This window comes from Cannabis sativa, chromosome X (genome assembly GCF_029168945.1).
Source record: "Cannabis sativa cultivar Pink pepper isolate KNU-18-1 chromosome X, ASM2916894v1, whole genome shotgun sequence".
NCBI classification, from domain to species: Eukaryota; Viridiplantae; Streptophyta; class Magnoliopsida; order Rosales; family Cannabaceae; genus Cannabis; species Cannabis sativa.
The window spans coordinates 2,426,375-2,498,463 of record NC_083610.1 but is presented as its reverse complement, the minus strand read 5'-3'; the positions used below and the strand labels follow the sequence as shown (position 1 = coordinate 2,498,463).

The window sequence follows — 72,089 nt, the reverse complement described above, 5'->3', positions numbered from 1 at the left end:
TTGGGGTTTGTGCACGATATCAGGCAAATCCTATGGAATCCCATCTTTCTGCTGTGAAAAGAATCATTCGCTATGTAAATAGCACTATTGATTTTGGGATTTGGTTTTCAAAAGACACTAACTCTAACCTTGTTTTCTTTAGTGATGCTGATTGGGCAGGAAATGCAGATGATAGAAAAAGTACTAGTGGTGGATGTTTCTATCTTGGAAACAATCTGGTTTCATGGCATAGCAAGAAGCAAAACTCAATCTCTCTGTCTACAGCTGAGGCTGAGTATATTGCTGCGGGTAGTTGTTGTACCCAATTGTTATGGATGAAACAAATGATGATAGATTATGGGTTTGATTTGAAAACTTTAACCATCTTTTGTGATAACACTAGTGCCATAAACATTTCTAAGAATCCTATTCAACACTCTCGCACACAGCACATAGACATTCGTCATCACTTTATTAGAGAGCTTGTGGAAAATAAAATTCTTGTCTTACAATATGTTGAAACTAGCAAACAAATTGCAGATATTTTTACTAAAGCTCTTGACTCGGTCCGCTTTATTTCTCTAAGGAAATCCTTAGGGGTTTGTACTGTTTAATGCTTTTGTTTTTTTATAATCCTAGATATTTGAGTTGTCTTAGAGTTCATAATGTCTTGTCTTTGTCCTAGAAGAAAATTTCAACCTTATAAGAATTTCAGTCATTAGTTTATTGCTAATGTTGTAATGATATGATGTCATACAGGTTTGTCAGGAAAATTGTTCACTCCTCACAGGAATATTCAGGTTCATCAAACAGTGTTATGTAAGCTACCATTTTCGAATAATGTTGTTCAAAAACTGTTTGTTCAAGCTCCATTGGATGAATAGAGCTACATATCTCAATGTGTGAAAGCCATCTCTGAGTAAGTTGGAACTATGTAATTAGGAGTTATGTAGAAGATACGCTACCATTGAAAAGGGCTACCATTGAGGTAGTGTGACAGCGTCTCCTATGAGTACAATTTATCAGAAAAAGTCTTTTTGACAAATTGGGCAATGTTCCCTGCTTACACTTTCACACACTAATGCTTGACACAGTTTGTGGTAAAAATTGTTTATTCTCGAAAATGGTGTTATAAAGCTGTTACATACTGTTTGATTTGCTTTAATATTCTTGGTGACTGAGTCAATTTTTCCTGTGAACCGGTATGACCTCATTCTATTACTTCATTAGCTTGATAAAATAATTTCTGATTATTCTTATGAGTTTGATTTTTTCATCAGGGACAAAGACAAGTGGACATTGTGAATTCTAGTTACAAAAATATCAAGGTTATTTTATTTTTCTGTCTTTTAATCAAAAAATAAAAAAATAAATAAATAAACAAATTTGTGATCGAGATTGTCAATTGAGCTTTGCTAAAAATTCTTGTTATTTTTTGTTATGTTTCATTATATTCTTAGACACAATTTTTTTTTTTTTTGCTCTTAAGTGGTGATTAGTGCTTTTTGTGTCTCTTTGTGTTCTCATGTTCATTATTTGCAAAAATATTTTGGTGGGCATTTTTTGAAAAAATTAAAGAAAAAGGGGGGCATTATTTTTTCGAATCTTTGTAAATATTTTCTTTATTTTTTCATTTTATGGAAACATGCTTTAATTGTATTTTTTATAGAATGTTTCCTTTATTTGTGGAGATTTGGTTTTATTTTGGTGTTTATAGGAAACTTGTACTTAAATAATTAATTATTTTTGGTTTTCTTTTTGGTGGCAATTTCAGATTTGGTGGGGTAATTAATTGCTTAGATTGTGTGGGGATATTTGGTTTCCTTTTCCATTTAAGGAAACATTGACCATTTTTGAAAAACCTTTTTTGGTTTCCTCTTTTCTTTCCACATGTGATGCAAAGGTAAGGAAGTTACTTTCCTTTTCAGTTTTTTTTCTGATTTTGGGTAAGTAAAATCAAATGTTATATATGCTCAACTACCCACTCGCTCACGATCACCACTCTCTTCTCTTTCCATTTTGTTTTTTCTCTCAAAGGTCTAACTTTTTCAAAGTGTAAGAGTGTTTGTGTTCTAGGGTTTCAAAGGAAAATGGCCAAAACTAAGAATGCCCAACCGTCCAAGAAGCCCTCTCGTGGCTCTGCTTCTGCTTCTCCGGTCACCCCGCCTGCGCCGCCTGCACCAGCAACCGGAGCTTCTGGTTTGTCTTCTGCTCCGACGAAGTCTGCCAGAAAATCGAAGACCCAAGCTCGAAAATCAGTAGCAAATTTCTCCTCTCCACTTGTTGGTGCCTCTCCTATTGCTTCTTCAACTCCTGGGTTTGGTGATCATGATGAATCTCATTCATCCTATCACACTTTGTCGAAATCATCTTCTTCGAATGGTGCTCCTAATGTCGACAAAGCTTTGGTGACCTTGCCCACGGTGAGTTCTCGAACAAGGTCCAAGGTTTCCACTCCTCAAAAGCCTGAAGTGGTTAAACCTAAAATTGCATCCAAAGGGAAAAAGGTGGTTTCTTCATCTTCAAAGGCAAACAATCTCAAGGAGAATCCCCCTTCGGTCTCTTCCTCGGATTCTGAACCAGAAGAAAGTGAGGAGGATCATGATTCAGAGGGCTTGTCCGATTCAAGTGAAGAATTTGTGCCCAAAGATCAACCTGCTGTTGATGATTCTGGATCCGAGAGTGAAGAACCAGAGACTGATCCTATCACTACAGAGCCTGTTCCAGTCCCTGCTGCTGTTCCAAAGAAGGACAAAGGAAAAAGACCCATTGTCTCTCCAAATCCTGTTCTTCCTCAGAAAAGAAAGAGGCCCTCTGGTATTTCTCTTGATAACTTCAAGCCCCACTCTCATTATTTTTGTTATAATGATCATGCTAGAGATATGAAATTCTATGAGAATAGGAATTTTACTGTGGAGAAAAGTTTTAATGTTATTGCTCATAAGCCTTTTGGAGTGTATAACATGTTGAAAGAAAGACAATGGGTAGATACCTTGATCGGTCTTGATGGGTATGTGGATAGAATTGTAAAGGAATTTTATGCTAACATCACTGATGAGTTTCCTTATGAGGACTCTTTCATGTTTGGCAAAGTTTTTGTCAGAGGACACTGGTATTCCTTTACTGTGAAGGATGTTGCTGAGGCTCTCAATTTGCCTATGGGAATTGAGACAACTGATGTGGAGTTTGATCGTCAAAAGGTGTTCGGTTATCTCTCTGGTGATAATGAAATTGAACTCTCCGACACCATGCATATGTCTCAACTCACCTATCAACATGCTGCTCTCATGAGGTTTTCCCTATCCAATTGGTTTCCTTGCTCCAATCCGGTAAATGTTTCAAATGAACTTGCTTTCTTTTTGTATAAAGTTTCAATTGGTGCTAAAATTGATTTGGCTGACATGATTTGGGAGCAAATTGTTTCTCTTCGAAAGGGTAAGAAACCTAGGCTCAATATCATTTTTCCTCACTTAATCTATAAAATTTTATCTGATCAAGAGGAATTGATTCTTGACAATGAATCAATTGAGATGCCTGCTGTTCGAACCACTTTCAAAATTCCTGAGAAGCCTCCTCAAGGAAAAGCTGCTCAAAGAAAGGCTCGGTCTGCTTCCCCTGGTCTTACAAATGATCCTGCTGCTGCATCTGCTTCAACTTCTGCTCCTACAGAAATGGCAGAATTCAACTTGCGTTTGGGAAGAATGGAAACAAGTCAGGCCTTGCTTCTTAGGAAGATGGACAACATCATAAAATACTTCCGACCCAATGATAATGAATAAGTGGTTCAATCTTTTATCTTTTGCTTTTTATTCATGTTTGTTTGAACTTATGACTTTGTCCATGTTTGCTTTTGTTATCTTTGGCTCCTTGATAGACAAAAAGGGGGAGTAGTATTATTTTTTGGATTCATTCAACTCCATAGTATTATTTTTTGGATTCATTGAACTCTTTGTTACAACTCTGGACCCTTGGTTTTAGGGGGAGTTGTTTGTTTGTGGTTTAACACTTTTCCGTTTAAAAAGTTGTGTTCTTCGGTTTGCAAGCTTTTCCGTCCAAAAAAAGTTCTTTGTTTTATGTGTTAGAGAGCTTTCATGCAGGGGGAGTATTTTCTATACTCTTGTATCTTTAAAAAGCTATTTGCTTTGGTTTCTAACACTTGATGCAGGTTTTCTCATAATAAAATGTTTTGTCAATCGAAGTGCCAAAGGGGGAGATTGTTAATTCCATTTTTGGCATATTTAATTGACAAAAATATTTTATTATTTAATGTATATTTCGGCTGGAGTGTTTAATATGGTTTCCCTATTTGTGTATATCTAAACTTGGAAGGAAAGTTGTCTAGCTTTCCTATTTATGGAAATTGAGGTAAATATGGTAAGTTTTGATTACACATTGATTCTTTTCTTACCAGCTGTTACTCTGATCTTGTGTTGAGTTTCCCTTTTTCTTAGATCAGGTTTCTTGAAGAGAAAACCGGAGCTAAACTTTCCTTTTCTATAAAAGGAAAGTTGTAGTTACTGCCCACGATTTTGTAGGTACAGAAACGGAAATTCCTGGACTGATTGAAGAATTATTTTAGGGAAGTTTCTAGTGGGTTGAGGTCTTGTTCAGACCGAATGTAAGCTGTCTATGAGATGTATATTCATTATAAATACATCATATAGCTGCTAGGTTTTGCATCTCTTTCACACAATTAGAATTGTATTCATATCTTAAGGAAAGAGTGTCTTTGTTTTGTTAACTCTTTCATTCACTTTCATATCATAAGAAAAGAGTGTCTTTGTTTTGTAGAGAAGAGTTGTTCTACTCTTACTCTGTTTATTTGTTGTTTGTATTGTCTTGAGTCTGTATTCAAGTCTGCAACAAAGAAGAACATCAGTGCACCTTCGGGAGAAGGGTATTTACAAGCTTTCGAGAGATTGCTTTTGAAGTCTTGCATCGGGAGGATACAAGCACACAACCTTCGGGAGATGGTTGTATAGGCTTTCGGGAGATAGCCTTTAAGCCTTGAATCGGGAGGATTCAAGCACTCTTCAAGGTGATCGAAGGGAGTTCGAGCTCTTGGAGTTTTATCATGATTCGGTTAGTAGGTGGAATACATGAAGCTTGCGGCATACAATAAGAGGGACTCTATTTATGCATAAGTCAATTACTTTGTATTTTTGATACTGATCTAATGAATCTTATCTCTGGGCGTGGCCCTGTGGACTAGTAACAATCTGAAAGGATTGTTGAAACTACGTACAAAAATCTTGTGTGTTTTTACTTTTATGCACTGTTTGTTTTTCTGGGTTTCTCTGGAGTTACAGAGTTGTATTCTGTAATTACGGAAAAACTGTTTTCAGTACCAGTTTCATTATTCCGCATTTAATTAATCACTTAATTAAATAATCAAACTGGGAATATTAAAATACGGAATTTCAAAATTCAAATAATTTTATTTTATTTTTTTAATTTTAATATTTTGAGAAAAATAATTATATTAATATTTTTTTATTTATTATATTAATATTAATATTTTAATACTTTAGTTTATTAAATTCATATACATTAATAATAAGATAAAAAAAAAGATAGATACTAGCGGACACATATTATAGCTAGAAAAAATTTTAGCTCCTCACTTTTTTATATTTTAGTATTTATAGTATATTTTATTGTTAATTTATGAATATGTGGTATTATAATTTTAAGTATTATTACCGTTAAAAATTAAATTTAATTATTTATCTATTAAACTTAAGTATTTACATCGTAAATTACAAAAAATAAAAATAAAAATGTGTTATATTCATGTAAATTAATATTGAGCTTTGGTCCCCACTCTATAACAAATTAACTAAAATTAAAAGGTCTATTTTAACTCGATACAACGTTGGGTAATGCTAACTAACTAATAATACCAATTAACGTTGCTTTCAATGTTGGATTGGATATAGCTTTTGCTTTCGATGTTTAGTCACGTTTTACAAATTTCTTAGATATTTATGGGGCAATTCTTGACCACTACTTTTGTGACTCAATAATATTTATTTGTGCTTTTCATTTTTCTTTTGAGGAGTGCAAAGAAAGAAAGAAAAATAATAATATTAAACGGTACCGCTTAACACTATTTTATGTACAAATATCATTATTGATTTAATTAAGTATCGAATTCCATTTAATTTAATGTAATAACTTTTAAAGAGTATCGCTAGCTAATCACAATATGACATGTCTAGAGGTGTTAGACACTACTGATACCCAATAACAATGTTCTTTTATTAATTGATGAAATGTTCAAGCTCACAAAGTTAATTTGCACGTTTTCAAAATTAAATCACCCCACATCACTACAAAAAATCTTATTTTTAGTCAAATATGACTAAAAGTGAAAAAATTGTAACTAATTATAAATCATCATTCTAATGTTGTGATTAAAAAATTTGTGGCTAAAGGTATTAGTCACAAAAATTACAATTTTTTGCAACTAAATATATTTTTAGTCACAATACTTATTGTGACTAAAACTGAATATAGTGATAACTTGTATCTAAGTACTATGTTTTAGTCATGAGTAACTTTTTGTTGTAACTAAATATCACATTTAGTCATGAAAAATTTATATTGTGACTAAAAAGTTGTCATTAAATATAATTTTTTTTGGTAGTACATTTAAATAATGTTATTGAAAGTAGATAAAAATATATGATGACTGCAAATACTATATAAGTTGGAAGGAATGATGAATAAATTTTGGTGGAAGTCAAGTTCTAATAATTAGTCACGCGAGTTAGATGTCTTGAAAAAGACTTTATAAGCATGAACACGATGGTGTCTATGTTGGGTAAGCAAGCTTAGCATTTGGTGTCTAACGAATCATACAAAAACAAATTGCTCAACACACAACCCAAAACCAAACTTCTTTTTTAAATTTGTCGTCGGTTGTGGAATTAGTGAGCATATACAACCGACGCAAACCATTTATTATTTGTGTCATTTTATAAAAGACGAATATATGTAATATGATACTATTCACGCCGGTCAACGCAATGAATAGTCGCGTTGACCGACGTGAATAGTAAATTTTGTAGTAGTGTGAATTGCTGAAGTTTGCTCTAAAAATCTAATTGGTTCCTTGATTCCTACTAAGCCGAGAAGAAGAGAGGCAAAGGGGGGAGAGATGAACTTAATTTTTGAGTCTATCTCGATTCTTAAATTAAAAATTTCATCTTAATCCACTAAGGATAATAAAATAAAAACTTAAATGGAAATGTCTGAAAGCCCTTACTTCATTGCTAAGTAAACTCTAAATTTAGGAGTAAAATAGTCTTAACCAATTACCTTAAAAAAAAAAATCTCAATATTATAACTATACATAAATTTTGTTTCGCTAATTCTAAGATACTAAACTGTATCTATGTAACACTATTGGCTAAAACGTCAATTCTACTGTTACTCGGCATAAAATACAAAAATGCCAGAATTTAAAAATAACTTGCATAGGACACCTGAAATCTAATAAAATCTTTATAATTGAAAAATTATCTCATTAATGTCTTTTCTGACATAAATTTTATTTTCTAATGTACATATAATTATAAATAATTATTAAATTACTCGCTAATTTCCATTATCTAATTATGCAGTCTAGCCATTGCAAAAAAAGATAAGTAGTGGTCAAGTCAGCGAAAAAGTAAAACATGAAATTATAGAGACTGAAAGCAATGCCCACAAAAATAATAGAGACTGAAAGCAATGCGCCCACAAAAATAATAGAGACTGAAAGCAATGCGCCCACAAAAATAATAGAGACTGAAAGCAATGCGCCCACAAAAATAATAGAGACTGAAAGCAATGCGCCCACAAAAATAATAGAGACTGAAAGCAATGCCCACAAAAATAATATAGACTGAAAGCAATGTTCGATGCATATACATAAGACTGAAAAAGCAACGTTCCATGCATACCTATATATAAAAGTCATATATATACATAATAATGTTCCATGAATATAGATCATATTACCATCCACTAACAAATAAGAATAATAATAATGTTCCATGAATATCATATTGTATGTTACTATTAGACAAACACATTATTTTGTCACGTTTAATTATTTTTCTCTTAATTATAAATATTATATTATATAAATAATATAATACAAGTATATATAAATTAGTATATATAATTTCAAATATATATACTTAAGAGTATCTATCACATGTTAGTATCTTAAATTTGATGTATACCTAATACCTAATAATATTTATTATTTCTTAGTATGTATATAGAAATTAAAGTATTGCATGACCATTTAAATTTAAATGATTGATGTTTCTCATTTTTTTTGACTCATAAAATCAGCATTGTAGATTGTTTGGATTGTTGATTTACATGTATGGTTGGTTTTGGCTTATTATTTTTTTACAGTAAAAATTCCTTATTTTTACTATATGTGTGTTGTACCTAATTTATGTTTGATAGAAATGAAAAGTTACTTACCAAAAAAAAATAATCTATGTTTCTTCTTCATGATGATACTTTTCTATCTACTTTTACAATAATCATTTTAAATGTGGGATATAAGATAGGTACTAGTAGGTAAAGCTTACTACTATATAAGTTGGTTATATATACTACTAGTTTCATCAACAAGTTCATCAATAACAAAGTATCTCTATAATAAATATTTTGTGAGAAGATATATAGTAGAGTGAACTAAAAACTAATAGAAGATCAATATGGAAGGCAAAACTAGGGTTATTGTGAGTGTTCTGTTAGTGAGCCTTTTTTTGGGACAAATTCAAGTTGAGGCGAAGAGTTCTTGTCCAACAACCTATGCTAGACATATCTACGAGGCATGTATTATTACGGGAGGCTCCAGAGAATTTTGTGCAAAACTCAGCGGATGCAAAATTATTTCTGGGAACACATGTCCCGACGGTTATAACCATGACATTCTCAAAAATAATGGTACTTAAAATAAACAAACTCATTTAATTATTGTTTGCACTAATAATTCATTATTGATTAGTTAACATCATTTAAATTTGACTCATTTAACTAAGGTGGTGATTCTGTCAATGAATACTGTAAGTTGGGGTGTACATCCTCCGTGTGCGATCCCTTAACCACTCTCCAAGACTCTGGTAATTAAACCTTCTTTATTATTATTATTATTATTATTATTATTATTATTATTATTATTATTATTATTATTATTTCTTACTATTATTCTAATTATATGCAACTTAATTGTATCGGTGGCTAACTAGACACAAGTGAAGTTGTGAAGGAAACTGTTGAAAAATGAATCAAGGCATGTTTTGCTATTTGCACTAAGGGTTCCATTACTGCTACTCCAGTTGAAATTTCTATGAAGGAGTAATAATTGTCATCTAAGGGGTGTCGTCTTTTCTTGGTTTTCAATAATTGTCATGTATAATGTGACAAAAATATGCTAGACTTGTCTAATGCTATCTAGCTACTTGTATTTAAGGTGTTTTCGGTTTGTATGTGTCGTAGAAGATTGTCGATCCTAGATTGTATATTCTTCTACTTGTTGTTATCCAAATTAATAAAGACTAATTAATATGTGTCTTTTTTTAATCTTCTTCTCAATTATTTTGGTTGGTTTCTATTTATATTCCACACGTCGTATAAATTTCAGTCTCATCTTATTTAACTTTAAAATCTTTTCCTGTCACATTGTTGATCGGTTTGGCCTCAAAAATGGTACCACTGTGTGATCCACTTTTCAAAGTGTTTATTAATATATTTACATTAATTTTATCATTAAGATGACCGAAAGCAAAAAAAAAAAATAGTTAGTTATTTTGTAGTTAATTTGTTGACAAATTAGTTATCGAAATTAAAATTTAAACAAAATTTAATATACTAACAATTGACCCAAATTATACACTATTTTCACGACTTAGGATAACCACAAAAAATTTGACCCAAAGACAATAACTGGATGTGTTTTTTTTTAAAAAAAAAAAAGAAGAAGAAGAAGAAGAAGAACATAAGAAGAAGAAGATGAATAATTAAATGGGATAGTAGGTATAAAAACGTGGTGTGAAAGAGAGTAATTGTATTGATATAATGATTAAATTGAATTAAAAGAAAAGAAAAAAAAAAAAAAGCTGCCACAAATGTGACAATTCCCATCACATCATTTTTTTATTGATATAATGATTAAATTGAATTAAAAGAAAAGAAAAAAAAAAAAAAGCCGCCACAAATGTGACAATTCCCATCACATCATTTTTTTATCACTTAAAATAAAAAAAAAAAAAAAAAAGCTAAAGTTTTAAAGGCGATAAACTCGCCAAAAAAAAAAAAAAAAGACAGTATAAATGTTGCAATTTCCGTGCAACAGTAAAAATGTAATAAATGGGAAAAAATAGTAGTGGGTGTAAATTTCCCTAATAATAAAGCCATGCTTGAAAAACACTACGGGCCTGTTTGGTACGCAGGACTAGATTGGATTAGACAGGCTAATTTGTCCAATCCAGTGTTTGGGCATGTTAACCTCATCTGTCTGGGATTATTTATCCCATCCAGCAGGGTAGGATAAATAATCCCATGCAGGTGAGATTTTTTTTATTGTTTTTTTAATTTAAATTTTATTAATATATTTTAAATTTAATAAGAATTTAAAGGAAATAATTATCACACATTTATTTATACATTTTTTTATCAAAAACTTATTCATTGAAATTAGTAAAAATGTATAATTTTAAATTATTATACATAAGTTTTTAAAATTTAGAATATTATTAATTAAATAATAGTTACTTAAATTGATTCTAAGAAAAAAATATGACAATAAAATTATATATTATTTTTAAATTACTAAAAAATTTATATAAATATTTTAAAAAATTAATATTTATATTAAATTAGTGTTTAAGATAAACAATTTTATATTATTCAAGTATTTTTATTTTATTATTTTAATTATTTATTAAATAAAAAATATGACAAAATATTTTATTATATATTTATGATATATTCTTAATTATATATGATATATTATTTTTTTTGCTACGAATTATTTATTTATATTTATATATTTTAATTTTAATTTATTATTATATATTTTTATTTAATTTAAGTTTTTTTTTTCTAAAAGGAAATAAATAAAATAGTCCAGTCCATTCTGAAACCAAACACAGGAATACTTTCAGCATAATCCAATCTTGTCCAGTCCAGTCCAATCCTTTTCAGTCCAATTCAGTCCAATCCTGCGTTCCAAACGGGCCCTACCTATACTCCTTTTGGTTGGTGTGTTCTTTATAAAAAAAATATAAAAAATAAAATAATGACTAGTGTATATATACTATATAGTACAAAAAACCTTATAGACTATATAATTTACTTTCTAAATAAAAACTCTATTAACTTTTATATTATCAACTAGCTGTTAATATTTTAAAAAGTACGATCTGAATAATAAACATGAATGTCTGAAATTATTTTTTACTGTGTGTAAAATTTATGTGTACACATATCATATCAAAGTTGTGAGTGTAATATTATACGAGTATACTTATCAGTGGTCATTGTAAAAGAATTTTTTTTTTTTTTGAAAAGGATTGTAAAAGAATCTTATTGCCAACAATTAATATATTGTTGTTATAAACACATACATATTTAAATATTTATGTACTAACTACGTACAAGACCAAAAATAATTAAAGGGAGATCTCAGTGCATAAAATGAGAGATGACATGTTATAGTCAATCCCATTGTACTACTCCTACTAATTAATAACTATCACCACACAAGTGGATATATGGTTGGTTATATAATAATAAAGTCATCCAAGCCTTGTCCTTTTTAGTTGGTGCTTTAATAAATTATTACACAATAATTGTTAGTATGTTTGAAAGGGAATTGTTATTTAGATCATAAATATGTGTACAGTATAAAAAATATATATACTTGGCCTTATTAAGATATCTCTTAACATATTTCTCATACTTGAATGACTAGTATTTTAACTAAATTAAGTAGTGATAAATCAAACCAAATTGAAAAAAATGGAGAAATAATATTGAGTTTTTAATTGTCAATGAAGGAAGATATCACAAAGATGCATTTTTTTTTTCGGTAGCCCATAATTAAAGAACTCTAAAATTAAGCGTGTTTGACTTGAATCAATCTTAGAATGGACAATCTCTTGAGAAAAGTTTCTCAAGAAGTATGCGAGTAAAGACAAATCACATTAGAAAAACTTGTGTTGGTTTACAGAGTCAATCGGAAGCAGCAAGTAGTGTACTCGTGTACACTAAGTAGGTATGTGACTACACAAGTGAATCATGGGCATTACAAATGGTATCAGAGCCTTGACCCAACCAAAAGTATGATTGATAAGGATGTCGGTCCCCATATGAGGTGATTGTGACAATTAGAGTCCTGTGATTTGCAAGGCTAAATGGATTGATGAGTACTACATATATCAATAAGATCCATATTCTCTTAAGAACTCCAAAATTAAGCGTGCTTGATGACCTAGAGCAATCTTAAGATGAGTGATCTCTTAGAAAGTTTTTTCAGGGTGCGTGCAAGTGAAGGCAAAGCACGTTAAAAATACTTGCGTTGGTTTGCAGGGTCAGTTGTTATTTCTGTAAGTAATTGACCAAAGTTACGTACTTGTGTATACTGTGTAGGTATGTGACTACGCATATGAAGCAGGTCCATTACATATAATTATAAGGTAGGTAACTTTGTTCAAGTGTAACACACTTTGTGTACAGTATTTAAATAATATTGTAAGAGAGATAGAAAAAGAAGCTTGTGTGAATTTAAATTAGGAGTTGTTGTTTAAAGTGAAAAAATTGTAACTAATTATAAATCATCATTCTTATGTTGTGATTAAAAAATCTGTGTCTCAAGGTATTAGTCACAAAAATTACAATTTGTTGCAACTAAATATATTTTTAGTCACAATACTTATTGTGACTAAAACTAAATTAGTGACAACTTGTATCTAAATACTTTTAGTCACGAGTAGCTTTTTGTTGTAACTGAAAATCATATTTAGTCACGAAAAATTTATATTGTGATTAAAAAGTTGTCACTAAATGTAATTTTTTTTGTAGTACATTTAAATGATGTTATTGAAAGTAGATAAAAATATATGATGACTGCAAACACTATATAAGATGGAAGGAATGATGAATAAATTTTAGTAGAAGTTAAGTTCTAACAATTAGTCACGTAGTGCGAGTTAGATGTCTTGAAAAAGACTTTGTAAGCATGAACACAATGGGATTAGGATTTCGATTGTCACTTAGCAGATTTTAGTTTATCTATGTTGGGTAAGCAAGCTTAGCATTTGGTGTCTAACGAATCATACAAAAACAAATTCTTCAAAACACAACCCAAAACCAAACTTTCTTTTTTAAACTAACAACATAAAAGAGTTTAGGGCTTTACCTTAGTCTTTCTTTCAATCCTTCTTCAAAAACAAGCTAAAACCTTGCTGAATTGCTAAAGTTTGCTCTAAAAATTTGCTTGGTTCCTTGATTCCTTCTAGGCCGAGAAGAAGAGAGGCAAAGGGAGGAGAGAGGAACTTAATTTTTGAGTCTATCTCTATTCTTAAATTAAAAATTTCATCTTAATCCACTAAGGATAATAAAATAAAAAACTTAAATGGCAAATGTCTGAAAGCCCTTACTTCACTGCTAAGTAAACTCTAAATTTAGGAGTAAAATAGTCTTAACCAATTACCCTAAAAAATCTCAATATTATAACTATACATAAATTTTGTTTCGCTAATTCTAAGATACTAAACCGTATCTATATATATATATGACATTATTGGCTAAAATGTCAGTTCTACTGTTACTGGGCATAAAATACAAAAATGCCAAAATTTGAAAATGACTTGCATGGCACACTTGGAATCTAATAAAATCTTCATAATTGAAAAATTATTTCATTAATGTCTATTTTGACATAGATTTTATTTTCTACTAATGCACGTATAATTATAAATAATTATTAAATTACTCATACCCTGCTAATTTCTATATCTAATTATGCAGTCTAATTATCTTGTGAATTTATAGGCTTCTTCAATCCCAATTTAAATTTCCTCTTCAAAATATCTCAAGCATGAATGGATCACTAAGAAATAGAGAATTTGGAAATGATTCCCACATATATTTTAAATGGAAGATGGGAAACCAGGGATAACTTTAGTTTTTGGCGCAAATTTTGGAAGCTCAAAGTTCCTTAAAAAAAATTAAGAATTTCATGTGGAGATGACTTACTCATTGTTTGCCCACTACACACAATTTGAAAGCTAAATTTGTTCCTTTGGAAGATGTCTGTCCAATGTGTGGAGAGGGGATGGAGACTACCTTCCATTGCATGGTTGAATGTCCTTTTAATAATTATTGGAAAGGTCTCGGCAGTTTGTTGGGCAATTCGGAAAGCTAGAAATGATTGTGTGTGTAATGAGAAAGAGTCTGTGGTTGAAAGGGTGGTCGTTAATGCAATTACTGATCTTTGATGGCTGGATTTTTAGCTCAATCAAATGGAATAGATCTCCATTCCAGTTCAGTTTTGTCAACTTAAGCAAATGAGCGCTGGTGTAAACCTGAGGTTGGATCTATCAAGATTAATTGGGATGCAGCCATTTTTAGTGCAGTGTTTGTTGGAGGCTGCTGGAGGGAGCAAACCAGGGTGTGTTACTCCTTTGTTTGCAGAAGTGATTTTACGCCCAAATTGTGACTTCCACTAGCGGTGGTTGTAGTATAGATCGAGCAGTCGATTCCACAAGGAGGTGATTATGGACAAAAGCGTTAGTAGAAAAATAGAAACAAAAGGTTAATAAATAGGTGGTAAAAGGAACAAATGATTTTGTGATTTTTGATTTGATAATAAATATTAAAAAGAGGTAAATAAAGGTGTAAACAATAGCAAAAGAGAGGGAAGGCTTCAAGAATCATCCATATGCTTGTTTAGCTATTTTATACCCTTGATTCACAAAGTTGATAAATGATTTAACATTAAAGTTCATTATATTTTTGAGTATATACAAGTTCTTGCAAATAAAAGAAATGATTTAATCTTATGTAGAACCTAGAAATGACACTATACATCAAGCAATAATACAATAAAAGATTAAACATAAAACTAAAACATCAATATTATTTTTACTAAATAGAAACACATAGAAAGAGCATGACTAATCCAATATATATTTAGTAAAAATAATGACAAATAGAAATAGAGATGGTGGTGATAGTGAAGGAAATGAACATTAATACTATTTTTCTTAACTTTAAGCATCTTCCTAGACTAAACTTATATGGTTAATAACAAAAGTAAATAAGAATGAACATAAAAGATAGAACAAGATAAATACTATTATTACTAGAATCACTAAATAAAAATATATAAAAAGAGTGTGACTAAGTCTATGTATATATTTAGTATATAATAGCATATATAATAGTATAGATAGATGAAGAACAAGAAAATAAAAGTGAAATAAGAACTAGCATTGCTCAAATAAATATTACAAGTGAATCAAAGATACAAAATAACATCACTTTGCATATGAAATCATTCCCAACCTTCTAAGGAAGATTAGGCCATTATGCTAATTATTTTCATAAAGAAATATGAGAAGAAAAGTGAAGAGAAATTTTGCTATAGTTTCTTTACTCTAAAAATTACACTAAAGAGATATGTGTAGGAGTTGTTTTAAGGGGTCTCATCTCTTCCCTATTTATAGCCAAAATAAATTAATTATTTTAATATTTTTTTCTAAAAATTTCTTGGCATAAATGAGATAAGTGAGGGTAAAATGGTAAAATATACAAGGTGCAATTTAGGGGAGTTCTATTTTCACCCCTTAAACTTATAAATACACCCCATTATTAAAAAGAATATAAACTTAAATAATTGTTAAAAATTACTCTTAATATTTTTTTAAAATTTTTTCTTTACATTATTTTATGTTAATTTCAATACTTATTTTGATTTCATTTTCATAATTTTTTCTAACTCATGTGTATTATTTTTTTTATTTTTTTCTAAAAAAATTTCACATAATTTTTTATTTTAATTTTTTTGTCATAATATTTAAAATACACTTTATTTTTGTTTGATAGGTATATTTTTTAAGAATATGAATTGAAAGAAAAAAGTTAAAAAAAAATTAGTACAATTAAAAATATAAATTTTATATAAAATAAAAATAATTAAAATGAGGTGCCTTTAGAATTTTTTGGGGTGTAAATAAAATTTCCCAATAATTAACCGAGAGAAATAGTAAAGAGAGCCAAATAAATGCAAAGGAATATAAACATTTTAAAATAATTTGAAAAATGGCGGATTGAAGGAGAGAGCGACAAAGTGTCGCTCATGCATTTGCTGCTGAAAGAGAATGGCTGGCGCAGGTGGACACGTGGCGTCGTGAGGAGGGCTGGCGGCTTGGAGCTGATGTAGAGAGAGGGGACAGGCGGGTCCCACTCGCTGACGCTGCCAGGCTGGCAGCAGGAGAAGACGGCTCCCACGCGCCTGTGTCTGGGGTGGGACACATGCGCGCGACTGGAGCCTTGATCAGTCGCACGGACGGCTGGAGATGGCTTCGGGTTGCTGGCGCGAGTGGGCTTCTTCCAAGCCCGAAAAATCTGATTCTTTTTTTGAAATAATTACTCATTTTTTCTTCAATTCTTCATTCCTTTTCAAAACACCAAATAATTTTAATTCCTACCCAAAAAAAAAGGAAAATTTTTATTAGTATACGTAATATACATTTTAATAACATAATTGACATCAATTAATTTAATGTTCTTGTATTAACGTGACACATCAGCATTTTTACCGTAAAACCAAAATAATCTCATACCACTATTGATCTCAATACATGAAATACACCATATTCCTCCTCCAATTACGGGATTAATAAGTCCTTTGAACAATGCGTCGAACACAAATATCAAAAATGAACCTTTAAATTTACTTCCCTTCGATTATAAAATATCAAAATTAGAACTTGAATTATTCTTCAAAAAAAAAAAACTTCCATTAACGAACAAAAAAGCTTCATCTCAAACAACACAATATCAAATAATCATTCATAATCAAAATCGTTTCTCAAACTACTGACAAATCTGCAAAATCGTTTCACTATGTTATATATAGGTATATATATATATATAAGATCAAAGTCACAATTTAAAATTATTCTCACCCAACAAAAACTCCATTAATGAACAAAAAAACTTCGGTTACAATCGCCAGAAGATCGATTATGAGTTCAACACCAAAATCGTTCTTCAAACTACCAAAAATACCTAAACGATAGAGGCAGAATCATTGCTAGATAAAGGAACAACTAAATCGACACTTTAAAAATTGATCCAAAACTTGCTCTGTTCTGTTCTGTATTTTTTTTTTTTAGTTTTTCTGCATTTCTAAAGTAACTTTTTGGTTACTTAATGATCCTGATAAGAAGCCAATTAGTTACTTTTGCGTAAAAAAAAATATAATGTTGCTATTACTATTTCATTTTTTCATGTTATCTTTTCTAACAATATACTATAAATAACATCAATCAATTAAAGTACATCTACAATATAATCAGATTTTTCATCCCTAGTTCCGTTTTTTTTAAATCTACATTTTCAAAAGTAACATTTTGGTTACTTATAATGCTGATAAAAAAATAATTAGTTATTTTTTACATATTTTTTTTTATATCATATAATTTGATATACAATTTGGTTACCATCATAACTTATTTGTAAACATCTTAATAGTCAAATAATTGTTTTTAAGTTATATTATGGTATATTATTTAAAATATATTTGGGTAACTTTAAAAGTTTATTTTTGAAATTAATGAGTTGTCGTGTAATATAATAAGCTACCATTTTTATAAACCAATTATTTTATATATTTTTTTTACTTTGAAGCCTATGTATTTATTTTTAGATTATATTACATTATTTTGTTGTTTTACACATTTTTACGTTACTTTTTTATTTTTCTTTTGCAATTTACAATAAGTTACTATAAACTAAAAAAAAAGAAGCTCGCATTGCTAATAAACAAATAAAATTTGTAAATAAACTAATAAGTTATAATAACTTTTAAGATTATTTTAATCATAAAATATTTGATCAATAAATTTAATCAAATACAAAAAAAAAAAAATATAATATACACTATATAACGTTACAACATACAAAATAATAATAAAAATAAATAAACCCTAAGGTAAACAATATCAAAAACATTCAAACAGAAATCAATAAAATTCTAAAAAAAAATAAAGAAAAAAAAACCATTAAGCATACAAAATCAAAATCACATAAAAATTCCAAAATAAATATAGATACAAAAATATACTCAGTAAATTTTTTTTCAAAAACAAACTTAAAAATGAAACTATATCATAATCATATGAAAAATGCACCTTCATAACGGTCCTATATAATGTACAAACACATTTTTTAAAAATAAAAAATAAAAAACCCTAAAGTATATTGTACCAAAATAACATCCGCTCAAATAAAATTCTCAAAAATAAATAAAAAAAATATATACAAAAGTTTTTACAAAAATTACATTATATAAATTGACATGTATATTTGTGGCAGAGAAAATATATTAATTATCAAATATATGATCAATAAAATAAATTAGATGCAAAAAATTATAGTATACAATATAAAACCCTATAATATGCCAAAAAAAAAAAAAAAAACCTAAAGTATACATTATCAAAAACACATTCAAACATACATCACTAAAATCCTAAAAAATAAAAAATAAACCCTAAATTATATCGTATCAATATTACATTTTATCAAATTGCAATAAACTCCTAAAAAAGTGGAAGAAAACTATTAAATGTACAAATTATAAACTATTAAATTTACCCTATTCTATTTGAGGTCCCAACAAACTACAAAAAAGGAAATCAGTATTCAAAATTATGAAACTTTCCATCACGTGTTCAATCTGTCCCATATCATGATGTGAGAGTCAATATGACATCATCAAAAGCAATTTATTGTACCCAACACACAATCAATAATAAGAATAAAAAACGGTAAGAAAAATACGGTAATATTAATATTTTGAAAATTCACGTTAATATTAATATTAAATACAAAAAAACGTGCCTACATGTAAATTATCCAAAAAAAAATAATAAATTAAAATTAAATCAAATATTTCAACATAAAAATATATCTTATTAATTTCATAAAAATATTAATTTATTTTTAATTTATATTAAACTTTAAACTTATTAAATGTATATTTTTCACTATTAATGAAGAAGCGATTGGATTGAAAGAAGTCCTAAGTTGGATCAAAAGGAAGGTTAATATTGCAGGCTCTTCGAACCAACTTCCAGCTACTTCAGCTGGTGCAAGCAATGGTTACTTCTGTTGATTTACTTTCTCCTGCTGCTTTACTATTTTCAGATTATAAATGTTTGCTTCAGAATTTATAGAATGTTGCTATTCTTTAGTTAAATGATTTGGAACGAGGTGGCTCATTAATTAGCTCGCTCTTCATGTTCTAGTCCTGATTGTATTATCAATGGGGTGTTGTCCCTATTGAGTTGAATGCCATTTTGTTGGCAGAGATTTAATGAAATTGATTTCTTTCATCTAATGAAATAAACACATATATTCCCCATTGGAGTACACCGTATAATATCACCCTTTCATCCAAAAATTTGGTTAAAACTCTTCCTCAAACTTTCTTCTCTACTCTAGAAGAACTGTTCAATCTATTTGAGTTTCTATCTATTTGAGTATCCACTATTTTGTATTCTAATTAATGTGAAGTATACTAATAAAATGTCTCTATACAAGGTAGAAACAAAAATAATGCATCACCAAGAACCCCATATTATAAACCTCAACAATTTTCAAGCAAGATAAGACTTGTAAATGTTGAAAGAAGGAAAAAAAAAATGTTCTAAGATTTCAACATATGGAGATAAATTTATGATATATTGTTAAAAACAAAAAAAAAAGGGTCAACTCGATTAACTTGGATTTTCATTTAAAACAAAGAGAGCCACCAAAATACATTAGAACAAAGGGTATAATACTTAAACTTCTACCACCCTTTCTTTTAAGTCCTCAAAACAAACCAACTAGGCAACATGAAATTAGTCAACTTCATTAGTAATAACTAATAAGATACTAATATAATATATACAAGTTCAAAATGACTAATATTTGAACATCAGCTATGATATAGGATAGCTAGAATATGTCTTCTCCATTGAAAGATAATGTTTCCATGGATGGTGAAATTCACATAACCACATCTTTCAATCGTAACTCTCTCGCTAAGTTACGCATGAACACGCTTGAAAATCTCCCTGTGCAAGAACCAAAAAGAACTCTGACATGCTTCCATTTGAGTAAAGGAGAACGACATAGCCTTTTACAATTGTCTGGCACGATGAGCGCCTTCAAGTACATATAAATTCAACAAACATATATATTTACATATGTATATGAAAATAAAATAAGGCAGCATAATCCAATTAAGAGAATAAAGGAAAATATCAAATATAAGTAATGGACATACCTTATCAGAAGAAAGTTGCAGTGTTACAATATTCCACGAGCAATTGAGATTCAGAAAAAAAAATCATCATAGTCATAAACCAATTTGTGTCATATTTGCGATGATGATCATCAATGACAAATTTTCCATTCAAAAAATTGGATGTCTTTATTGATATGCTGCAATTAATATTACCTTCATAACAAAACGAAACTAAGTTTGGCACTGATTTAATTGTGACAACCTTGATTATATCACTCTCCTTGTTCATATTTCTCAATTTGAGGCTTTTCAAGTGTTGATTTGAGATTGTAAGATGCTCCAATCCTGACTTATGATAAGAATTATCAATTGTCAAATCCTCAAGGAGTGGGAGGTTTGTAATGAGATCTTCGAATGATGACTGGCTTGTCATATCCCATTCACAATTAACTAGTGAGAGATTTTTGATTGCCTTACATGCAGACAGATTTATTTTCCCAAATAAAGCCCAACATAGCACCAAAGATTCAACATTTATGGCTTCAACTCGATGAGATACACTAGGAAACTTAAGTGTCATGAACTTGAGGCTTGAACTTTGTACTCGGAGCGGATTACGAGTAAAACACAAACTTAACAACAATTTCTCAAGGGAAGGGCAATCCATGAAAGACTTGGTTAGCACATCAGCAGTTACATTTTTTGAAAGCCGAAAATGTTCCAATGATAATGATTTCAAGGATGGAAAACCAAATGAGTAACCCAACTCAATTCCACACAACTCCAAAATGGTCAAACCTCTTAAGTTGAATACTGTTTTAGGTAAGCAGTAGTAGTAAAAACAGTAATAACCATCATTCTCACTCTTACCATTTCTTGGTTCTAAGTCAAGACTCAGTTCCTTGATTTTATTGTTAACTGCAAAGCTTAACCATTTATCTAGACTGCAAGCCTTGCTTCATAGAAAGCTTTTTATCTGAAGCTTGAAACTAATTAGAGCTGAATCAGCAATAAAATACATACCTTTCTTGTGGTGTTCCAAACAATTGTCAACATAATTTTCGAACTTTTGAAATTCGAGAACAGTATTAGTAGTATCACAGAAAGAGAGTTTAGGAAGTGAATACCAAATCAATTTCCAATGCTTTGAAAGGATACAAGTCCGAACCACATCGTTTGTAGTTAGGAGAAATGACAGAATATGTACAAGAATTATATTAGGTAGCTTAGATAATCTGTCCTCAGCTTTAGCAATCGATGTTCTCTTAAATTTGATTCTCTTTTTCTTCGGAAGACCACAGTTGTTTATACTACTCTGTTCAGCCATGAGTTCATAACCAATCAAAGTGGACTGAACTGTATTAAAAAAAAATAATGAAAAGAAAATTACACAATAATGAAACTACTTTTATACTAAGTTTATAGCTCAAACATGTAATTTGAAAATGGTTATTTTGTCAACATTACGATACAATACAAAAGAAAGAACTACAAATCACAAATTTAATTCCAACTCTGTCTCACTTTCACTTGATTAGCCAATTTCAAAAAAAAGAAAGCAAAAATATATGTTAATTCTCATAAAATTAGGGGTCTTAAGTTGAAGAATTCCCTCATGCCAGTTGGGTAGTTGAAAAGCTTTAATTTTTAAAACATTTCCATTAGTAAAAAACTTCCACAGTGTTGGGTTTTTTAGCTCCAATGACAGCAGTATTGTCAGAAAGAAAAGGTATAATGTATAGCTGTAGAATCGTTTTCTTTCTTGAACCAACCAAGGTTTGAGCTGAAGAGGTTACACTTCACAGAGAGAGATGTTAGGGTTTAGGTTGAAGAGGAAGTATAGCTCTCTTAGTCGGAGATAATTTAAAAGAAGATGAAAAATAGCAAAGTCTTATAAATATTATTAATTATATTATTAATTATCTTTTATTTATTATTATTAATGTAATTAATATTCTTTTTTTTAGTTTTTTTTTTTTAGTTTCTTAATATTTGACTCTTATATGTGTATAAATATGATTACCTATTAGAATAAAACACTAAGAAAATTCTCATATCTTCTTTATTTTCTTTCTCTAAATTATAATATTACATAATACTACTATTTCAAAATACGTTATCAGCACGAGCCTCTAACTAATTTTTTTTCATGGCAAACCTTACAAAACTTGACTTTGTGGCACTTGATATTTTTTGGAAAAAATTATTTATCATGGATTCTTGATGCTGAAATCTATTAAGATGCTATGGGTCTTGGAGACACTATCAAAGATCAAAATACTGAAACAAAATAAAATAAGGTCAAGGCTATGATTTTCCTTCGCCATCATCTTTATGAGGGGTTAAAATCTGAATATTTAACCGTAAAAGATCCTCTTGTGCTTTGGAAAAATTTGAAAGAAGGATATGACCATAAAAAAACTGTCATATTGCTAAAGGCTAAGAATGATTAGTTGCACCTGAGGTTGCAAGATTTTAAATTAGTAAGTGATTATAACTCTGCAATGTTTAATATCACTTCTAAATTAATGTTGTGTGGAGAAAAAATTACTGACTATGAAATGTTAGAAAAAACATATACTACTTTTCATGCCTCTAATGTGCTCCTGCAGCAACAATATAGAGAGCGAAATTTTAAAAAGTATTCAAAAATTGATTTCATGTCTTCTAGTAGCTAAGTAGAATAATGAACTTTTGATGAAAAATCATGAATCTTGCCCAATTGGATCTGCTCCATTCCCTGAAGTGAATGCTACAATTGCTGACAATCATAATCATAATTGTGGTCGTGATCATAATCGAAGTAATAGACGTGGTCGTGACCATAATCAAAGTCGCGGTCGCGATTGCGGTCGAAGCAATGTTTGGCATCGTAATGGCCAAAATAAAATTCATATACTCCAATAAAAAGCACAACTACTGAGAACAAGGGAAAATATCCTCAAAATAATAATTGTAGAAATTTTGAAAATTTATGTTCCAGATGTGGAATAAAAGGACGCTGGGCACGTGCCTGTTGTACGGCAAAACACCTTGTTGATCTTTATCAAGCATCTGTGAAAGGAAAGGGGAAAATAGAAGCAAATTTTGCCTATCAAGATGATGGTTTTCTCAAAGAGCCATTGGATATTGCGCACTTAGATGTTGTAGATTTTTTTAATGAATATCTCATTAATAGCAACATGAATATCGATAATGGAGATGTGAATGTCCACAATTAGTCACTTTTCTTTGTTATGTTTTTTTTTTTTTATTATTATCATTTATTTACTTTAAGGTGTTTATTTTATTTGGCATGTTTATGTAATGAACTTTTATTATTTAAGCATTTATATTTTGAACTTATTGTGTTTTTTTTTTGTTAATGAAGTAATGGACATTTGTCATTCCATACATGATTCTACAAATAATGGTGATGATATGTGTTTGGTGGATAGCGCAACTACTCATACAATACTTAGAAGTGATAAATATTTTTCAAATTTATCAAGAATGAAGGCAAATATTAATACAATATCAGGCACTGCAAATTTAATTGAAGGCTCCGAAAGAGCCATTGTATTGATGCCTAGAGGAACAAAAATTATTATAGATGATGCCTTATTATCCACCAAATCAAAAAAGAATCTGTTCAGTTTTAAAGATATACGTCGTAATGGATATCATATTGAGACAATAGATGAAAATAATTTTGAGTGTCTTTGCATTACATCTATTGTTTCAAGAAAAAAGTGCATATTAGAAAAATTACCTGGTTTATTTCAAGTTTGTACGTTACACGTATAAGTACTATGAAAACTCATGTTATTGTGAACGAGAAGTTCACAAACCAGAAAAATTCATTTGTTATTTGGCATGACCGGTTAGGCCATCCCGGTTCAATTATGATGCGTAGAATAATAGAGAACTCACATGGTCATCTATTGAAGAACCAGAAGATTCTTTTCTCCAGTGTGTTCTCATGTACTGCTTGTTCTCAAGGAAAGTTAATCATTAAGCCCTCACCGGTAAAGGTTGCAATTGAATCCCTTGGATTTCTTGAACGAATTCAGGGCGACATATGTGGGCCTATTTGCCCACCATGTGGACCATTCAGATATTTTATGGTATTGATAGATGCATCAACTAGATGATCACAGTTTGCTTATTATCTACTCATAATGTAGCATTTGCAAGATTGCTTGCTCAAATAATCCGATTAGAGCACAGTTCCCAGACTATGCAATCAAGACAATCTGCCTTGATAATGCTAGTGAACTTACATCATAGTCTTTTAATGATTATTATATGTCAATAGGGATAAATGTAGAACATCCTGTTGCTCATGTACATACACAAAATGGTCTAGCAGAATCATTTATTAAGCGCCTCCAATTAATCTCAAGACCATTACGTATGAGAACAAAACTCCCAATTATAGCTTGGGGACATGTTATTTTACATGTTGCGCCACTTGTACGCATTAGGCCAACATCATATCACAAATTCTCCCCACTACAATTGGCTTTTGGTCAGGAGCCAAATATTTCCCATCTAAGAATCTTTGGTTGTACAATATATGTTCTGATTGCTCCACCACAACGAACAAAGATGGGTTCAAAGGAGGCTCGGAATATATGTTGGGTATTGTAATGACCGCTTTAGTAAGTTGGATTAGAAAAGGCAATTAGTACTAATTTCTGTTATTCTATAATTATTTAATTGTGGATCCCAATATTTAGAAATAAATATTTAAGTTATAATTTCTCAATTTTGGAGATTTTATTAAACTCTAGGGGTATTATTTGATTAATATGTAAAATATGCAATTTTTGTAATTTTTGCTCGACGACAACAGAAAATGCGATGGATGGCTAGTTTGATCACATGGGTAAGTTTAGAACTTTATTTCTTAGCGGGAAATATTTTAGAGGAAATAAATTATCGGGATTGAGTGGGGTTATGGAATTTGACCATTTTACTCCTAGCTTTTAAAAAATCATGGTTTTGGGTTAAAGGGCAATTAAGTCATTTTCTTAAGTGTATCTTGAGGTGGCTATCTAGCTTTTTGACATCTAGCAAGCTGATTTATTCAGCTAGGGAAATTGGTTTTCCCTATCAATTATCTCATTTAGGAAAATTAAGGAAAAACACCGAATTGAAGAAGCTTTCTCCTCCTTTCTTTCTCTCTTCGAACCAGCTCAGGGCAGGGGATTAGCTGTTGGTTTTTGAGTGTTTCAACAAGGGATTTAATAAGAAATCAAGCCAAGGTAAGCTCTAGCAACTTCTTGCCCTAATTCTTGAAATTTAAGTTTAGGTTGAATATGTGAAATTGAGTTTCAGAGGCTGTTAGAGTTAGGGTTGCTTAGGGTTCGAATTTTAGGGTTCAATTGAGTTAATCTAAGTTCCTAGCAGCTAGTATTGTTGATTGGTTTGAGTTTTATGCAAGTTTGAGCTTTGAGTTCAAAGTTTTGATCGCTAATGGCAACTTGGGTTTTGGTGGTTTGTTCTGTGAATTACTGCCAGGAATTTATTCTTTATACCCATATTAGGTACCCTAGAAAGTTTGGTAGTGTTTGGGTTGGTTTTGAGAGCAAGGGGAGAATTTTTGGTTTTCCCAGCGCAGAATCGAAATTCCGGTTTTGGGGACCTGTACCAACCGGTCGACCGGTTGGTGTTCCAAAACTGGACTTCCGGTTGGGGGAAATTTTTGGGACCCTAGTTTTTCTCAATTTTGAGATATTTAGGGTATTGCCATGTTTTTTATCGATAGGGAAACTTTTAGTTTCAATTTTAAGTCCCCAGAAAGTGATTTAGCGAGTCACTCATCTATGTTACAATTAATGTGATTATGACATCCATCTAACACGAGCATTTCCGTTCAGGTCACTTGAATTCGGAAAGAAGGTAAGAACTGTATATAGCGTGTGATATGAGATATATGCATGTTGTATGTATGATTGTATATGTTTGGGTGATGTCATAGCGACACAACCATTGTGTCGGTTTGGCAGTACAGGCATCGTACTGGTTAAGAGTGATATCCACCCCAAAGAGTATTAGTTGGTGCTATCATAGCGGCACAACCATTGTGTCGGTTCGGCAGTACGGGCACAGTACTGGTTAAGAGTGATATCATGGCCAATTATACTCTTGGGTGCTATTGATGCTATCATAGCGGTACGAACATAGTGCCGGTCCCGCAGTGCGATCATAGTGCTGGTAGTGGGTGCTATCATGGTCAATAGCACCAACCATTAAGAACGTTCGTACTCATCTGTTAAGCCTTATAAGTAGGTGTATGGGCGCCTAAGTACAAGTCGGAAATTATATGATATGTTGTATGCTTTTCTTACGAGTCTGTTGACTCACAATTCTACTTTCATGTGTAGGTAAAGGAAAGGCAAAGGCTGAATAGGAGTGAACCTGAGCTCGGATGAGATTGTACATGTTGAAGCGGCGCGACCTGGAGTGTTTGGTCTCGGGACATTTGGGGATTGTATTTTGGTGGTCGCTGTACGACCTGAAAAATATGTATTTTGGATTATTAATTTTTAAAAAGTTTGGAAATGGGATCCCAACATCTGTAAATATCTTATTATATTATAAAGTTTAATAATTAATATAAAAGTTTTAATTTGACACGTTTTTCAAGAAAACTCTTCGATTAGCGAAGATTGCGCTGTAATTGAAAAAGTACTGTAGCGTGCCTTAGCATTAGGGCGTTACAGGTATGAATCTCCATCTATCATTAAATATCTCGAACCCACAACTGGAGATATATTTACAACACGTTTTGCTGATTGTCATTTTGATGAGACAAGTTTCCCAACTTTAGGGGGAGGGGAAAAGAAACAGCTGGAAAAAGAAATTATATGGAATGCACAATCATTATCCCAATTTGATCCTCGTACAAATCAATGTGAACTTGAAGTTCAAAGAATAATTCATTTGCAAAATATTGCAAATCAATTACCAGATGCATTCACTGACCCAAAGAAAATTACAAAATCACATATTCCAGCCAAGGTTTTTCTCAAAGGCCAGGTATTGATTATGAGGAGACATATTCTCCTGTGGTGGATGCAATAACATTAAGATATTCGGTTAGCCTAGCTGTGAGTGAAAAACTCGATATGCGATTAATGGATGTAGTCACAGCTTATTTATATGGATCACTATAGTGATATTTACATGAAGATCCCTGAAGAATTTAAGATGCCTGATGCATATAATTCAAGCAATCGAGAAATGTGCTCAATTAAATTACAAAGATCATTGTATAGATTAAAACAATCAGGACGCATGTGGTACAATCGACTTAGTGAACCGAGTCTTCTTTAGTGATTAATGAATAGACTGCTGTAGAGGATACCACTTATGTCACTGACTCAGTAGATGGACGAGACAACCTCTTGGAATATCTCTATTCCATACATATTTGTTTCTGAGTTTTTTGAAATAAATAAAACATATGGTGTTTTTGAACCAACAATAGGTATCTTTATTACATTAGCTAAAACTTATTTGTTCTTTTCATTTAATGAGAGCCTGCGCCTGATAACTTTCTTAAGTTTTTGACCCTTCTGCTTTGGGCCTGGGACAAGTTGTGGTACAGTCCGGAGAGGATTGATAGGTGGAAAAAAATCTCTAAGGGATTAAAGTCCTGAAACTTCTTTATCTAACTTTCATTTTTGAGTGGTTTCTTTGTGCTCTTATTTGGATTGAAAGAAAGACAAAACTTCCCTTTCTTTCAACCGACCCGACGGCCAGAGATATTTTTTTAGAAGGATTCTCCGGATAAATAATTCCAAAAAAGAAAGAAGAGAAAGAAAGGCGCATATGCGGGAAGATATGCAATTTGATATTTTCATTTTCTCTTTTTACCAGGTTTAATATAATAACAATAAAATAAATATTGTATTTGATGAATCTATTAATAAAAAAATGATTCATAATCTATTAATAAAATAAATATTGTATTTTCTCTTTTTTATAAAAAGTTCAAGTCCTGAGTTTGTTATCATTGCTGTTTATGTTGATCATTTGAATATTATTGGAACTCTTGAAAAACTTTCAGAAACTGTGGAATATCTAGAAAAAAAAAAGAGTTCGAAATGAAAGATTTAGGAAAAACAAAATTTTGTCTTGGTTTACAAATTGAGCATTTAAAATGTGGAATTTTCATTCATCAGTCAACTTATACTAAAATGATTTTGAGACGGTTTTATATGGATAAATCACACCCATTGAGTAGCGCAATGGTAGTTAGGTCACTTGATGTAGAAAAAGATCCTTTTCGACCTAGAGAAGAACATGAAGAGCTCCTTGGTCCAGAAGTACCATATCTTAGTGCAATAGGTGCATTGATGTATGTTTCTAATTGTACAAGATCTGATATAACTTTCTCCGTCAATTTATTAGCAAGATTTAGTTCTGCTCCAACATATAGACATTGGAAAGGGATTAAGCACATACTCCGCTATCTCTAGGGTACTATTGATAAAGGATTATTCTATTCTAATAATTGTGGGTCACAACTTATTGGCTACGCAGATGCAGGATATTTATCTGATCCACATAAAGCCAGATCTCAAATTGGCTATTTGTTCACTTGCAGTGACACTACTATATCCTGGCGGTCAACAAAGCAAACTCTGGTGGCTACTTCCTCAAATCATGCTGAGATACTTGCAATTCACGAGGCAAGTCGAGAATGTGTTTGGTTAAGATCAATGACACAACATATTCGAGGAACATGTGGATTAACATCTAATAAAGAAGTACCAACAATTCTCTATGAATATAATGTTGCTTGCATCGCTCAACTTAAAGGAGGGTACATTAAAGGAGACAGAACTAAACATATTTCACCAAAATTCTTCTTTGCACACAATCTTCAACAAAATAGTGATATCGATGTTCAACAAATTCGATCAAGTGATAATCTTGCAGACTTATTCACGAAGTCATTACCAACATCAACTTTTGAGAAGATGGTTCACAAGATTGGAATATGTCGATTAAAGGATCTCCATGAATGCCAAAATGAGGAGGAGTAATTTCATACTACACTCTTTTTTCCTTGACCGAGTTTTGTGCCACTGGATTTTCTCGGCAAGGTTTTTAATGAGGCAGTTATTATGGACATCCAAGGGGGAGTGTTATAAATATTATTAATTATGTGGATGTCCAAATCTTTTATTTATTACCATTAATGTAATCAACATCCTCTTTTTCTTAGTTTCTTAATATTTGACTCTTGTACGTGTATAAATAGGAGATCACCTATTGGAATAAAACACTAAGAAAATTCTCATCTCTTCTCTATTTTCTTTCTCTAAATTATAATATTACATAATACTAATATTTCATAATACAGAGAAAATTATTAAGGGATTATTTTATAAATATCTAAAAATAACATAAACATAAAAGTTTTTTTTTTTTTTAATTTACAATATGTTTTTTTTTTTGTTTGTTCCATTGGATTATTATTATTATTATTATTATTATTATTATTATTATTATTTGAATAAACTTGCAACTTTATTAACTAACAATCGTTAATAACAATAGAATGCACTTTGTTGGAACAATCTGTTGGAAATCATTTTACCAGGATCTTAGATCTACTCACAAGTATGTTGATTAACACCCTAAATATGAACTTCTAAAACGATGAAATAAACACATATAAAGTTTAGTAAACCTTACATTGGGTGCAGCGGAATATAATGACTCCTTCCGTTCAGATATCTAGCCCTTGATTCCTTTCTGTAGCAGAGCATTATCAATATCTGAACCTGGATCTCTTTCTCTGATTCTTTAGTGCTGAAACTCCTTCTTGCTGAAAGTCTTTCTTCACGATCTTCCTCACTATGATTGAGGTATCACTTGCTGTGTGTGGGCACTACTCTAACACTAGGAAATTTCGAAATTGAAGAGCGAAGAAAGATAAGAAGGTGGCGGCTAGGTATAGAGAGAGAAGGCTCAGGTTTTTCTCTGAAGGAAAAAGTAGAAAATTTAGTGTAAATTTCCTGAAGCCTTCACTATCTATTTATAGCATTCCACTAGTGTTAGGTTTGAATTATTTGGCATTAAACTAATGAAAATATCAGTTTGAAAAACTATCCCAAGTGGCCGGCCATAGAGTGTAATGGGCCTTACTTGGATTTTACAGTTTTCACAAATTTTATTTCTATTTTCTTAAAAACGCCAATTTTCAAATTCAACCATTTAAATGCCAATTCTAACTATTTAATAACTATAAATAATTATTAAATAATATTGTCATTTATCATATTTATTAATTGAACCATACAAAGTATCATAATTAACAAATATGCCCCTAAAACTCTTTCTTTACAATTTCGCCCTTACTTAGTGAAAAATTCACAAATAGACATAGTCTAATTTGAGAATTATAATTGATTAATCAAAACAAATTATATGAGTCTTACAAGCAATATTATCTGAACTAGTGGGGGGACCATGGGTCTATATAACCGAGCTTCCAATAAGCAGATCAAGAATTTATAACCTAAATTCACTGACTTATTAATTCTTCGTTGAATCCACGCATAGAACTTAGAATTGCACTCTCAGTATATAGAATGCTCTATATGTTCCACCATATAGACACATCATTAGTTATCCATTGTTATAATCCTAATTTGATCAATGATCCTCTATATGAATGATCTACACTGTAAAGGGATTAGATTACCGTTACACACTACAATGTATTTTATCCTTAAAACACTTAACCCCGTATAAATGATATTTCAGCTTATGTGAAATGAGATCTCCACCATTTATTTTCGTTTAGTCAAGCTCGAAGGAGATCATCCTTTACTTACTATTTGCCAGATAGAAGCTATAGATTCCATGTTTATGTTAGCGCTCCCACTCAATTGCACTACCGTGTTCCCAAAATGTACGTATCACCCTGACCCAAAAGTAGGCTTAACTAACAAACCAAAGAACACGAATAGCCTCTTGAGATTGAGCCTAATCATAACAGGATTAAGATCATTTGATCTAGGTTCAACTAGGCGATATTGACTTGAATAGATATTACGGTAAGTTTAATAAATCTAAGTCAAAGTTCAATATCGGTCCCTTCCGATGCATACTCCATGCATCCAACCTGAGCTTTACTTTAACCAATGCTTTGGAAAGAACATAGTATTTCTCCAAATGCAAGTAAACTCTTGTTGTAGATTATCATATCAGTAAAACCCTGTGTCTGATAAGTGTAGGAAACTTTATTCACATAGTCATGTTTACTTTCAAATATGTTGACAACACAATAAACAGGATCAAGTATGTGAAAAGGGTTTCAGATGAATTCATACATTATGTACATATAATCATGAAATAAATCATGTGAACCATGCAACATTAAATGTTATTTCTGATCTATATTAATAAGTAAATCTGATTATATTGAAATGAGTTTTATTTAAGGCATAAAACCCAACACAATCCTCCAACTGAAGCACACGACCTGTAGAGAAACAAGAATCCCTGGCTAAAACATGAGCCAACTTGTTTGCAGATCGTTTGACAAAACCCAACTCAACATTATTTAAAGATAAGAGAAGAGTACGAACATCATGAACTAAAAGACCAAAAGAGGATGACAAAGTAATTTGGCTTTTCACGGCTTGAACACAAACTAAGCTATCAGTTTCCAAAATCACTTGTCCCCACGAATGACGGTCAATCCAGCTTAAAGCTTCCTCGATGCCAATAATTTCAGCTATTTCAGGTTGCACCCGCCCCACCTTTCCCATCGTGTAAGCTTCTACCAAATTACCGCTGGAATCTCGAGCCACACAACCAAAACCAAATAGGCCTTCTCGCTCAAACAAAGCGCCATCAACATTAACTTTAATATTATTTATAGCAGGTGCAGTCCAACGCTCAAGCACACGGTCCCCATCAATCAACGAAGACAAAGAAAGACCCTTTCTTTTTTGAGCAGATTTATATTGATCAAGCAAAGTTCTTGCTGAAGCAACCACATTTGCAGCAGTACGGCTCCTTTGTTGCCAAACAAAGTCGTTACGGGCACGCCAAATTGACCAGCTAACAACCGCGGCTTCCTCCATCTCTTCCTGCCTACCACCACTGAACAAAAGCAGCAGCCAATTGCAGAAAGTGACATTTAAAGTGCTACCCACGTCCACCATAGTTCTATGCCAGCACGCATGAAAAAAATCACACCCCACCTTTGGTAGATCGTTTCATCTGAAGCGTTACACAAAGGACATATAGAATTAACAGGAACATGCCTGTTCTTCAGCTGAAAACAAGTAGGAAGCGAACCCGAAGCTGCCCTCCACAAAAAATTACTGACTTTTGGTGGAACCTTCAGATTCCACAGCTCCTTCCAAAAATTCGAACCACCATCATTAGGCCAGGCCCCTTTCATTTCTTGTAAATATTTATAAGCACTCTTGACCGAGTACTGTCCAAGGCTTTCATATTTCCAACTCCAACAGTCATTTGTAGCAGATGCACTTAGTTGAATAGATAGAATCAGCTCCTGATCTCGAACGTTAAAGAGATCTCTAATAACTCCTCGTCCCAAGCACGGCCATCCGTCTTAAAAAGACTGCCAACATACTGGTTTTGAAGAGCAGGATGAGTTGAAGAGACAAAACTATTGGTCCAGTGAGGAAGCCAAGGGTCCCTTAATATTGAGATTTGATCACCCGTACCAATGGTTCAAGTGACACATGCTTGTAACAGTCCCTTAGCCTAAAAAATACTCCTCCATATGAAGCTTGGGTTATCTCCCAACTCAGCTGAAAAAAAGGAACCATGAGCATAATATCTTGCTTTGAAAACTTTACTCACCAAGGAGCGATCATTGACTAGCAACCGCCAACATTACTTTCCAAGAAGAGCCAAGAAAAATCCCGCAAGATTCGAAAGCCAAGGCCTCCAACATTTTTATAACGGCTCAACCGGTCCCAACTCATCCAACTAACACCTTCTTTCAAAATAGAATCAGTTTTCCACCAAAATTTTTCCATAAGACGCTCCAATTCCTTGCAAGTCTCCAAAGGTAACAGAAAAACACTCATAGCATAGCTGGAAATTGATTGCGCAACCGCTTTCAGCAACACTTCCTTTCCTGGTCGAGATAAAATTCGTCCTTCCCAGCCTTGAATTCTCTTTCTTATTTTGTCCTTCAGAAAACCAAGAATAGTGTTCTTGTTCCTACCAACCGAATAAGGGAGCCCCAAATAAGTGTCATTCTCATCTGCCTCATATATATCAAGCATGTGGCAGATTGTATCTCGATGATAAATGTTGGTATTGTGACTGTAGAAAACAGACGACTTGTTGAAATTAATCTTTTGCCCCGAAGCCATCTCATAAGTGTACAATAATTCTTTCACATTATGTGCTTCTTCCTCTGTAGCTTTACAGTAGATGTAACTATCATCTGCAAAAAGCATGTGTGAAATAACTGGTGCTCCTCCAGAAATCTTGCAGCCTGTTATTAAACCAATTTGTTCATAGCTACGCAATAGACTTGAGAACCCCTCAGCACAGAGGATAAAAAGTGTAACACCCTAACTAGACTAGGCGTGTTACGTGATTTTTAAACGTACTGTGCAGCTCGTTGCTAATCAACGAGGTTTATGGAAATCGTGATTAATTAAAATTTTTCTTTTAATTAAACTTATATAATATTTCATACAAAATACTTTGGGATCCCATTTACAAAATACTTTACAAAAATTTTACTGTCTATTACAAAATATTTGTCGCCCAACGACAAACTACAAAAGCGCTGTTGTCCCGAGGATCGTACGCTCCAGGCCTAACCGCCCCGACATGTACAATCTTCATCGGCTCGTCCTCACGGTTCCTCAGCCTTGGCCTTGCCCTTACCTACACATAAACATAGAACTGTGAGTCGACAGACTCAGTAATAAAAGAATAAATCATAATCATACGTAAATCCCGGGTTATGATCAGACGCCCATACCCCTGACCATAACCCTAACTGCTGTGTCCCACACGATACTGAGTCCCGAACGTTCGTACGACGGTACTTTTGACAAAGTAACAGCCTATACTCGGTACACTGGTCATACTCAAACTGCTAGTCATACTCTAGCCTTACCGATGTGTTACAGTATCAGCCTATACTCGGTACACTGGTCATACTCCAGTTGCTAGTCATACTCTAGCCTTACCGATGTGATACGGTCAAACAGTACAGTACCACCAACCATAGTATCAGCCTATACTCGTTACACTGGTCATACTCCAGCTGCTAGTCATACTCTAGCCTTACCATGTGATACAGTGTTAGCCTATACTCGGTACACTGATCATACTCCAGCTGCTAGTCATACTCTAGCCTTACCGATGTGACACAGTCGGATGGTACGAAGCCAACATACATATCTAATGTAATCTAACAGGCTTCCTAACATGCACGCTAAACATGTAATACATATGCATATTGTTATACTACTCTTACCTCGATTCCGAATTCAAGTGTGCCGGTCAACCTGAGTGGAACGAACTGCATGGTGATTTACAAGCTCGTAAACCATAACCATCACAACACTGATAAGTGATACGCTAAATCACTTCTCGGGGACTTAAACTAGAAACTAGAAGTTTCCCTATCGATAAAAAGCATGGCAATACCCTAAACAACATAAAAATGGGAAGAACTAGGGTTCCTAATTTTTTCCCCAACCGGTAGACCGGTTGCTACAGGCTTCACTGAACCGGAATTCCGGTTTAGTGCAAGAAACAATCAAAATTCCATATCTCATTCAAATCAACCCCAAATCACATCAAAACTTCCAGACCTATTCTAAATACCCCACTAAACATTTCCAAAGCATCAAAACAACCCAAAAATCACAGAATCAAAAATCACCATGTGAGCTCCAAGCTTTGAGTTAAAAACTCAAACTTAGCTAAAGCTCACCTACATGCATTAAAACCTGCTCCAACCATGTTTCACCATAATGCAACCCCGGAAAACAACACTAAACTATAACAACAACTACAGCAACGAAAATCAACATATAACCTTGAAAATCATAGTTTTGAGTTTAAAAGCTTCACACAAGCATAGAACCAACAACTAACAACATAATCAGTTCAAATCCATTCAATTAGACATAAATACACTTCTTAAAATACAATCAAAACCTAGCAACAACTACAGCCACAAAACTCAAAGCATGCAATTATCAAACTTTCTCAAAAATTTAAGAAACTTAAAAGAAAGCTATAGGAATCATACCAACAACTTGTGATCACTAAATCTTGTTAAAATTATCTTGAATTCCAAGAAAAATGCCAAGAATCCTTGCTGCTCAAGGAGGCCGAAAGAGAGAGAGGCTTGAGAGAAAATTGGGTTTTCTTTTCTTTGATTTTTCAATTTGGATAAAAATGAGTTATAAAAATTAATCTTAGTTATTCATTCAGCCAAATAAACACCTCATAAATCACATTACACAATAATAATAAGCCCACTAAAGGACAAAGGTTTATGGGACAAAAAGACCATTTTGCCCCTCCCACACAAAAAGGGTTAAAAGCACTAAAAGGGGTATTTTGAGAAATTCTAAATTCCCGACTAATCCCAACATTCCCAATGTCTAATAAAATGTCCTAATATACTAACATGCTAAGTTGTGATTCTACTGAGTCAAACACCTAGTTCCATGTTGCTGGGCACCGGAAATGCAAAATTATGAAATTTCACTATATGACATAAAAATGCATTCTGAATTCAAATATAACAACATAAATAATTATTTAAATATCTATAAATAATTTTCATATATGACTCTAGCTCCCAGGTGGCTTCCTCCACCTTGCTGTTTCTCCAGAGTACCTTGACCAATGCTATGGTCTTATTCCGAAGGACTTTATCCTTTCTATCCAGGATCTGCACTGGCTGTTCTTCATATGTCATGTCTGGCTGCAGCTCAAGACTCTCATAACTAAGTATATTTGTAGGATCTAAAACGTATCTTCTCAACATAGAGACATGGAATACGTTGTGAACTGCGGAAAGAGCTGGAGGCAATGCTAACCGGTATGCCACTTGACCAACATTCTCGAGAATCTCGAAAGGTCCTGTAAACCTAGGGCATAACTTGCCTCTTTTCCCAAAACGTTTGATCCCCTTCATTATAGATACCCGTAAAAACACATGGTCCCCTACTTGGAACTCAACATCTCTGCGTTTCGGATCTGCATAACTTTTCTGGCTACTCTGTGAGGCAAGCATTCTAGCTTTTATTTTCTCAATTGCCTCATTGGTCCGGTGTACTGACTCCGGACCTAGGTATTTTCTCTCCCTTGTCTCATCCCAGTGGATAGGAGACCTACATTTCCTACCGTATAACAACTCATACGGAACCATCCCTATCGTACTCTGATAACTGTTGTTGTAAGAAAATTCTATCAACGGTAGATATTTACTCCAAGAGCCTTCAAAATCCATAACATAGGCTCGTAACATGTCCTCCAATATCTGAATCGTCCTTTCGAACTGCCCATCTGTCTGAGGATGGAATGCTGTACTGAATTTCAGTTTTGCACCCAGTGCTCGTTGCAAACTCTGCCAAAACTTGGAGGTGAACTTCGGATCTCTATCCGAAACTATAGACTTCGGTACCCCATGAAGCCTTACTATCTCTTTAACGTGCAATTCTGGCAATTGATCCACTGAATAGGTTGTTCTAACAGGCAGAAAATGAGCAAACTTCGTGAATCGATCCACCACAACCAAAATGGAATCGAACAAACCTGTGGTTCTAGGTAACCCAACCACGAAGTCCATTGTGATATCCTCCCACTTCCATTCAGGTAAGGTTAAAGGCTGCAACAACCCTGCTGGTCTCTGATGTTCAGCCTTAATCTGCTGACAGGTTAGGCACCTCGATACGAATTCTACCAAATTCTTCTTCATACCGCTCCACCAGAAGTACGGTTTAAGATCCTGGTACATCTTGGTGGTGCCGAGATGTAGGGAATAAGGTGTAGAATGAGCCTCTTCAAAGATTTCATTCTTGAGTTCCACACTATTCGGAACACAAACCCTAGCTTTATACAATAGCATCCCGTTGTCTGACACTGAAAAATCCCTGGCTTGACCAGCTGAAACCTCTTCTCTAACCTTTAATAACTCTGGATCAGTCATCTGAGCGACTTTAATTCTTTCTAACAGATCAGATTGCAGCGTCAAGTTGTGAAGCTGGCCTACCACAAACTTAATGTTGGATATGACCATGTCCTCTACTAACTGATGTGAGATCTGAATCATGCTAGCTACCTGCCCGGGACCCTTCCTGCTCAGGGCATCAGCCACTACATTGGCCTTCCCGCGGTGATAGAGAATCTCACAATCGTAATCCTTCATTAACTCTAACCAACGCCTCTGTCTCAATATTCAAATCTTTCTGAGTAAAGAAATATTTGAGACTTTTGTGGTCGGTATAGATTTCACACCTTTCTCCGTAAAGATAATGCCGCCAAATCTTCAATGCAAAAACTACCGCGGCTAACTCTAGGTCATGAGTCGGGTATCGCTGTTAATAATCCCTTAACGGACGGGAGGCATAAGCGATAACCCGATCGGCCTGCATCAACACACACCCCAGACCCTGTCTGGATGCATCGCAATAAACTACAAATTTCTCTTTGTCTGAAGGCAAAGCTAGCACTGGAGCTGTAATCAACCTCTGTTTCAGCTCCTGAAAACTAGCTTCGCATTTATTTGACCACACAAACCACTGATTCTTCTTCGTAACTTCGGTTAAGGGTGTTGAGATCTTAGAAAACCCTTCCACGAACCGACGATAAAAACCGGCTAAACCCAAGAAGCTTCTAATTTCTGTCACTGTCTTCAGTCTTGGCCAATCCCTGACGGATTCTATTTTCCCGGATCCACTTTGATCCCATTTTTGCTAACAATGTGCCCTAAGAAAGACACCTGAGATAGCCAAAATTCACATTTCTTGAATTTGGCAGAAAGCTTATGTTCCCGAAGCCGTTGCAGAACCATCTGAAGGTGTAACTCGTGCTCCTCTTCTGATTGAGAGTACACAAGGATGTCGTCGATAAACACAATTACACAGATATCGAGGAAATCCTTGAATACTCTATTCATCAAATCCATAAATGTTGCAGGAGCATTGGTTAGTCCAAACGACATAACCAAGAATTCCTAATGTCCATACCTAGTACGGAAAGCCGTCTTTGGAATGTCCTCCTCTCGGATTTTCAACTGATGATAACCCGATCGGAGATCAATCTTGGAGAAGACTGTCTTCCCCTGAAGTTGATCAAAAAGATCATCGATCCTAGGTAATGGATATTTATTCTTCACTGTTAGCTTGTTTAACTCTCGATAGTCGATACACATTCTCATAGACCCATCTTTCTTCTTGACGAATAATACCGGAGCTCCCCAGGGTGACACACTAGGCCGAATAAACCCTATATTAAGTAACCCTTGAAGCTGAATCTTTAATTCTTTAAGCTCAGCTGGAGCCATTCTATACGGAGCCTTGAAAATCGGTTCCACTCCGGGCGCTAAATCAATAACAAAATCAATCTCCTGCTGAGGTGGTAAACCTGGAAGTTCTTCGGGAAAAACATCTAGAAATCCCCAAACCACCTTGATGTCCTCTGGCCGAATGGTATCTGGCCGAGTGGTGTCTATCACCACGGCCACAAACCCTAGACAGCCGCCACATAGTAGTTCCCTAGCTGACAGGGCCAAAATCACCGGGATCTGAGATCCCCAAACTGAACCAACAAAAACAAACGGTTCTTCACTTTCCGGTTGGAAGATTACCATCTTCCTCTTGCAATCAATACTGGCTGAGTATTTAGATAGGAAATCCATTCCTAGAATAATATCGAAATCTACTAAGCTCATTTATATTAAGTCAGCACTTAACTCCCTACCGTCAATTCTGATCGGCATAGACCCAATCCACTTTTTCGAGATAACTAACTCTCCGCCAGGTAATAGGGTTCCAAACCCTGATTCGTAATTACCATATGGTCTATCCAATTTACTAAAGATTCTGGCTGCCACATAAGAATGTGTGGCCCCAGAATCAAACAATACTGAGTAAAATGAGTTGTAAACTGAGAGCTGACCTGTCACCACTGAAGGGCTGGCTTCTGCATTAGCCTGCGTAATAGCGAACACCCTAGCTGGAGAGGGTCTCGCAAGAGCCCTTGGTGCTTCTATTCTGAGCTGGGGACAATCCCTCTTGTAGTGTCCGGGCATGCCACACTGAAAGCACCCCTGACCTCTGCACTCACCCAGATGGTGCCTTTTACAACTGGGGCACTCTGGGTACGAAAAACGGGTCTCAGCACTACCTTGACGACCGCCTCGACTCTGGTTCCCCTAGAACCTCTTATTCTGCCCCGAGCCACCGGATGCAGTGGATGCTTTCCTCTTCTGATCCATGTCCGAACCACTACCTCCCCTGCTAAAGCCAGATGTAAGAGGGGTAGGAGCCCCGCCACTCACTGGAGTCCTAACTGATTCAGACATACATCCAACTGCGCCCTCAGCTCGCAGTGCTTTTTCCACCATCTCAGCATGTTGGAAATTATTTTACCAGGATCTAGATTTACTAACAAGTATGTTGGATTAACAACCTAATATGAATTCTAAAACAATGAAAATAAACACATATAAAGTTAGAAAACCTTACAGTGGGTGCAGCGAAATATTATGACTCCTTCCGTTCAGATCTCTAGCCCTTGATTCCTTTCTGTAGCAGAGCATCACCAAGATCTGAACCTGGATCTTCTTTTCTCCTTCTTTGATGCAGAAATTCCATAGTCTTCCATACTATGATTGAGATACCACTTGATGTGTGTGGGCACTACTCATCTCACAAGGATTTCGAAATTTCTCTCTATTTTTCTCTCTCAATTTCGTGGCTTATGGCTTCATACAAGAGAAGAGAACAAGGTTGCTTTATATAGGGAAAAGGGAGAGCACAACTTTCCAAATAAACAGTTTCCTCTTTTACTGTGTAATTGATTAACTGCCTTATTTAGTGTGATCCACCACTTTCCTATTATAGCTAGGCTTTGATTAGCAATTACATGGCAATTAAAATTGAAAATAATAATTGGGAAACACACAAAGAGGTGCCGTCCATAGGGTGATATGGGCCTCACTTGGATTTTGCAGTTTCCTCAATTTTATTTCAATTTCTCCAAAAATGCCATTTTTCCAATTCTAATCATTTAAATGCCAAAACTAATTATTTAATAACTAAAATAGATTATTAAATAATATTGTCATTTAAAATAATTATTAATTAGACATACAAAGTCTCTTAATTAATAATTAAACCTAGAAACCCTTTTCTTTACGATTTCATCCTTAAACTGTGAGAATTCATAAAGTAGACATAGTCTAACTTTTAGAATTATAATTGATTAATTAAAATCAATTAACTGAGTCTTACAAGCAGTATGGTCTCAACTAGTATGGGGACCATGGGTCTATATAACCGAGCTTCCAATAAGTCGAACCGAATTTACCAAGTAAATTCCCTAACTTATTAATTCCTCATTGAATCCACACTTAGAACTTGGAATTGCACTCTCAGTCATATAGAAACGCTCTATATGTTCCACGATATAGACACGTCATTAGTTATCCATTGTTATAACCCTAATGTGATCAATGATCCTCTATATAGATGATTTACACTGTACAGGGATTAGATTACCGTAACACCCTACAATGTATTTTATCCTTAAAACACTTAACCCTGTATAAATGATATTTCACCTAAGTGAAATGAGATCTCCACCATTTATCTTCGTTTGGTTAAGCTCGAAGGAAATCATCCTTTACTTCTATTTGCCAAATAGAAGCTATAGATTCCATATTTATGTTAGCACTCCCACTTAATTGCATTACCGTGTTCCCAAAATGTACGTATCACCCTAATACAAAACTAGGCTTAACTAACAAATCAAAGAACACGAGTAACACTCTTGAAATTGAGCCTAACCATATCAGGATTTCGATCATGTGATCTAGGATCAACAGGTGATATTGAATTGAATAGATATTACGGTAAATTTTAACATATCTAATCAAAGTTCAATATCGGTCCCTTCCGATGTATACTCCATACATCCGATACTGGTAAACTTTGCCAATGTCCTGGAAAGGACATAACACTTTTCCAAGGTGTAAGAATACCTATCGCTGATTATACCATGTCAGTCTAAATCCAGTGTTCTGACAAATCAGGAAATCAACTTTTGAACATATAATAAAGATTATATTCCACTGTGCTGACAACACTATAATCTTTAACAAACTCATATGTTCTGGACTTAAAAAGAATTCATACATTATATACATATAATCATGAAATAAATCATGTGAACCATGCAACATAAAATGTTATTTCTGATCTTTATTAATAAGTAAATCTGATTATATGAAATGAGTTTTCTTTAGGGCATAAAACCCAACACAGCATGTGGTCTTGTCGTCTGTAGTAATCATCAGGTAATGTCTGATCTTCACATTCAGTCCACCCAAATACTTTTCCTTTTTACTGAAATCAGTTGGCACAATTCCCGAGGCCAACCTCGCCAACCGATCAAACTGAGTTGTATACTGTGTCACACTCATATTTTCTTTCTGGGTCAGGTGAGTGAACTCTTTCCTTTTGGCACTTCTAACGGCCTCATTCTAATACTTTGCGTTAAAAAGTTCCTGGAACTTTTCCCAAGTCATCGTAGTGACATCATGTATCGGGGACACCATGTCCCACCGACCAACGCATCCTCTTGAAACTGAAAGGTGGCACACACCACCCTGTCATTCCCGGTGACACCCATGAAATTCAATATTCTCCTAATCACTGTTAACCACTGCTCGGCTTTCATGACGTCCGGACCTCCCAGAAAAACCGGAGGTGCCTGCTTGCGGAACCTTTAATAAAGGGGTTCCATTCTATTCACCGCTACTACTGGTTCGGCCTGGACAACAGGGGCAGGTACCACTGGAACTTCTGGCACAGGCACTGCAGTAGTACCCTGCTGTCTCAATCTCTGAATCTCATTATCTTGCTCCTCTATTCTGGCTTGCATTTCAGCAAACCTAATTTCCAAATTCTGGGCAGCCTGTGGCGGGTTAACATCACCCCGACCACGAGCCCTGCTCCTGGGACCTCTACCTCGGCCCCTAACATTTCAGGGAAACTGAGCTCCCTGACCTTGATTTGACCCGACTGAGTTGCCCTGACTCCTGGTATTTCGCTTGGCATCCATCTAGTCTGAACAGCCTCGAAACCAAGAGTTGGCATATCATGTCATGATCAACGAGAGCTTACTAATGCCGCTTAATTTGAAAATTAAAAACATGCGCCTATTATACTATCAGACTACTAACATGCTTCCTAACATGCTTTTCTTAATTCATAAAATTAAAATAAGCTACTACAGCAATAAAAGCTTACTGAACCGTAGAACGAGCTAACTGCTGATGATGATTGTACATGTCGTGACGATCTTCGAAAGACAACCTTGCTCTGATACCAAATTGTAACACCCTAACTAGACTAGGCGTGTTACGTGATTTTTAAACGTACTGTGCAGCTCGTTGCTAATCAACGAGGTTTATGGAAATCGTGATTAATTAAAATTTTTGCTTTTAATTAAACTTATATAATATTTCATACAAAATACTTTACAAAAAGTTTACTGTCTATTACAAAATATTTGTCGCTCAGCGACTAACTACAAAAGCGTTGTTGTCCCGAGGATCGTACGCTCTACGCCTAACCGCCCCGACATGTACAATATTCATCGGCTCGTCCTCAGGGTTCCTCAGCCTTGGCCTTGCCCTTACCTACACATAAACATAGCACTGTGAGTCGACAGACTCAGTAAGAAAAGCATAAATCATAATCATACGTAAATCCCGGGTTATGATCAGACGCCCATACCCCTGACCATAACCCTAACTGCCGTGTCCCACACGATACTGAGTCCCGAACGTTCGTACGACGGTACTTTTGACAAAGTAACAGCCTATACTTGGTACATTGGTCATACTCGAGCTGCTAGTCATACTCTATCCTTACTGATGTGTTACAGTATCGGCCTATAGTCGGTACACTAGTCATACTCTAGTTGCTAGTCATACTCTAGCCTTACCAATGTGATACGGTCAAATAGTACAGTATAACCAAACATAGTATCAGCCTATACTCGTTACAGTGGTCACACTCCTCCTGCTAGTCATACTCTAGCCTTACCGATGTGATACAGTGTCAGCCTATACTCGGTACACTGGTCATACTCCAGCAGCTAGTCATACTCTAACCTTACCGATGTGACACAGTCGGATGGTACAAAGCCAACATACATATCTAATGTAATCTAACAGGCTTCCTAACATGCACGCTAAACATGTAATACATATGCATATTGTTATACTAATCTTACCTCGATTTCGAATTCAGGTGTGCCGGTCAACCTGAGTGGAACGAACTGCACGGCGATTTACAGGCTCCTAAACCATAACCATCACAACACTGATAAGTGATACGCTAAATCACTTCCCGGGGACTTAAACTAGAAACTAGAAGTTTTCCTATCGATAAAAAGCATGGCAATACCCTAAACAACATAAAAATGGGAAGAACTAGGGTTCCCAATTTTTTCCCCAACCGGTAGACCGGTTCTACAACCGGAATTCCGGTTCTGGGAATTCCTGGAAGCACTAACCGGTATACCGGTTGCTGCAGGCTTCACTGAACCGAAATTCCGATTCAGTGCAGGAAACAATCAAAATTCCACATCTCATTCAAATCAAACCCAAATCACACCAGAACTTCCAGAGCTATTTTAAATACCCCACTAAACATTTCCAAAGCATCAAAACAACCCAGAAATCACAGAATCAAAAATCACCATGTGAGCTCCAAGCTTTGAGTTCAAAACTCAAACTTGGCTAAAGCTCACCTACATGTATTAAAACTTGCTCCATTCACCATGTTTCACCATAATGCAACCGCAGAAAACAACACTAAACAATAACAACAACTACAGCAACGAAAATCAACATATAACCGTAAAAATCATAGTTTTGAGTTTAAAAGCTTCACACAAGCATAGAACCAACAACTGACAACATAATCAGTTCAAATCCATTCAATTAGACATAAATAAACTTCTAAAAATACAATCAAAACCTAGCAACAACTACAACCACAAAACTCAAAGCATGCAATTATCAAACTTTCTCAAAAATTCAAGAAACTTAAAAGAAAGCTATAGGAATCATACCAACAACTTGTGATCACTAAATCTTGTTAAAATTAGCTTGAATTCCAAGAAAAATGCCAAGAATCTTTGCTGCTCAAGGAGGCCGAAAGAGAGAGAGGCTTGAGAGAAAATTGGTTTTTGTCTTATCTTTGATTTTTCAATTTGGATAAAGTTGAGTTATAAAAATTAATCTTAGTTATTCATTCAGCCAAATAAACACCTCATAAATCACATTACACAATAATAATAAGCCCACTAAAGGACAAAGGTTTATGGGGCAAAAAGACCATTTTGCCCCTCCCACACAAAAAGGGTTAAAAGCACTAAAATGGGTATTTTGGGAAATTCTAAATTCATGACTAATCCCAACATTCCCAATGTCTAATAAACTGTCCCAATATACTAACATGCTAAGTTGTGATTCTACTGAGCCAAACACCGAGTTCCATGTTGCCGGGCACCGGAAATGCAATATTATGAAATTTCACTATATGACATAAAAATGCATTCTGAATTCAAATATAACAACATCAATAATTATTTAAATATCTATAAATAATTTTCATAATTAAATCACAATTAACTGCTAATTTCCAAATTAAACTAAGCGGTCTTTACAAAAAGATACAGTGATAGAGGATCACCCTGACGAAGGCCTCTTTGTGCAGTAATAGGACCTAACTCCTTACCCCCATGGGAAATCATGTAAGAAACAGTACCCACACAAGACATAACTAAATTGATCCATCTTCCAATCAAAGCCCATCTTCTCGAGCATGGCCCGAAGATATCCCCATTCAAGATGGTCGTAAGCCTTACTTATGTCTAGCTTGAGCGCCATAATACCATCACGACCCCTTCTTTTCCTTTTCAAATGATGAATTATCTAATAGGAGATCATAATATTATCGGATATTAGACGACCTTGAAGAAACGCACTTTGAGTATCCGATATAATGGAAGGCATAACCACTTTAAGCCTATTAGCAATGACTTTTGAAACAATCTTATAAAGAACATTACAAAGCGCAATAGGTCTTAAGTCACCCATATCCATAGGTTGTTTCTTCTTGGGTATTAAAACCAGATTAGTATTGTTTAAACCCACAGGAAGATTTCCAGAGCTAAAAAAATTACGTACCATGTGTATGACATCTTGATTAACCACCGGCCAGCATTTGTGGAAAAGGACTGGTGTCATTCCGTCAGGCCCCGGAGCCTTGTCAGGATGCATTTGGAACAATGCTTTTCGGATTTCATCATCGGAGACCAGCTAAAGCAACTCCATATTCTGCTCTACTGTAACACGAGCTTGCACACTACTTGTAACTTCTCTCCAGTTCACATTAGATGAAGCAAAAAGAGCAGAAAAATAATCTACCATTATTTGTGGCAAGCCCAAAGACCAATCCACCCAATTGCCATTCGAATCTTTGAGCTTTGAAATGAAGTTATTACGTCTCCTATTAGTTGCAAAAGCATGAAAAAATTTACTGTTGCTATCACCTTCTTGCAACCACAATTGCTTCGATTGTTGACACCAAAAAACCTCACGTTGCGTATAAGCTTCATTCAAATTGTTCCTTGCCAATTTATAATTTTCCACTGAGGTATCATCTCTCCCCAACTTCCACTTTTGCACTTCATTTTTGCATTGTTGAATTCTCTCTTTAAAATTACCCGTAAACTCCTTCCCCCAAACCACCAACCGCTGCCCACACCTTTGAATCTTCTGCTACACTTCAACATCACCACTGCCATCCCAACAATCTTTGATCAATTGATAACAAAATGGTTCCTGTAGCCATGCATTTTCAAAACGAAAATGAGTGACCCGTTGCTGAACAGCAGTATTAAAAAGTTCAAGCAAAATGGGCGAATGATTGGATGTCGATATCTCAAGATTGTAAAGTTTAGCTGAACTAAACATTTGCAACCAAGCAAGATCCGCTAAGCCTCTGTCCACACGAACTTCAATCCAACTCGAAGTACCCCTACCCCTTTCCCAAGTAAAAGGATAACCACAAAGCTCCATGTCTTGTAACCCACTGTCATTCAAAGCTTGTTGAAACCCATTTATTAAGAACTCAGGATACCGATTCCTTCCCCTTTTATCCTCATGAGCACACACATTATTCATATCGCCTATTACGCACCAAGGTAAGCTTGAGTTAGCCACCAAGGAGCGCAAAAGATTCCAAGTCATAAGAAGCCCTCTATTTGGTTCCCCATACAGCCCCGTAAACCTCCAGTCCGCCATACCCTCAATTGAAACGTTTACATCAATATAATTAAGAGAGAATCCTAGGACCGAGACCTCCTCTTCAACCTTCCAAAGTAACGCAATACCTCCACATCTTCCTTGCACATCAACCACCATCATTCCTTCAAACCCCAAGGAAACTCAAACCTCCTCAAGCTGAGCTTGATTACTGAGAGTTTCACACAGGAAAATTAAACTGGGTCGCTTTTGGATCACAAGAACCTTAAGGAATTGAACAGCCCATAGGTTCCCAAGCCCATGGCAATTCTATGATAAGATTTTCATAATGGGCGGTGGGCCTGGATACCAATACCCACCGAGCATGTGTTTGTTGAACCCTCCTCAACTTGGTTCATATCCACCTCATCCCTCACTTCCTTCGACCTATCTGTTAAGCCCAACTCCATTCTCCTTCTCTTTGAATTAACCACCAATAAACAATCCTCCTCATTTTGAGGATTTATTTCATGATTTAACTCAGTCAACATATCCCTCTCCACGTTTATAGGGATATGTCTAGTAAGCATTGATCTATCTACCTGTCCACATTTATCTTCTTGTTGACCCATGTTCTCCTCCACAATCACAGGGATTGTTATGCCGCGACCTGTAGCCGATTCTTCCCTCGCCTTTGAACGATGAACCAATCCAACAGCCATGGCAGCATCATTACCGATATCATCTTCCATACCCACCATGAATTGCTTCAGCCATTTAGCCCCAATTGTATGATTCTTACGCACTGGCTTCACCCTCATCCATTCCCCATATGGTTTAACAATCCTTCCATCTGGGACATCAAAGCGTCTAGGGAAAAATTTATCCGAATGGCCCATTATCCCACATATGAAACAGAATGTTGGAAGATGTTCATACTTGAAGTTTACCCAAAATTGGATACCCTCTGTGTTTCGCAACTTCATAAGCCTCTTAAGTGGCCTCGTAACATTGATGGTAACACGAACACGTAAATAATCTCTCCATAACCCCAAGAAGTTCTTCTCATCCGATTCAACAAACTTACCAATGTAATTTGGAATATTCATGACTATCGTTGCCGTTTTAAATCCCGATCGAAGATCACGTAATTGTACCCACATATCGACCTCATTCAGCTCTAACATTCTCGAATCTTCCCCCCTCCTCAGCCTTTTGAAAGTCAGCAAGAACTTGTTGAACATCCACGGGCTGCGATCAATCATGCTTTTGTTATCTAACTCATGGTAGAATTGAAATAAGTATCGATTAGTATCCAATTCTTTAATGAACATTCCTTTACCCGGTTGCCAAAGAGATGCCATCAAATGTTGCATAGCATCAAAATCAATGGATCTTTCTGTCAAGAACCTTCCAACAATGCACCATCGGTCATCATAATCATTTCCCGTAGTATTACTAGCATCATAGGACAATATCGCCTCTTCTTCATCGTCAATAGTGACAATCGCCATATTCTCCGCTGCCTCCATTCGCTGATAACTACTCGACGCCATGGACAACCGAACAAACTCAAAACCAAGAACCAAGCACTCACGCCATAACCAATAAAACAAACCAATTAAAGAAAACTATAAAACTATGTCAACAGACAAGACATTTATACTAGTAAAATACTAATACTAATTCTAGTGTAATACTAATATTAATACTAGTATAATACCAAAACTAATACTAGTATAATACTAATACTAGAATAATACTATACTAAACTATAGAGACGGAAAGAAATCTTAATTCTATTAAAATACTTAGTTAAAAATCAAACATTATAATTCTAATACTAGTCTACTGCAAATACTAGTAAAAACCTAAAACTAATAGAAGTCCTAATCATAACCAAACACTTTCAAACTCAATACTCTAATGCCCTAATACAAAGATTTTCTTTTCCAAATCCCAATCCGATTGCAAGGGTGCATAGACCAAGGGTCTCCGTCGGTTGTCAACAGCGCGCAGAGGAGAAGCCCGTATGTCTGTCGTCAACCACGAGCAATGCCCGCCATCGCCGTGAGCCCTGCAGAGACGGTGTGAAACCCAGCCTTCGTATACGCAAGAGAGAAACCCAGCCTTCGTATATGCAAGAGAGAAACCTAGCCTTCGTATACACAAGAGAGAAACCCAGCCCGCCGCACCCTCACCGTCGTCGCACCATCACCACCCTCACTGTCGTCGCACCACCGTCGTCACTGTCACCGTTGTCGCGAGGGAAGGAGACGATAGACCCTTCTAGAATCATCAGGAAAGGGAGACGATAGCCCTTCGTTATTGCATTTGAGATATTCCTTTTCTGTTTCGTTATCGTGTGCTGACGTGGCCTATCAATTCAATCGCGTTTGAGATTAACAAGAGTTGTTAAAAAAATTTATTATTATTATTATTATTATTTATGAATTGACAATATGTTTTCTTTGGATTAATTTTTCTTTTTATTTTTAAATTTTCGAACCTTTGTTTAACAATTGTTCTAAAAGGGTTTGTTTGGTACGCCGTACTATATTGTATTGTATTGTATAGTATTATAATGAATTCTATTTTATGCAATATTTTTATGTAAAACTATATGTGGTATTAAATTTTATGGGCTTCTAACTATATAATATTTTAGTATAAATTAAAATTTAACATAGTATTATATAAAAATATGATATATAATCCAATATAATACAATACAATACAATACAATACAATACAATACCACCTAATATAACGTACCAAACGAGCTAAAAAAATTATTTTCATATTGTTGTAATATTATGTTATGTTTCCATAACATGAGAATAACAATTTTTTTTCACGAAAAAACAAAAGTCCATAAAAAAAATAAAAATAAAAATATGTAAGAAAGTTTAAAAAAAATGTGATTTTGAGTTCGTTTGTTATAACTTTTGAAAATGATAAATCTACTTTAAGAAAAAAAAAATATGATTATTAAAGTCCATTATTTTTAACTCAGTTAATTATGTTGGTTAGAAGTTAGTTATAGAGACAGTACTTTTTTGTTATTCTGTTAGTAGCAGAAGTTATCTTTCGCACTTGTATATATACTTCATTAGGTTTTACTCTAATATGGGTATCAGATGTTTAAAATTTTTTATGATTTCATGTACTTTGTTTTTTTCAAGGAGAGAACTAAAGCTACTGGTTCAAGAAATTCTGACTAAACTCCATTGCCGAACAACTCTTCCGCTGTACCAGATGCTCCAACGAACCCTCTGATCTCTCTAGCTTCCTCCATTACTAGAGACAATAACACGCAACAGACCATCGCTAATACTCGACCTGCTCATGAAGACAGCTCCAGCCCTTGTTTCTTGAACTCCAGCGATCATCCTAGATTAACTCTGGTCTCACCGCCACTTTTTGATAAAAATTTCCAACCATGGTGTCATGACTTCGAGCTATCTGTTGGTGCACATAACAAAATAGTCTTTCTCTAAGCTACCTTACCACAACCACCAATCGACGATCATCTGCACAATCACTGGCTTCGTTGCAACTAGAGATTAAAAGCAACATCATGTTCTTGGACACTGTTGCTGAAATGTGGAAGAAGCTCAACTTAAGGTACGATCAAGGCAATGGTCCTCACATTTTCCAGAGTTTTAGATTGACTCATTTTAAATCCAAAGATCCTTTCTTTTAAGTAAATCTTGTTGATCAATGATTTCTTTTGGAATTGTTCTTCTAACTTTGTCTAGATTTTAGCAGGTGTACCTTCTTTTTCAACCAATCTATAGAATCAGATAGGGCTAAAATTATCAATCTAGTTGTTTTTTCAAGCAATTCTTCCTGTTGTGCTTTAGTTGTGTCAGCTGGCCATTCCACTGGATCACTTAGGACCTTTAGCAATTTATACAGAGCCAATAGAGCCCTGATTTTCTTCTTCCGAATTCGATAATCACTCGAACCATCAAATCTATCAATATCCACCTTAATAGAACTCATAATTATATAAAAGTTATTTCAAGAAATTGTAGATATTAAGTTTAGAAAAATCCTGATATTGACTTTGTGATCTGTGTGATGTGTAGCTTGATTCTTGATGTTCTGAATTTTTTTGATCCTTTCTTGATTGCTTTCTGTTGTAGCTTTCCTGCCTTGTTTGGCTCTGATACCGCTGTAGGAATTTTACCCTTTTGTCCTACACAAAACATTAAACAAATCAAGTTTTCCCAAGGTCAAAATAGACCTTTCACCCTGAGTCAAAGCCCGGTTGACTCCCAAGAGTTAAATGCCAAACGACAGTCTTTAATCCCTAGACTACAAGTCATTTTGAGCTTAACCTAAATTACCCCCAGAACCCTCTAGAATCAGTTCATTCATTCACACACACAACTCACAGATTGAAACCCTAGCAAAGCTTCGAGTTTCTTCTCAAGAAACTTGAAGTCTGCTCACAACCCAGAAAATCCCAACTAATCACTTCCTAGATTAAAAATCAAACCCCAAAACCATACACAAAAAGATAAACATCAAAAATAATAACAAAAGAAAGATTAGAAAGAGTGCACCAGATTTTTATAGAGGTTCCCCAATAATTTCTGGGTACATCCTCTTCGAGCTCGCCTCAGAAAAGCTCGTTTCCACTATTGGAACTTCAATATCAAAGAGTTACAAAGCTGGATTACAAATCACATGTACGATTGGTAATCCTTGTATTTTACAGTGTTTATTTTTTTCTCTCTCTCTCTCTCTCTGAACATTGTGCTAATCTTCTTCTTCTTCTTTTCTTGTGTATGTCTTCCTTTGGTTTGGATCTCCGAGCCCTAAACCTAGGGCTCCACTCCAAGAGTACTTAACCACTGTAAGTCTCCTTCTCTCCAATTCGCTGATCTGTTCTCTGTTGTTCTGTGTTGATTTGCATGTATTTATAGTCTGTAGATTCGAAGAGAGAGCTGGGAGTTAGTTGCAACAGTTTTTGTAAAGACCGCTTAGTTTAATTTGGAAATGATCAGTTGTTATAGTGAGATTTCTCTCACCTAGAAACTCGAGACCAGACCCCCATTAAAAGGACACGTATACTCAGATTTTCCACAGAAAGCTGAGATGTCCCTGAGGGACTCCTCGAAGTCTTAAACCTCGCTTAAAGGTATAACCAGCGAGAAGTGGCGAGCATGACCGAAGTCTAATCGCATCCAAGACAAGAGAGTAGATCGCATATATCGAATATATGCGATCATCCTCCCCTTGTCCTCGTATCAACCAGGAGAACGATTCTCTGTAAGTACGAGTTGATCTTAGGAACCCTACAGCCTTTATAAAGCGATATAGACTCGCATGTCTAGGTTCTATCAGCTCAACACACGATGTCTAGAAGAAGCGACTACCTAAAGACGCAGACATAATGATAACCCTGCGAGTTGTACATCGGAATATGAACAGTCAACTCGCAGGTACGGAAGACGCATGCGTTGATGAACTTAGTAACTGCCATTCATTTATTAATGTTAACGTTGCTTAGTTTAATTATTGCAATTCAATATGTAAATAATGGATTAACAATGAATGTAATCCTTGTGTAACCGATTGGACACCTGCTTTGTATATAAAGAGGTGATCCACCATGAAATGGCACCTACGAATCCTTTGCTACAGTGGACTAAGCAGATCACAATCTGACTGAACCACTACAATTCTCTGTCTTATTGATATTTTCCAGTTTTGTTGATTGTTTTCTGTTGCGAAAATTATTAATTACTACGCAAGTGCACGCAATCAAGTAGTCTACTCACGCAAGTGAGGTCGAACCACAGGGAATTGGATTAATTACTACTAAACTATACTTATAATTCTATTTGGCAAATCAAAAGTATTTATGATTAAAAAAGGAAGAAAGAAATTCAAGAAACTTAAAGAAACAAGTGAATATTAATCAAGATGAGAGAATAGGGAGACGAATCCTGTTATTAAGTTACCAATGTTAATGTCTAATTGCTATCCTTCTCTTGAAGTGAATGACAGATTATAAATTAACCTAGCTCTTTTCAGATCTTCTAGGTTCTAAATCTCATGCTCTCTAATTAATCTCTTAATTAAATTAACATGAAATCAGCATTAAGCAATAATCTAAATGTCACAAAGGCTATGTAAATACTTTCGTTTCACATCAAAACCTAGACTATCCAATTTTAGCATTCTCAATTCTCACTTTTCAGATTTCGAATTGAGATCATAAAACATGTAAAAGGTGATCAATCTTGCACATGGAAATTAAACACAAATATGAATAGTGTTCACAATCAAGATGGAGGAATGGCAATTATTCATTAACTAGGAAAAACTTAAACAACATTCATCATTCTCCCTAAATAGGAGTTTAGTTCAAAACATCCATAATCAAATCCATAATTAACATTGAAATAGAAAAGAACATAGAAAAATTAAAGAGAAAAGAAAGAACTAGTTGAAGCAATTGATCCGGGTCGCCACAAGCCGCTCTTCTAGCCTCCTCCTTTGTTTCTAGGGTTCCAATTCTGAATAATCCCTAATTTTCACGAACCCTCACTATTTAAACCAATTCTCATCTTTAAAATTCGTGAAATTACGAAACTGCCCAAAAATCCCGTCACTGGGGTCCCCGTCGCGATTGGCAAAGCCCCCCGTCGCGACGGGTTAAACTTTGAAACTTCGAGATCCTCTCGGCTCCCGTCGCGATCGGCATGTTCCCGCCGCGACTGGAACAGGCAGCGACACAAACTTTCGTTTTTCTTCTCGATTCTTTCACCACTTTTCCTCAATTCTTGTACATACTTTCTTTAAACACCCAAGGACCTGAAACAAAAGAATCAAGCGTAAAATAGCCCTAAAACTAGAAACAAAGAGTGAAAACTAACTGAAAATACGACCCGAAACTTAGACTAATTTTAGCCTAACAAATTCCCCCAAACTAGATTCTTACTCGCCCCCGAGTAAGGTAAAAAAAAAACTAACTACGCTGTCAGATAATCACTACGCTGCTGACTCATGCTCTGTTTTCTTCCTTGCATAAACTAGAATTTCGATCCTACTAACTCTAACAATTAACTCAGATGCTCAATTTATAACACTATGTACAACTGCAAAAATTTATTCAAATGTGAAACATTGCTATAAAAGTTTTACTCTTTCCAACAGTTCCTACGGTACCCCGATAATTCATAAGCTTGCATGCTTACCTTTCTCCACTAATGTTGACAGTATTCTTTGGAATCATTAGGTCTTTTCAAGGCTTTGGGTAATATGGCTCAGATATTCAGGGATAGGAAAAAGATAATTTTGGCTCAAGATATCATAAGCACACAAACAGAACCCACAAGCTTCTTACTTTTCTTTTTTCTAAGATCCCATAATATTCCCGAATTTACCAAGATTGATAGAAGACATCTCTATTATTTTTCAACATCACTGAAAAAAAATTTCTCTTTTTTTTTTTCACACATATTTTTACTTTTTATTGTGTTTTTTTTTTCATCATATTCCATTTTTTTTCAGTGACATTGAATTACACAATTTTTTTTTTCTTCTCAATCTTACAAGTTTTTCTCCCTCTCACTATTTCCTCACACTAAATGTTTCTCCTCCCCCAAACTAATTATGTAGCTTATGATATCATGGATAAAATGGTGAAGAAAAATTAATAGTGTGGTTGCAATTTTTTTTTTTTTTTAAATCGATGGGTGAAAAACATAGCAGGTTTAGGCTCAAAAGGTTAACTAGGGATACATCTTATTACGGTAGGCTTGAAAGGCTCAAACTATCCAACAAATGCCTAAGTCATATTCCAATTGAACACTATCAAGGATTTCGTCTCAAAAGAATAAACATGCAAGTTCTAAGCTATCCTGTCAATCTTACCACAACCCATCGTAAAACAATTATAACAATTTTCACAAATTGAGTATTTACAGATAAACACAGGTTCCTAAGCATCCAAACTAATCCAAAGAGTTAGCATAATCAAGCACACAGTTATTTTATAATTTCAGATCACATCACACTAATCAGCAGTATACAACTATCGTCAAGCTTATTGCCATTCCTTAACTAAAATAAAAAAAAAACTAAAATAGATAATTAAAATGCAGAAATTAAAGTGCAGAATTTAAAAATTTTAAGTCTCTCCCCCCAAACTAAATATGACATTGTCCCCAATGTGCTATTATACTCAAGGTGAGAAGGACTTACCTGAACCCCCATCAGAAGGGGTTGGGAGGACCCTTTTCATCCAAAAGAGCCCTCGTACTAAATGAAGAAAATTTACCACCAATCGTGTTGATTTCAGAGTTTCGCACAAGAGTAAGCTCACCTTCAGAACTACCACACATCAATCTTTTCCAATGACGCCGAATCGTTCGAAGTCGCTCTTTAGGCTTTGCTTTCTTCTTATCATCTTTAACAAAAGAACCCTTCACCATCTCAATCTTGCAACAGGTAGGAATGTCGGTTGGGGCAAAAACATTAAAATTGACCTCTTCATCTTGCACTCTCAACTTTAACTCTCCCTTTTGAACATCTATTAATGCTCGGCCTGTGGCTAAGAATGGTCTTCCCAAAATAATGGGACTAGTTGAATCTTCCTCCATATCAAGAATTAGGAAATCAGCAGGGAAGATAAACTTACCAACCTTCACCAGTACATCTTCAATTATCCCACGAGGATGAGTCGAAGAACGATCCGCTAGTTGTAAAGTCACTATTGTGGGCTTTGCTTTTCCCAATCCTAGCCTTTTGAAGACAGACAAGGGCATTAGATTAATGCTTGCTCCCAGATCACATAGAGCTTTAGTTTCCACCGAACCCCCTATAGAGCATGGAATATTGAAACTACTCGGATCTTTAAGCTTGGGCGGTAGTTTCTTTTGCAAAATGGCGCTACACTCCTCAGTTAATGCCACTTTTTCATAGTCCTCCAATTTTCTCTTCTTAGACAATATCTCCTTCATGAACTTCACATAACGGGGCATTTGTTCCAAGGCTTCGGCAAAAGGAATGTTGATGTGTAATCTTTTGAAGACCTCTAGAAATTTTGTGAACTGCTTGTCTAGATTGGTCTTTCGGAGTCTTCGAGGATAGGGTATTTTCACATGATGATCAATATTGATTGGTGGAGACTGTTGTGGTGGTGCTGGACTATCAGTAATCTTCTTATCTGATGATGCTTGAGTTGGTCTTCGTTTTGATCTTTAATCTCTTCATCCACTGGTTGTATCATCTCAGGCCCATCATATTTCTTTCCACTCCTTAAGGAAATTGCTTTACATTGTTCTCTTCCTTTTGCATCATTAGTGCTAGGCGAATTTCCTTGAGCTTGTTTTTCCACTTGAGTAGCCAATTGTTCCATTTTAGTTTCTAGAGTTTTAATAGAGGCTCTAGTTTCCATCATGAATTGGAGCAATAAATCAGCTTGGATAGTGGAGCCTCCACTAGTTTTTTGTTGTTGCAGCTGTTGTTGGTTTTGTTGGGGCTGGTTTCTCTGCTGGTAGAACCCCTGTTGGTTGTGCCCATAATTATTGTTTTGGGAATAGTTTCCAATGGCTTTTGCTTGATCCATTGGCAAATCATCCACATCCGCTCGACACTCAGAAAAGTCATGGGGACCTCCACATATCTCACAAACCACTTGAGCTTGTTTGGCTTGCACTGCGATCAGCTTTGTTAGGGCCTCAACCTGAGCTGTCAGCTTTGTAATGGCATCAACCTCTAACACACCAGCTACCTTCTTAGATTGACTCCTTTCAGTTGGCCACTGCTGGTTGTTTAGAGCCATCTCCTCCAATAGATCATACGCCTCATTAGCACTCTTTCTCATAAAGGCTCCGCCAGCTGCTGCATCTATTAGAGTTCTAGTGTTACCAACCAACCCGTTATAGAAATTATGAACCAGCATCCACTTCTCAATACAATGATGAGGACACTTTCTGATTAAGTCCTTGAACCTCTCCCAAGACTCATAGAGAGACTCATTCTCTTGTTGACAGAAATTGTTGATCTCTCCTCGCAGCTTAGCAGACTTTGCTGGGGGAAAGAACTTAGACAGAAATTTAGTTGCTAAGTCTGTCCATGTTGCTATGGAATTTGGTGGCAAGGAGATTAACCAACTCTTGGCTCTTTCTCTAAGTGAGAATGGAAACAGTCTCAAACGAATGACATCATCACTAACTCCATTGACTTTAAAAGTCTCACAAAGTTCCATGAAGTTCGAGAGATGCAGATTAGGATCTTCAGAAGGGAGGCCACCAAACTGAACTGAAGACTGCACCATTTGAAGTATGGCAGGTTTGATCTCAAAGTTATTCGCATCCACTGCCGGTGGCCTGATACATGACTGCACTCCCGTCAGAGTAGGGAGAATGTAATCTCTCAAGCTACGACCATTAGCTTGGTCTTCCACGGCACCACCATTATTGCCGTTATTTACAACATTCACATTCACATTAGCAGCCATGATTTCTGTTGTTTCAGCAATTGCTGAAACTCTTTCTTGCCTCTTGTTCTTTCGGTTTCTCCTACAAGTTTTCTCGATTTCAGGATCAACTGGTAATATGATTGCTTGTCCTTGACGGCGCATACACTAGGATTCCTAAAATAGATAAAGAAAATATTGCAAGAAAAAGATTAGTAATTAGCAAGAAAAATAAACCAAAGTAGAAGTTAGTATAATTTTGGGTAATATTAATCTTTATACAATTCCCCGGCAACGGCGCCAAAAACTTGTTGCGAAAATTATTAATTACTACGCAAGTGCACGCAATCAAGTAGTATACTCACGCAAGTGAGGTCGAACCACAGGGAATTGGATTAATTACTACTAAACTATACTTATAATTCTATTTGGCAAATCAAAAGTATTTATGATTAAAAAAGGAAGAAAGAAATTCAAGAAACTTAAAGAAACAAGTGAATATTAATCAAGATGAGAGAATAGGGAGACGAATCCTGTTGTTAAGTTACCAATGTTAATGTCTAATTGCTATCCTTCTCTTGAAGTGAATGACAGATTATAAATTAACCTAGCTCTTTTCAGATCTTCTAGGTTCTAAATCTCATGCTCTCTAATTAATCTCTTAATTAAATTAACATGAAATCAGCATTAAGCAATAATCTAAATGTCACAAAGGCTATGTAAATACTTTCGTTTCACATCAAAACCTAGACTATCTAATTTTAGCATTCTCAATTCTCACTTTTTCAGATTTCGAATTGAGATCATAAAACATGTAAAAGGTGATCAATCTTGCACATGGAAATTAAACACAAATATGAATAGTGTTCACAATCAAGATGGAGGAATGGCAATTATTCATTAACTAGGAAAAACTTAAACAACATTCATCATTCTCCCTAAATAGGAGTTTAGTTCAAAACATCCATAATCAAATCCATAATTAACATTGAAATAGAAAAGAACATAGAAAAATTAAAGAGAAAAGAAAGAACTAGTTGAAGCAATTGATCCGGGTCGCCACAAGCCGCTCTTCTAGCCTCCTCCTTTGTTTCTAGGGTTCCAATTCTGAATAATCCCTAATTTTCACGAACCCTCACTATTTAAACCAATTCTCATCTTTAAAATTCGTGAAATTACGAAACTGCCCAAAAATCCCGTCACTGGGGTCCCCGTCGCGACTGGCAAAGCCCCCGTCGCGACGGGGTTAAACTTTGAAACTTCGAGATCCTCTCTGCCAGTTCCCGTCGCGACTGGCATGTTCCCAGTCGCGACTGGAACAGGCAGCGACACAAACTTTGGTTTTTCTTCTCGATTCTTTCACCACTTTTCCTCAATTCTTGTACATACTTTCTTTAAACACCCAAGGACCTGAAACAAAAGAATCAAGCGTAAAATAGCCCTAAAACTAGAAACAAAGAGTGAAAACTAACTGAAAATACGACCCGAAACTTAGACTAATTTTAGCCTAACAAATTCCCCCAAACTAGATTCTTACTCGCCCCCGAGTAAGGTAAAAAAAAAAACTAACTACGCTGTCAGATAATCACTACGCTGCTGACTCATGCTCTGTTTTCTTCCTTGCATAAACTAGAATTTCGATCCTACTAACTCTAACAATTAACTCAGATGCTCAATTTATAACACTATGTACAACTGCAAAAATTTATTCAAATGTGAAACATTGCTATAAAAGTTTTACTCTTTCCAACAGTTCCACAGCCCGATAATTCATAAGCTTGCATGCTTACCTTTCTCCACTAATGTTGACAGTATTCTTTGGAATCATTAGGTCTTTTCAAGGCTTTGGGTAATATGGCTCAGATATTCAGGGATAGGCAAAAGACAATTTTGGCTCAAGATATCATAAGCACACAAACAGAACCCACAAGCTTCTTACTTTTCTTTTTTCTAAGATCCCATAATATTCCCGAATTTACCAAGATTGATAGAAGACATCTCTATTATTTTTCAACATCACTGAAAAAAAATTTCTCTTTTTTTTTTCACACATATTTTTACTTTTTATTGTGTTTTTTTTTCATCATATTCCATTTTTTTTCAGTGACATTGAATTACACAATTTTTTTTTTCTTCTCAATCTTACAAGTTTTTCTCCTTCTCACTATTTCCTCACACTAAATGTTTCTCCTCCCCCAAACTAATTATGTAGCTTATGATATCATGGATAAAATGGTGAAGAAAAATTAATAGTGTGGTTGCAATTTTTTTTTTTTAATCGATGGGTGAAAAACATAGCAGGTTTAGGCTCAAAAGGTTAACTAGGGATACATCTTATTACGGTAGGCTTGAAAGGCTCAAACTATCCAACAAATGCCTAAGTCATATTCCAATTGAACACTATCAAGGATTTCGTCTCAAAAGAATAAAATGCAAGTTCTAAGCTATCCTGTCAATCTTACCACAACCCATCGTAAAACAATTATAACAATTTTCACAAATTGAGTATTTACAGATAAACACAGGTTCCTAAGCATCCAAACTAATCCAAAGAGTTAGCATAATCAAGCACACAGTTATTTTATAATTTCAGATCACATCACACTAATCAGCAGTATACAACTATCGTCAAGCTTATTGCCATTCCTTAACTAAAATAAAAAAAACTAAAATAGATAATTAAAATGCAGAAATTAAAGTGCAGAATTTAAAAATTTTAAGTCTCTCCCCCCAAACTAAATATGACATTGTCCCCAATGTGCTATTATACTCAAGGTGAGAAGGACTTACCTGAACCCCCATCAGAAGGGGTTGGGCGGACCCTTTTCATCCAAAAGAGCCCTCGTACTAAATGAAGAAAATTTACCACCAATCGTGTTGATTTCAGAGTTTCGCACAAGAGTAAGCTCACCTTCAGAACAACCACACATCAATCTTTTCCAATGACGCCGAATCGTTCGAAGTCGCTCTTTAGGCTTTGCTTTCTTCTTATCATCTTTAACAAAAGAACCCTTCACCATCTCAATCTTGCAACAGGTAGGAATGTCGGTTGGGGCAAAAACATTAAAATTGACCTCTTCATCTTGCACTCTCAACTTTAACTCTCCCTTTTGAACATCTATTAATGCTCGGCCTGTGGCTAAGAATGGTCTTCCCAAAATAATGGGAATAGTTGAATCTTCCTCCATATCAAGAATTAGGAAATCAGCAGGAAGATAAACTTACCAACCTTCACCAGTACATCTTCAATTATCCCACGAAGATGAGTCAAAGAACGATCCGCTAGTTGTAAAGTCACTATTGTGGGCTTTGCTTTTCCCAATCCTAGCCTTTTGAAGACAGACAAGGGCATTAGATTAATGCTTGCTCCCAGATCACATAGAGCTTTAGTTTCCACCGAACCCCCTATAGAGCATGGAATATTGAAACTACCTGGATCTTTAAGCTTGGTCGGTAGTTTCTTTTGCAAAATGGCGCTACACTCCTCAGTTAATGCCACTGTTTCATAGTCCTTCAATTTTCTCTTCTTAGACAATATCTCCTTCATGAACTTCACATAACGGGGCATTTGTTCCAAGGCTTCGGCAAAAGGAATGTTGATGTGTAATCTTTTGAAGACCTCTAGAAATTTTGTGAACTGCTTGTCTAGATTGGTCTTTCGGAGTCTTGGAGGATAGGGTATTTTCACATGATGATCAATATTGATTGGTGGAGACTGTTGTGGTGGTGCTGGACTATCAGTAATCTTCTTATCTGATGATGCTTGAGTTGGTGCTGTTTGATCTTTAATCTCTTCATCCACTGGTTGTATCATCTCAGGCCCATCATATTTCTTTCCACTCCTTAAGGAAATTGCTTTACATTGTTCTCTTCCTTTTGCATCATTAGTGCTAGGCGAATTTCCTTGAGCTTGTTTTTCCACTTGAGTAGCCAATTGTTCCATTTTAGTTTCTAGAGTTTTAATAGAGGCTCTAGTTTCCATCATGAATTGGAGCAATAAATCAGCTTGGATAGTGGAGCCTCCACTAGAACTTTGTTGTTGCAGCTATTGTTGGTTTTGTTGGGGCTGGTTTCTCTGCTGGTAGAACCCCTGTTGGTTGTGCCCATAATTATTGTTTTGGGAATAGTTTCCAATGGCTTTTGCTTGATCCATTGGCAAATCATCCACATCTGCCTGACACTCAGAAAAGTCATGGGGACCTCCACATATCTCACAAACCACTTGAGCTTGTTTGGCTTGCACTTCGATCAGCTTTGTTAGGGCCTCAACCTGAGCTGTCAGCTTTGTAATGGCATCAACCTCTAACACACCAGCTACCTTCTTAGATTGACTCCTTTCTGGCCACCGCTGGTTGTTTAGAGCCATCTCCTCTAATAGATCATACGCCTCATTAGCACTCTTTCTCATAAAGGCTCCGCCAGCTGCTGCATCTATTAGAGTTCTAGTGTTACCAACCAACCCGTTATAGAAATTATGAACCGGATCCACTTCTCAATACCATGATGAGGACACTTTCTGATTAAGTCCTTGAACCTCTCCCAAGACTCATAGAGAGACTCATTCTCTTGTTGACAGAAATTGTTGATCTCTCCTCGCAGCTTAGCAGACTTTGCTGGGGGAAAGAACTTAGACAGAAATTTAGTTGCTAAGTCTGTCCATGTTGCTATGGAATTTGGTGGCAAGGAGATTAACCAACTCTTGGCTCTTTCTCTAAGTGAGAATGGAAACAGTCTCAAACGAATGACATCATCACTAACTCCATTGACTTTAAAAGTCTCACAAAGTTCCATGAAGTTCGAGAGATGCAGATTAGGATCTTCAGAAGGGAGGCCACCAAACTGAACTGAAGACTGCACCATTTGAAGTATGGCAGGTTTGATCTCAAAGTTATTCGCATCCACTGCCGGTGGCCTGATACATGACTGCACTCCCGTCAGAGTAGGGAGAATGTAATCTCTCAAGCTACGACCATTAGCTTGGTCTTCCACGGCACCACCATTATTGCCGTTATTTACAACATTCGCATTCACATTAGCAGCCATGATTTCTGTTGTTTCAGCAATTGCTGAAACTCTTTCTTGCCTCTTGTTCTTTCGGTTTCTCCTACAAGTTTTCTCGATTTCAGGATCAACTGGTAATATGACTGCTTGTCCTTGACGGCGCATACACTAGGATTCCTAAAATAGATAAAGAAAATATTGCAAGAAAAAGATTAGTAATTAGCAAGAAAAATAAACCAAAGTAGAAGTTAGTATAATTTTGGGTAATATTAATCTTTATACAATTCCCCGGCAACGGCGCCAAAAACTTGTTGCGAAAATTATTAATTACTACGCAAGTGCACGCAATCAAGTAGTATACTCACGCAAGTGAGGTCGAACCACAGGGAATTGGATTAATTACTACTAAACTATACTTATAATTCTATTTGGCAAATCAAAAGTATTTATGATTAAAAAAGGAAGAAAGAAATTCAAGAAACTTAAAGAAACAAGTGAATATTAATCAAGATGAGAGAATAGGGAGACGAATCCTGTTGTTAAGTTACCAATGTTAATGTCTAATTGCTATCCTTCTCTTGAAGTGAATGACAGATTATAAATTAACCTAGCTCTTTTCAGATCTTCTAGGTTCTAAATCTCATGCTCTCTAATTAATCTCTTAATTAAATTAACATGAAATCAGCATTAAGCAATAATCTAAATGTCACAAAGGCTATGTAAATACTTTCGTTTCACATCAAAACCTAGACTATCCAATTTTAGCATTCTCAATTCTCACTTTTCAGATTTCGAATTGAGATCATAAAACATGTAAAAGGTGATCAATCTTGCACATGGAAATTAAACACAAATATGAATAGTGTTCACAATCAAGATGGAGGAATGGCAATTATTCATTAACTAGGAAAAACTTAAACAACATTCATCATTCTCCCTAAATAGGAGTTTAGTTCAAAACATCCATTGTAAAGCCCGCTTAGTTAATTTGGAAATTAGCAGTTATTTATGTTAATCAGGAAATTATTTATAGCTATTTAAATAATTTATCATTGTTATTTATGGAATTCAGATATGCATAATTATGTTATCAGCAGTTTTTATATTTCGCATTTCCGGTGTCCGGTATTTTGGAACGCGGCGTTTGGCTCAGTAGAAATCACAACTTAGTATGTTAGTATTTTGGGGACGGGTTTTAGACATTGGGAATGTCGGGAATGGCCGGGAATTTAGAATGTCCCAAAAAAATACCCCTTTAGTATGATTTTAGTGATTTTATGGTGGAGGGGCAAAATGGTCTTTTTGCCCCATTAGTGTTTTGTCTTATATGATTTATTAAATGGAAAATAATTAATTGTTTAAGTGATTATTTGGCTGAAATGGTTTAGTGTTTATGTTAAATGAGTATTATGTTATAAATCCTTTTTCTCAAAATTTCAACACTTAGGCAAATTTTAAAGAAAATAGAAAAAACTCTCTCTCTCTTTTTCCTCTCTTTCGGCTGAGGCTTGGGGGTTCAAAGGGCTGGTTTTCTTTGGTGATTCAAGCTCTAACTTGCTACTTTATTGATCTCTTGTGTGGTATGTGTTTCCTAGGCCCTTCCTCTTTAAATTCTTGAAGAAAAATGATGAAAATGGATGATAATGCATGTGATTTTTGAGAGTTGTTTCTGCTGTGTTTTGTTGTTGATTTATGTTGTTCAAAGCATGATTTTTGATGTTAAATGAGTTGTGTGAAGCATGAGTAGCTAGATTGTTCAAGCTTTAAAATTATATGTGAAAATTGATGATTTTTGTTAGAAAATGCCATGTTTAGTTTCTGTGTTATTGCTGGTTGTTATTGTTAGTTTGCAGAGGTGTTTTAATGCTTAGTTAAGTAGAATTAACTAGGCTAGGGTGCATGCTAGAGGGTTTAACCAAGTTTGAGTTCTTGAACTCAAAGCTTGGTCTTCAATGGTGAAATTTGCTTGTGAGGTTTCTGGGTAGGTTTGAGGCCTTGGAATGGTCATTTGGGACCTATGTAGGAGGTCTGGAAAGTTTGGGACCATTTGGGTTCGAAATGGTCAAGATATGGGAATTTTTGGTTGCTGCCTGCGAGGAACCGGAATTCCGGTTGAGCATCCGGAATTCCGGATGAGGGTTCAGATTTTCCCAGAACCGGAATTCCGGTTGGGCAACCGGACTTCCGGATGGGGGATTTTTCAGAACCCTAGTTTTCCTCGTTTTTGGGTTTTTAGGGGTATTGCCATGCTTTTTATCGATAGGGAAACTTTTAGTTTCGAGTTTTAGTCCCCGGGAAGTGATTTAGCGTGTCACTTATAGCGTTGTGGTTTTTATGGTTTAGGAGCCAGTAATCCGCCGTTCAGCTTCAGTTCCGGTCGGGGTTGGCCGCACACCTGAAATCGGAATCCAGGTAAGATTAGTATAACAGTATGCATATGTAGTTTACATGTTTAGCGTGCATGTAGGAAGCCTGTTAGATTACATTAGATATGTATTTAGGCTTCGAACCACCCAACCCTGTCACGTCGGTACAGGCTGGAGTATGACCAGCAGCCGGAGTATGACCGGTTTGACCGATCAGGCTGACACTTGGTTGGTGGTTCCGTGCTATTGACGTATCCCGTCGGTACAGGCTGGAGTATGACCAGCAGCCGGAGTATGACCGGTTCGACCGATCAGAGGATATAGTAACACGTCGGTACAGCCGGAGTATGACCGAAGCGGAGTATGACCGGCTCGACCGATCAGTTGTTACGTGTCAATAGTACCGTCCCCCGAACGTTCAAAACTCGGCACCATGTTGGACATGGCGGGAGTGCTCGGTACCATGTTGGACATGGCGATGGCGGGACTCGGTATCGTGTTGGACACGGCGATCGGCTTTTATGTATGATATTATTATGCTTTTCTTACCGAGTCCGTCGACTCACGGCTTACGTTGCATGTGTAGGTAAAGGCAAGGCGATTCTTGCCGATGGGACCAAGTGAGCGAGCTTATGGGATTGTACATGTCGGGGCGGTTAGGCCTGGAGCGTACGATCCTCGGGACAGCACGGCTGAGATTTTGTAATTGTCGTTAGACGACTTTATTTTGATGTAAAAGTTGAACAGTGAAAACGTTTGTAAATATTTTTATAAATCGGGATCCCGAGACTTTTTGCAAAATTGTTTATAAGTTTAATGAAAAAGCAAAATTTAAATTAATCACGTTTTTCCATAAACCTCGTTGATTAGCAACGAGCTGCACAGTACGTTTAAAAATCACGTAATACGCCTAAGTTAGTTAGGGTGTTACAATTTGGTATCGTAGCCGCTGTGTTGTCTTCCGAAGATCGTCACGACATGTACAATCATCATCAGCAGTTAGCTCGGTTCACGGTTCAGTAAGCCTTTATTGCTTTAGTAGTTTATTTTATTCAGTTATGAAAAAGAAAAGCCTGTTAGGAAGCATGTTAGTAGCCTGATAGTAGAATAGGCGCATGTTTCATTTCTAATTTCCAAATTAAGCGGCATTAGTAAGCTCGCCTTGAATACGACCTGATATGCCAACTCTTGGTTTCGCAGGCGGTTCTAACTAGATGGACGCCAGGCGGACTACCAGGAGTCGAGGCAACTCAGTGGGGTCGAATCAGGGAGAGGGAGCTCGGTTTCCCCCACCTGCTAGGGGCCGAGGTAGAGGTCCCCGAGGCAGGGCTCGTGGTCGGGGTGATGAGAACCCGCCACAGGCTGCCCAGGCTCCCCCAGCCGATCAGGGAGCCCCGAACTGGGAGTTACGGTTTGCGGAGATGCAAGCCAGGATCGAAGAGCAAGACCTCGAGATTCAGAGGTTGAGACAGCAGGGTGCTCCTGCAGTTCCAGTGCCAGTAGTTCCAGTGGCACACCGCCCCTGCCGCCTGTGCCGAGATGGTAGTGGCGGCCCACAGATTGGAACCTTTATATGAGCGGTTCCGGAAACAAGCACCTCCGGTATTCCTGGGAGGTCCAGATGTGTCGAAAGCCGAGCAGTGGCTTACGGTGATCACCAGAATCTTGAACTTCATGGGTGTCACCGGCAACGACAGAGTGGTGTGCGCCACATTTCAGTTCCAGGAGGATGCCCTGGTATGGTGGGACATGGTGTCTCAGATTCACGATGTCACCACCATGACTTGGGAGAGGTTCCAGGAACTTTTCAACGCGAAGTACTACAACGAGGCGGTTAGAAGCGCCAAGAGAAAGGAATTCGTTCACCTGACCCAGCGGGAGAACATGAGTGTCACTGAGTATACAACTCAGTTTGACCGGTTGGCGAGGTTAGCCTCGGGTATTGTGCCGACCGACTTCAGCAGGAAGGAGAAGTATCTGGACGGGTTGAATCCCAAGATCAGGCATGACCTGATGATTACCACTGACGACGCGCACCACCTACGCTCGGCATGGTGGAGAAGGCACCGCGAGCCGAGGCGCAGTGGGGTGCATGTCGAGTCGGCTAGTACTCCGGTTGGTGGCGGAGCTCCTACCCCCTCCCGCATCGGGCTTCGGCGGGGGAGTAGTGGTTCGGCCATTGATCGAGGAAGAGGGCACCCACTGTTTCGGCGGCTCGAGCCGAACAAGAGGTTCGGGGGAACCGAACGAGGGAGTCGTTCTGGTGGTAATGAGACTCGCTTCTCCTACCCCGAGTGCCCTAGCTGCAAGAGGCACCATCGGGGAGAGTGCAAGGGGCAGGGATGCTTTCATTGTGGCATGCCCGGGCACTTCAAGAGGGAATGTCCCCAGCTCCGGCCAGAGGCACCGAAAGCTCCAGCGATACCCACTCCAGCCAGGGTATTCGCGATCACGCAGCCGATGCGGATGCCGGCCCATCGGTTGTTACAGTCGATTCTTATTAACGACTCGTATTATTCAAAGGTCGTTTGATTCCGGGGGCTACACGTTCTTATGTGGCGGCCAGAGTCTTTAGTAAGTTGGGTAGACCCTTTGATAGATATGAGTCAGGGTTTGGAACCCTGTTACCTGGCGGAGAATTGGTTATCTCCAATAGGTGGATTAGGTCTATGCCGATCAGGATAGATGGTAGAGAGTTGAGCGCTGATCTGATAGAGATGAGCTTAGTCGAATTTGATATTATTTTAGGAATGGATTTCCTATCTAAATATTCGGCGAGCATTGATTGCAAGAGGAAGATGGTGGTCTTCCAACCAGAAAGTGAAGAACCGTTCGTATTTGTGGGTTCGGTTCAGGGATCTCGGATCCCGGTGATCTCGGCTATGTCAGCGAGAGAATTATTGCACGGTGGGTGCTTAGGGTTTCTGGCCGTGGTGGTGGACACCACTCGGCCAGACACCATTCGGCCAGAGGACATCAGCGTGGTTCGGGAATTTTTGGACGTTTTTCCCGAAGAACTTCCAGGATTACCACCTCAGCGGGAGATTGACTTCGTGATTGACTTGGCACCAGGGGTGGATCCGGTTTCTAAAGCCCCGTATAGGATGGCTCCAGCTGAACTTAAGGAGTTAAAGATTCAGCTCCAGGGGTTGCTTGACATAGGGTTCATTCGGCCCAGTGTGTCACCTTGGGGAGCCCCGGTTTTGTTCGTGAAGAAGAAGGATGGCTCTATGAGGATGTGCATCGACTACAGAGAGTTGAACAAGCTGACGGTGAAGAATAAATATCCATTACCTAGGATCGATGACTTGTTCGATCAGCTTCAGGGGAAGACGGTCTTCTCTAAGATTGATCTCCGTTCGGGTTATCATCAGTTGAGGATCCGAGAGGAGGACATTCCAAAGACGGCTTTCCGCACTAGGTATGGACACTACGAGTTCCTGGTTATGTCATTCGGACTAACCAACGCTCCTGCAGCATTCATGGACCTGATGAATAGGGTATTCAAGGATTTCCTCGATATCTGTGTGATTGTGTTTATCGACGACATCCTCGTGTACTCTCAGTCAGAAGAGGAGCATGAATTACACCTCCAGATGGTACTGCAACGACTTCGAGAACATAGACTCTACGCCAAGTTCAAGAAATGTGAGTTCTGGTTGTCTCAGGTGTCCTTCCTAGGGCACATAGTGAGTAAAGATGGGATCAAGGTGGATCCCGGGACGATCGAATCCGTCGTGATTGGCCGAGACCGAAGACAAGGACGAGAGATCGAAGCTTTTTGGGATTAGGCTGGGTATTACCGTAGGTTCGTGGAGGGGTTCTCCAAAATTTCAATGCCCCTAACCGAGCTTACAAAGAAGAATCAGCGATTTATCTGGTCAGATAAATGCGAAGCTAGCTTTCAGGAGCTGAAACAGAGGTTGATTACTGCTCCGGTACTAGCTTTGCCTTCGGACGAGGAGAAGTTCGTGGTCTATTGTGACGCATCCAAACAGGGTTTGGGGTGCGTATTGATGCAAGTCGATCGGGTTATCGCTTACGCCTCCCGTCAGTTAAAGGATTATGAACAGCGATACCCGACTCATGATTTAGAATTGGCCGCAGTGGTTTTTGCACTGAAGATTTGGCGGCATTACTTGTATGGTGAGAAGTGCGAGATCTATACCGACCATAAAAGTCTCAAGTATTTCTTTACTCAGAAAGATTTGAACATGAGACAGAGGCGTTGGTTGGAGTTAGTGAAGGATTATGATTGCGAGATCCTCTATCATCCCGGAAAAGCCAATGTAGTGGCCGATGCCCTGAGTAGAAAGGGGCCCGGGCAGGTAGCTAGCATGGTTCAGATCTCACCTCAGCTAGCAGAGGATATGGTCAGGTCCAGCATTGAGTTTGTGGTAGGTCAGCTACACAACTTAACGCTGCAATCTGATCTGTTAGAAAGAATAAAAGTTGCTCAGACGACAGATCCGGAGTTAGTGAAGATCCGAGATGAGGTATTGGCTGGTCAAGCCAAGGACTTTTCAGTGTCAGATAGTGGGATGCTTTTGTATAAAGCCGTGGTTTGCGTCCCGAACGGTGTGGACTTGAGGAACGAGATCTTTGAGGAGGCTCATTCTACCCCGTATTCTACGCATCCCGCACCACCAAGATGTACCAAGACTTGAAACCGTACTTCTGGTGGAGCGGTATGAAGAAGAATTTGGTAGAATTCGTTTCGAGATGCCTCACGTGTCAGCAGATCAAGGCTGAACATCAGAGACCAGCAGGGTTGTTGCAGCCTCTAACCCTACCAGAATGGAAATGGGAGGATATTTCTATGGATTTTGTGGTCGGATTACCTAGGACCACGGGTATGTTTGATTCCATCTGGGTAGTGGTGGACCGATTTACGAAATCTGCTCATTTTCGCGGTCGAACAACATTTTCAGTGGATCAGTTGGCAGAACTGTACGTCAGGGAAATAGTGAGACTTCACGGGGTACCGAAGTCTATTGTTTCGGACAGGGATCCGAAATTCACCTCCAAATTTTGGCAAAGTTTGCAACGGGCAATGGGTACAAAGCTAAAATTCAGTACAGCATTCCATCCTCAGACAGATGGTCACCCGAAAGGACAATTCGTATATTGGAGGACATGCCGAGAGCTCCGTGTTATGGACTTTGAGGGTTCATGGAATAAATACCTACCGTTAGTAGAGTTCTCATATAACAACGGTTATCGTAGTACGATAGGGATGGCACCCTATGAACTCGTTGTACGGTAGGAAATGTAGATCCCCTATCCACCGGGATGAGACAGGGGAGAGGAAATATCTAGGTCCGAGTCGGTTCGGCGGACCAATGAGGCAATAGAGAAGATTAAAGCTAGAATGCTTGCCTCCCAGAGCGAGACGGAAGAGTTACGCATCCGAAACGTCGAGATGTTGAGTTCCGAGTAGGGGACCATGTGTTTTTGCGAGTATCTCCGATGAAGGGGATTAAACGTTTCGGGAAAAGAGGCAAGTTATGCCCTAGATTTACAGGACCTTTCGAGATTCTCGAGAAGATAGGTCAAGTGGCATATCGGTTAGCATTGCCTCCAGCTTTATCAGCAGTGCACAACGTATTTCATGTCTCAATGTTGAGAAAATACGTTTCAGACCCCTCTCATATAATCAGTTATGAGAGCCTTCAGCTTCAGTCAGATATGTCCTATGAGGAACAGCCAGTGCAGATCCTGGATAGAAAGGATAAAGTCCTTCGGAATAAGACCATAGCGTTAGTCAAGGTTCTCTGGAGAAACAGTAAGGTGGAAGAAGCCACCTGGGAGCTAGAATCAGATATGCGAGCTCAATATCCAGAGTTATTCAGGTTAGATTTCGGGGACGAAATCCTTTTAAGGGGGGGATAGTTGTAAAGCCCGCTTAGTTAATTTGGAAATTAGCAGTTATTTATGTTAATCAGGAAATTATTTATAGCTATTTAAATAATTTATCATTGTTATTTATGGAATTCAGATATGCATAATTATGTTATCGGCTTTTATATTTCGCATTTCCGGTGTCCGGTATTTTGGAACGCGGCGTTTGGCTCAGTAGAAATCACAACTTAGTATGTTAGTATTTTGGGGACGGGTTTTAGACATTGGGAATGTCGGGAATGGCCGGGAATTTAGAATGTCCCAAAAATACCCCTTTAGTATGATTTTAGTGATTTTATGGTGGAGGGGCAAAATGGTCTTTTTGCCCCATTAGTGTTTTGTCTTATATGATTTATTAAATGGAAAATAATTAATTGTTTAAGTGATTATTTGGCTGAAATGGTTTAGTGTTTATGTTAAATGAGTATTATGTTATAAATCCTTTTTCTCAAAATTTCAACACTTAGGCAAATTTTAAAGAAAATAGAAAAAACTCTCTCTCTCTTTTTCCTCTCTTTCGGCTGAGGCTTGGGGGTTCAAAGGGCTGGTTTTCTTTGGTGATTCAAGCTCTAACTTGCTACTTTATTGATCTCTTGTGTGGTATGTGTTTCCTAGGCCCTTCCTCTCTAAATTCTTGAAGAAAAATGATGAAAATGGATGTTAATGCATGTGATTTTTGAGAGATGTTTCTGCTGTGTTTTGTTGTTGATTTATGTTGTTCAAAGCATGATTTTTGATGTTAAATGAGTTGTGTGAAGCATGAGTAGCTAGATTGTTCAAGCTTTTAAATTATATGTGAAAATTGATGATTTTTGTGAGAAAATGCCATGTTTAGTTTCTGTGTTATTGCTGGTTGTTATTGTTAGTTTGCAGAGGTGTTTTAATGCTTAGTTAAGTAGAATTAACTAGGCTAGGGTGCATGCTAGAGGGTTTAACCAAGTTTGAGTTCTTGAACTCAAAGCTTGGTCTTCAATGGTGAAATTTGCTTGTGAGGTTTCTGGGTAGGTTTGAGGCCTTGGAATGGTCATTTGGGACCTATGTAGGAGGTCTGGAAAGTTTGGGACCATTTGGGTTCGAAATGGTCAAGATATGGGAATTTTTGGTTGCTGCCTGCGAGGAACCGGAATTCCGGTTGAGCATCCGGAATTCGGATGAGGGTTCAGAATTTTCCCAGAACCGGAATTCCGGTTGGGCAACCGACTTCGGATGGGGGATTTTTCGTAACCCTAGTTTTCCTCGTTTTTGGGTTTTTAGGGGTATTGCCATGCTTTTTATCGATAGGGAAACTTTTAGTTTCGAGTTTTAGTCCCCGGGAAGTGATTTAGCGTGTCA

The 72,089-nt window shown here is 36.0% G+C and overlaps 3 protein-coding genes, 1 long non-coding RNA gene and 2 other non-coding genes across 6 annotated transcripts; 3 read left to right on the top strand and 3 right to left on the bottom strand.

Moving 5' to 3' along the window:
- The first annotated feature begins 8,579 nt into the window (after positions 1 to 8,579).
- On the top strand, positions 8,580 to 9,573 carry LOC133028987 (thionin-like). The gene is made up of 3 exons (XM_061106787.1): positions 8,580 to 8,937; positions 9,033 to 9,113; positions 9,240 to 9,573. Exons 1-3 carry the CDS (start codon positions 8,706 to 8,708, stop codon positions 9,275 to 9,277), a joined length of 351 nt encoding a protein of 116 aa, XP_060962770.1. The 5' UTR covers positions 8,580 to 8,705; the 3' UTR covers positions 9,278 to 9,573.
- A 7,144-nt stretch (positions 9,574 to 16,717) lies between these two features.
- Positions 16,718 to 22,426, bottom strand: LOC115707960 (uncharacterized). The gene is made up of 2 exons (XR_004009801.2): positions 20,558 to 22,426; positions 16,718 to 20,436 (listed from the first exon to the last, which is right to left on the bottom strand). It is a non-coding gene; the product is annotated as an uncharacterized LOC115707960 (long non-coding RNA).
- A 10,620-nt stretch (positions 22,427 to 33,046) lies between these two features.
- LOC133031702 (uncharacterized) lies at positions 33,047 to 45,686 on the bottom strand. Its single transcript, XM_061105255.1, has 4 exons — positions 45,535 to 45,686; positions 33,400 to 34,039; positions 33,229 to 33,315; positions 33,047 to 33,133 (listed from the first exon to the last, which is right to left on the bottom strand). The coding sequence occupies exons 1-4, from the start codon at positions 45,684 to 45,686 to the stop codon at positions 33,047 to 33,049; spliced, it is 966 nt and encodes a 321-aa protein (XP_060961238.1).
- A 1,703-nt stretch (positions 45,687 to 47,389) lies between these two features.
- Positions 47,390 to 48,601, bottom strand: LOC133031701 (uncharacterized). The gene has a single exon (XM_061105254.1). The coding sequence runs from the start codon at positions 48,599 to 48,601 to the stop codon at positions 47,390 to 47,392; it is 1,212 nt and encodes a 403-aa protein (XP_060961237.1).
- Positions 48,602 to 56,983: 8,382 nt separating this feature from the next.
- LOC115703404 (small nucleolar RNA R71) lies at positions 56,984 to 57,090 on the top strand. The gene has a single exon (XR_004009170.2). It is a non-coding gene; the product is annotated as a small nucleolar RNA R71 (small nucleolar RNA).
- Positions 57,091 to 61,984: 4,894 nt separating this feature from the next.
- Positions 61,985 to 62,091, top strand: LOC115703385 (small nucleolar RNA R71). Its single transcript, XR_004009153.2, has one exon. It is a non-coding gene; the product is annotated as a small nucleolar RNA R71 (small nucleolar RNA).
- The last annotated feature ends 9,998 nt before the right edge of the window (positions 62,092 to 72,089 follow it).

Coding starts and splice junctions, on each gene's coding strand:
- LOC133031701 (XM_061105254.1), bottom strand. CDS start 48,601: ATGGCGTCGAGTAGTTATCAGCGAATGGAGGCAGCGGAGAATATGGCG.
- LOC133028987 (XM_061106787.1), top strand. CDS start 8,706: ATGGAAGGCAAAACTAGGGTTATTGTGAGTGTTCTGTTAGTGAGCCTT. Junction 8,938..9,032: donor TGACATTCTCAAAAATAATG/GTACTTAAAATA, acceptor CATTTAACTAAG/GTGGTGATTCTGTCAATGAA. Junction 9,114..9,239: donor AACCACTCTCCAAGACTCTG/GTAATTAAACCT, acceptor GTGGCTAACTAG/ACACAAGTGAAGTTGTGAAG.
- LOC133031702 (XM_061105255.1), bottom strand. CDS start 45,686: ATGGCGCTCAAGCTAGACATAAGTAAGGCTTACGACCATCTTGAATGG. Junction 34,040..45,534: donor TTACATGATTTCCCATGGGG/GTAAGGAGTTAG, acceptor TCTATTGCGTAG/CTATGAACAAATTGGTTTAA. Junction 33,316..33,399: donor GGCTCTTCTTGGAAAGTAAT/GTTGGCGGTTGC, acceptor CCTTTTTTTCAG/CTGAGTTGGGAGATAACCCA.